The 60,948-nt window shown below is 36.6% G+C and overlaps 3 protein-coding genes and 1 pseudogene across 6 annotated transcripts; 1 reads left to right on the top strand and 3 right to left on the bottom strand.

Annotated features, from left to right (window-relative positions):
• The first annotated feature begins 6,149 nt into the window (after window positions 1-6,149).
• On the top strand, window positions 6,150-11,912 carry LOC103432210 (ADP-ribosylation factor 1). Of its 3 annotated transcripts, none has more exons than XM_008370389.4 (9): window positions 6,150-6,321; window positions 6,419-6,634; window positions 6,734-6,772; window positions 6,991-7,053; window positions 8,561-8,579; window positions 9,641-9,752; window positions 10,158-10,205; window positions 10,431-10,561; window positions 11,497-11,912. In XM_008370389.4, the coding sequence occupies exons 2-9, from the start codon at window positions 6,532-6,534 to the stop codon at window positions 11,528-11,530; spliced, it is 549 nt and encodes a 182-aa protein (XP_008368611.1). In that variant the 5' UTR covers window positions 6,150-6,321; window positions 6,419-6,531; the 3' UTR covers window positions 11,531-11,912. The 3 variants fall into 3 exon arrangements, with proteins under 3 accessions (XP_008368611.1, XP_008368612.1, XP_008368610.1); XM_008370390.4 differs by having other exon boundaries at window positions 6,153-6,317; XM_008370388.4 differs by having other exon boundaries at window positions 6,162-6,344.
• Window positions 11,913-12,837: 925 nt separating this feature from the next.
• Window positions 12,838-14,725, bottom strand: LOC103432215 ((R)-mandelonitrile lyase 1-like; annotated as a pseudogene).
• Window positions 14,726-40,256: 25,531 nt separating this feature from the next.
• LOC139190947 (uncharacterized) lies at window positions 40,257-42,884 on the bottom strand. Its single transcript, XM_070811440.1, has 5 exons — window positions 42,814-42,884; window positions 41,245-42,601; window positions 41,179-41,189; window positions 40,494-40,987; window positions 40,257-40,345 (listed from the first exon to the last, which is right to left on the bottom strand). Exons 1-5 carry the CDS (start codon window positions 42,882-42,884, stop codon window positions 40,257-40,259), a joined length of 2,022 nt encoding a protein of 673 aa, XP_070667541.1.
• Window positions 42,885-55,537: 12,653 nt separating this feature from the next.
• LOC103417299 ((R)-mandelonitrile lyase 3-like) lies at window positions 55,538-58,390 on the bottom strand. Of its 2 annotated transcripts, none has more exons than XM_008355491.4 (5): window positions 58,203-58,390; window positions 57,896-58,022; window positions 57,098-57,760; window positions 55,943-56,780; window positions 55,538-55,815 (listed from the first exon to the last, which is right to left on the bottom strand). In XM_008355491.4, exons 2-5 carry the CDS (start codon window positions 57,990-57,992, stop codon window positions 55,755-55,757), a joined length of 1,659 nt encoding a protein of 552 aa, XP_008353713.1. In that variant the 5' UTR covers window positions 57,993-58,022; window positions 58,203-58,390; the 3' UTR covers window positions 55,538-55,754. The 2 variants fall into 2 exon arrangements, with proteins under 2 accessions (XP_008353713.1, XP_008353712.1); XM_008355490.4 differs by having other exon boundaries at window positions 58,207-58,390.
• Between the last annotated feature and the right edge of the window lie 2,558 nt (window positions 58,391-60,948).

Raw genomic sequence — 60,948 nt, 5'->3', positions numbered from 1 at the left:
TTTGATACGAACTTTTATCCCTCTTGTTGTAATGGGCTTGCTGATAGTAAAAATCATTCCTCTTACCAAGAGACAGATACGTTTGGTGACTTAGCAAGTAGCTAAATGAGGCAGGAGATGATGCAATGGGTGTCTTAATGGCCAATATCTCCTCACTTGGTAGAACTTGACTTTCACTTCCCATTTGTTGATAGGGGTTAACCATATGGGGGTTCCCTTGGTATGTCCTTGCTTCGGCAGAGGCGTGGTTGTAAGCATGTGCCATCACCTCAGAATAAGTCTTCCAAGTGTTGGCATTGATCATGTACTTGAAGAAACAATCACGTAGGCCTGCTATGAAGGCCTTGAAGGCGGTCTTGTCATCTTCCTCAGCGCAATGAGAATACTTATGGCTAAAGCGACCGGCATACTTTCGTAGTGACTCGTCCGGCTTCTGGCGAATAGTGAACAAGTCATCTGCAGAATGCAAGCGATCGGTCTGGAAGATGTGTTGAAAGACAAACAGTTTCCTCAATTCCTCAAATGAGTCTACTGTCTCAAGTGGAAGACGACAATACTAGTTTAGAGCTCCGCCAGAGAGGGTGGAGGGGAAGATAAGCCATCGCTCTTCGTCGGTGTGCATCCGATATGCCATGGTGGACTCAAAGAGGTTAAGGTGTTCAATTGGGTCCTCCCTTCTAATATAAGATTGTAAACCAAGCTTTTGTTTTGTTTTCGCTCGAAGGGGGTGTCGATGATCCTTCTTGTGAGAGGGCCATGCCTAGGTTGGTTCTAGTCAGGTATCTAGCCCTGACGTTCTAGTCAGGTATCTAGCCCTGACGTTCGGCCTTCAAGCAGCTGTAGGATAAAGGGATCCTGAGTGGAGTCATGTACCATTGGAATTTTCTTTCATATGTCTCCATTGCCTCTTGGAAGTAGGAAAGTTTGAGCAAGGGCATGTGGTTTTTTCTTGGACTCGCCATATTGACTTCTAGGGCGAGTCTGTCGGAATACCTCAGAGTCCCTTGTACCTTCATGTTCCTCTAGGACCTGTCATTCCTTCCCTAGATTGGCAGCTAGCCTCTGTCGTGGGAGGTGACCGAGTCTTTCAGAAACCCTTGGGTCATTGATCTTTGAGCATATATGGAGGGGATTCTTTCGACGTTGCTTGAAGAAGTCTCGGCAGTCACGATAAACGGCTTTCGATCCTTCCAATCCTTCTGCAAGGTGGTGTCTTCATCCACTTCTTCTACTTCGGGTTGAAGTATCTGGGTTGAGAAAAGTCTCATGTTGATCAATGTTTTGATGATTAGCTCGCTCCTCATCAAGGATACCCATGTCGAAGGGAGGTGCCCCTCTGTGTTGGGGGGCACCCAGATGATGGTTGATGTCCATAGGGGCAACGAGCTTGCATGTTTGAGTACGCCTAATTTCATGGAGCGTCTCAAAGAGCTTCTCATACTGCTCCTGGAGGACCTCATTCTTCATTGCTATCTTATTGTTCTGAGCTTCTAGGTCATCGACTTTAGCTTGAAAAGTAACCCTCTTTCTTTCTTTCTTTCGTTGCTTCGCACTTTGTGAAAGAGGGGTGTCATTCTATGTGCTGTGGCTTCCTTCGCTCCCCATGTTGGAGAGGGATGCCTGGTCAAAAGAGAATGTACGAATGGTGGAAACTAGCTTGGCAAAGCTGAAGAGAGTGGGAATAAATGTCGTTCCCATAGACAGCGCCAAATGTTGATGCACAAAATTAGTGAGGACTTTGGTACAACAGAAAGTGTTAAGTTTGTGACCTTCACTAGATTGCTCCGGTCACTAGTGTGGATAAGTATGTAAATGGATAGAGACAGGGAAGCAAACACAAGATGTACGCGGTTCACTCAGATTGACTACGTCCACGGAGTGGAGGAGTTCTCATTAATTGTGAAGGGTTTACACAAGTACATAGGTTCAAGCTCTCCTTTAGTGAGTACTAGTGAATGATTTAGTACAAATGACATTAGGAAATATTGTGAGAGAATGATCTCTATTTATAGAAGAGAGTTTCTAGTTTCATTCTGACATTGACCCGTGTCGTGTTGTGATTGGCTTCTGATGTTGATATGTGTCGCACTATGATTGGCTTCTGATGTCGACATGTGTTGCGCTGTGATTGGCCTCTTGGTTGGAAGGAAACTCTTCTGGGTCCTTGACGATATAACGTTGACCAGTGCTCAGTAGTTTTGGGATTGGTCAAATCTGGTATAAACAAGCTAATTCACCAAGGTCGTCTGCTGTGCGAGGGCACTCATCAACTCTATGACTTGTCAAGACAAGTATTATTCTCCATTTGAGTTGGAAGAGCTTGGACATAATGCGTCTCCTTGAGTAGTGGATGTGTGGTAGACTATGGGCACGAGATTTGAGTTGGGAAATGTCAAATCCATAGAGAAATGGGGTGAAAATGCCCCCGATTCAATCGTAGGTTCAGAAATTTAGAGCCGGGTAGGTTAAACTGATCTCAGACTGGGTTAGGTTACTTGGAAGGCCACGGAAGTGGGCTGGGCTTCGAGTTGGATCGCAGGAGCGAGTCGGGTCGTGGCCACAAACCGAGCCACTTGAGCGTGTAGACGCTGGGCTTATCTTGGCGCGGCCTGGGCCTGTGCAGCGCCTTAGGCCTGCGGGGCTTAGGCTGTTACTTTGGCAGCTAGGGTTGCAGCTTAGGCTCTTTGAGCTTGGGCCATGCTAGGCTCCTTTGTGGCATGGGCCTGGGCTCGCTGCTGCAAGTTGGCACAGGCCTAGGCTTGTGGCTGTAAGGTAAGGCCTTCACCATAAGTCCCTATCTCGTCGTGAGCTGCCATGGTGGCTGCAGTAGGCATATCCACGATGGTGTCCCTTAAGGGTGGTGCCGCTTCATTCGTCATTGTGTTGAGCCTTATGGATCACTGTGGTCCTAATTCTTGAACATTGGAATTTCTGTTTGTCATGGTTTCTAGTCATTGTACTTTTCTTTTACGTTTTATCAAAGAATTTTTATAAATAAAAATTCCAAGAATAAGAACGTACGAAAAATCTACAAATGAATAAGAAAACGAAAAACCTTGAATGCGAGCGTCTTTTACGAGCGTTTGAATCAAGACTCTACATGAAAACATCAATTTGTGTATGCAAATTTCCTCATTCTTCTTCTTGGATGAAAATGCACTTGCAAAACAATTAACACCTTAGGTCAAGGCCAAGAGCCTCACGCGTCCACGATGAATGAGGGGGCTTTGGCCGAAGAACCTCCGATACCTAAGTTAGAATTTGAGAGAGAATGTGTTTAGAGAAATTTGGAGAATTTTAGAAGAGAATTGGACTTAGGTTTTGGAGAAAATGAGGGCTATTTATAGGGGTGTGACCGGCCCTATTTGTAGAAAAGGGGTTTGGCCACTTATGGTGGTTTCTTAGTTCTAAATGCAAGATATTATGTCAAAATAATATCTTGCAATCAATTAAGAAATTAATTAGGAAATTAATCAATTAATTTTCGTAATCAATCCTAATTTGAAAGAATAATTTGGGGTTATCTTGTGGTGAGAATTTGATGAGGCTTGATGAAATAGGTTTTGAATGAATACCTATTTTGTTAACCTTTGACCTTGATTGAGTCGTTATTGTCCACTGCCCGTGGGAGTTATGGTGTGTCTCGAGGGTAATTTTGTCTTTTTACCCAAAAATTCACATGTAGCTTCCATATTTTTCTTGATTATTTTTGGCTCCACAACGGTCATGCAGGCTCACCAACTCGAAGCATTGAACCTAGGAACTCCCACATTTTTTTGTTTATTAGGTAGCTGCAGTCCGCACCCTTATTATTGGGTCACTTGTTGTGATTAAGAAAAAAACTTCTTTTTTTTATAACTTATATAGAATAATAATACAATAATACATATTTGATATACAATATATACATTATAGCTATGATTAAAAATTTTAACTTACTTTTTTTTAACTTATAGTAAGTATTTTTAGTAGTTAAACATTAAAATTAAAATAATTTTTCCTTAACTGGTCGAAACGGGTTACCCGTGTGTAAACTAGACCTGGCATTCGTGTCGTGTTTTCCGTGTTCGTGTCGTTTTCGTGTCATACCCAATATCTTAACGGGTCGTGTCGTGTAACACCCGTTAAAATAAAAGGGTAAAATGACTTGACCCAAAATCGACCTAATAATATTAACAGGTAATATGACCCGACCCGTTACCTGTTAAGGAAAATATATTTTAAACCAATAAATAATCAAATGAAAAACATAATACTAAATAAGTATATACATACCATATTGTCACATCCAAAACATAAAAACGTATTTTTCTTTTAAGTATATTTTCATTTACCTAAAGTCTTTAATAGTTTTTTAACTAATGTAGAAGTGTAAAAAAATATAGAAAAAAATATATAAACGCTTATAATGACAAGCTTTACAACTTTCATGAAAAGCTTAACTTCGAAATTTGTCACTATAATCATATAAATCATAGATCAAAATTTAACCGTTGATTGTTGTTTACATTTACGCTTCATTGTTCTCATCAAATTTTGTTTTTTTTTTCTTCAGATTTTCTTTTTTGAAAACTTGATCTATTAGAGGATGCAGAAAGATGAACAGTTTGGATCCTTGATATTATATTCAGAGTTTTACGGTTAGTGAAAATATTGCTTGATGTTTATAAAGTTTCTACAAACTATATGATATCGACTCATAAGTATAAAAAAATATAGAAAAAATATATAAACGCTCATAATGACAAGCTTTACAACTTTCATGAAAAGTTTAACTTCGAAATTCATCACTATAATCATATAAATCATAGATCAAAATTTAACCATTGATTGTTGTTTACATTTACGCTTCATTGTTCTCATCAAATTTTGTTTTTTTTTTTTTTAGTTTTTCTTTTTTGAAAACTTGATCTATTAGAGGATGCAGAAAGATGAACAATTTGGATCCTTGATATTATATTCAGAGTTTTACGGTTAGTGAAAATATTGCTTGATGTTTATAAAGTTTCTACAAACTATATGATATCGACTCATATTTCAGTTAACCGTAAATATCGAAACATGATACCAAAGATCTGAACCGTTCATCTTCTTACATCTACCAGATGATCATGTTTTCAAAAAAGAAAATTTAAAAAATGAAATTCAGAAAGAAGAATAAAGCTTAAATGGCAATCGACGGTTAAATATAAATTGTATGTCTTCTTAGTTCTTACCTATACAAATACTATATTAGTTTATTTTAATTTTGGACAACAACATGTTAAGTAAAATTTATCCTAGTAATGATAATAAGGAACTCTCATAATAAAAATAAATAATGACTAAAACTTATTTTTTAAACTTATATAGAATAATAATACAATATTTAATATAGAATATATTGTATATATATTAGTATGGCTATTGTATTTTATAATAAATCTTTTAGTAATTAACTTTAAAATTATCAAAATAAATATTTTCTTAACTGGTTGAAACGGGTTACCCGCGTGTATACCCGTTAATGGGTTCATAACGGGTCACCCGATAAGTTATCGTATTGACCCGAAACCCGTTATTTTCGTGTTGTTTTCGTTTCGTGTTACCGTGTGGTGTCAAAAACTACCGGATCTAATGTAAACCCATTAAGGACCCATTGTTAATGAGTTTTTAACCAGTAACTCAATAACGATCTGATTAGTTATTGTGTTGACATGAAACCTATTATTCTCGTGTCGTGTTAACAGGTCGTGTAAGAAATTGTCAAGTTAGTTACCCAATACTAATAATAGTACACATGTCAGCATCCACGTGTATCTGATACACACAAAATTTTGTATTCCAAGGTAATCAACCCAGAAGGATCCTGGTCGAATCCTTTTTGTGAGAATCCTGAAGATCCTCTAATCACATCCGTTTATTATACATCGTGCGGTAAAAAACTATTGTAAATTTTTTTATTTAAAATTGAATACAAAACCGTACCTAACAAAAACTGGCAGCACGATGTACGATAAACGGATGTGATTGAAGGATCACGGGATCCTCACAAAGAGGATCCAACGAGGATCCTCTCTTGTAATCTACGAGCAGAATATTGCCACGTAAGCAATTGGGTCCCACTGAATGAAGAATGCTTACGGCACGCTAATCACGGGAATAAAACTCCTCCAAAATTCCAGACTGCGTTACTTCGGATTCTCGGTGTTCCCCAATTTCGATTCGTTCCTCTCAGAAAATTGCAAACGGAGAAGGAAAAAAAAAAAATTCTTATCTCCACCAACCCCAGTTTTCAAATTTCTCAAAATTTCACAAATCCTCAGCAATTTTCACAGGCAGGCAGGCCCTCTCTCTTTCCCCAGGCACGCAAATCCCCCCCTCCCCCTCTCTCTCTCTCTTCGTGATCACACTTTTCTCACTCTGGTGATATTTGCAGGGAGGTAAAGGGTTCTGAGTTCAAGACCCGATCTCAGACCCATAAAAGGATTCAAATCCGTTTGATCTCCGAGCCCATTCATGCGCTGAGGCGAAATCAAATCTCGCACAAAGATGGGCATTTTGTTCACTAAAATGTTCTCTTCCCTGTTTGGGAACAAGGAAGCTCGGATCCTCGTCCTCGGATTGGACAATGCTGGCAAAACCACCATTCTCTGTGCGATTTCACTGCCCTTTTGTGTTTTTTTTCTTCGATTTTGTGAAGTGGGTTTGTGCTAATTTTGGTGATTTCTGACTTGCATTGGGTTTTCCCCAGATCGGCTCCAGATGGGGGAGGTTGTCTCCACGATCCCAAGTTGGTATTCCTTTTCGTTTCTTCGGGTTCGGTTGTTTATGGGTTGTATTTGATTTTCTTGTTGTTTGGTTGCTCACAAATTACAAGATGATGAAAATTTGAATGTAACAAGTCAATGTACTGCTTAAATGGTAGCCTAGCGAGTTTGTGCAGCTTCCCTTGTTCTTCGGATTAGAAATAAGATATTTTGTTAAATCATCTCTTTTACTTGGATGCAGCGATTGGATTTAATGTTGAGACAGTGCAGTACAACAACATCAAGTTCCAAGTCTGGGATCTCGGTATGCCTATATATATACCCTACTTGTATCTTCAGTCGGCATGAAGTGAGATATGCTACTTTGATTCCATATTGTAGGAGAACCATGACCTGCTATTTAGAGTATACCTGAAGTTGGAGATTAGATGTGCTTTGATTTAATTAATTTTGTAGAGTCAGTATGAATTTTAGGGGTAAAACTCTTACTGAGGCAAAAAACTTGGATACGTATTTCAATAACCTTATCATTGTAACAGTTGTAAATCTGAATAGTGGATCAGAGAACCAGATCCATATCCAAAACAGTAGGGTTCAAACTCTAGTCATGGTCGATTTAGATTGGACTTATTGATCCTATTTCAAATGACTTATGAGAAGCTGATTCATAGTTGGAATCACATGAATTTTGGTACAATATTAAGGAGGTTTTGATGTGATTCACAGCTTAATTTTATGCCTAGGCGACTGATACAAGCTTGAGCTTGATTTGTTCCTTGAATCAACAAACAGGATTGAAAGACACCATGGCTTGAACTCAAGCTATTCATGACTGGATTGGACCTCTATAACCATATTAAAATGGATGCTTTTACCAAAATAGTCAAAAGAAAATATGTCTTTTATCAATTTTTCTTCTTTAAGACCATGATCTCTATTTACCCAACTGAAGGCGGATGTATTAGGCATTAATATTTCAACTTTGTCAACTTTGTTTACGTTAACTTCAATTTTTCAACTTTCTGGTGGTTGGTTGTGTTCATGTACTTAACGTAAACAAAATAATCTAGTCTTTTATCCTGTGATTACAGAGAAGTGTATATTCTTATCTATATTCTGCGTGTTTGAATGTGTTTAACTTTACTTGTTGGTTTTTGTCGCTTAAGTGGAGTTTGTGTTCATGTACAGAATTATTTTAGTTTGTGTTCATGTACAGAATTATTTTAGTTTATTGTATATTCTTATCTATATTCTGCGTGTTTGAATGTGTTTAACTTTACTTGTTGGTTTTTTGTCGCTTAAGTGGTTTTTTGTCGCTTAAGAGGTCGCATTTGGTGCGATGGCAAGTGCCTTCGCCCATGAGCGGTAGGTCTCGGGTTCGAGACTTGGGAGCAGCCTCTCCATAAATGGGGGTAAGGCTAGCCGACATTCACCTCTCCCAGACCCTGCGTAAAGCGGGAGCCTTGTGCACTGGGTACGACCTTTATTGTATATTGAATTTTCTTTTAAGGAGGCAGTATGCTATGATCATGATATTTTGGTTTTAAACTTTGCCTTTCATGACTACCGGTGCATCGTTGTAATTTTTGGAAGCAATGCTAACATGTATTTCCTTCTGTATAATGGAAAATAACTCTAAAAGCTCTTACATCATTTTTCACTACTTATATGATGTTTTAATCTTTAATATGATGGATAATAACTTTTAAAGCTCAAGTTATGGACTCATGTCAGTTTCTTGATAAAAAAAAAAAAAGAGAAGTCACGTTTTTGCATTGTTCTAATAAATTTGTTATTGTTTGCTTATACAGGTGGACAGACAAGTATCAGGTATTGTTTCTTTGACTAAATGGTATTTTGATATGGTTTGATATTTTGTAAACTTTTCTGTATTTATATTAATAGAAGTATAAGTTATAATATTTTGTAATCTGATGTGCCAGATGAATCTTGATTAGTACATATGTTCTAGCCTTTTAAAGTGAATCTTCATTGAGGGTTAGAAGAAAATTATCATAAATGGAACATGTACTTGTATTAGAAAAATATCATAAATGGAATATGTACTTGTATTTTATATGAGTAGGATTTATTGTCAGAACCCTCCGTAAGCTTTGCTTGATTGAAGTTTCAGTATAAATGTGGTTCTGCGTTTTATGATTATTAATTGGATCCATTTACGGGGTGTTGCAATATCACTTTGATTATTCTGTATGCCTGAATTCTCTGTGTAAATATGTTTCTTTATTTTATTGAAATGCTTCAATGGATGCCATTAGTGTCCAAGTAAATTCATGTTGAGATATAGTCTCTCAAGCCAAATTGATCTAATCTAAGAGTGCTTTAGTCTGAACTACACTGTTAGAAACTTTATGCAAAACACGTAATTGTTAAACAATAGGGCTTTGCCATTGAATATGAGGGATAGATGATGATAGTAGCCTTTTATTTTTTAGCTTGACACCGGACTAGGTTTTAAGATAAAACATTGATGGGTATTTATTAGCATTGCAGCTTTATATAAAAATAACTTGGCTGGGTAACATCTTGTTTTCACTAAGGACACCCAAAAGGGAGATCCCTGGATGAGCAGTATGGATACCAGTTGTAAGGGTTAGGTCAAGGTTTGTTTTTCATTTTTTCCTTTTGAATTGCTTACCCATAAAGAAAGTATCCATAGGATGTAATGCTTTATGATTGGGAATTATTAATGAAAATCTTCATCTGATGCGTATCTTGAGCATACTATTTTGTGGTACTGAAACTCATGTTTTTTGAATTTTAAGTTATGCGTACTGTTGGGTCACTTTGAGTATCTTTTGGTTTGTCACTCCCAGTGATTTCTAAGTTAACAATAAGCTCACCAGACTCTATATTGTTTCGTGTCACAGGCCATATTGGAGATGCTATTTTCCAAATACTCAGGCCATAATCTATGTTGTTGATTCTAGTGACACCGATAGGCTGGTAATAGCTAAAGACGAGTTTCATGCAATACTGGAGGTAACTTATTTTTGGCTTGCATTTGAATATTTAAAATAATTTTTTGGAATATATAGTATAGGCCTTTTTCTGCGTCATGTATTCTAGCTTCCGTATTGTTGTCAGTGCTCTGTTGCTGTAAATGTAAATATAAGGAAAGAGAAATTGATTTAAGAAGTTTGTTTAGAGGGGATATAAATAGATCTAGTTGGAGCCTCTGGGAATCTTAATAATAAGGTGGAAATTCTTTGTAGTGTGAGAAACTTATGTTAATGTGAATTCTTGGCCTTGGATGTTTGTGATTCCATAATTCTACTCTCTTTCTCTCACTCCCTTGAGTTTGGCTTTTACTTATTGGTTGTGTTGGTTATTTATGTATATTTGTGCATTTGATAGTGGTTTTATTGCTTTTGAGCCCTTTGGCAGGAGGAAGAGTTGAAAGGTGCAGTTGTCGTCATTTTTGCCAATAAGCAGGTTTGTGGAATTTTCTGTTAGATTTGCATGGTTTGGTGAAAAATTGCTGTTTAATCATTTGAATAATATGTATATGTATAAGAACAAGAAAAATGTCATTTGTTAAAAAACTTTGAAAGGGCAGCAGTTCTTACATTCAAAGTTCAGTTTCATATCTTTGTGCCTATTTTTTTCAATCAGTTTTGCTCTTTGTGATCATTTTTTTATTTTCTTTTGGTTTATTAGGATCTTCCTGGTGCACTTGATGATGCTGCAATAACTGAGGCTTTAGAGTTGCACAAGATAAAAAATCGCCAGTGGGCTATTTTTAAAACTTCTGCCATAAAAGGGGAAGGCCTATTTGAGGGTTTAGACTGGTATGCGTTACTTTTTGTCAAATTTTCTGTAATTCTATTTAGAAATGGTGGATGTGTTCCTTTGTAGTTACACGTGTTCTACACATTTATGTATCCTAGGAATTTCGTACAGTTTTAAAACTGGATGACACTGAACTGACATTTAACTGGATGAAGGTTGAGCTAATAGTTATTGCCTATTGTCTTGGCTTCCCTTGTGAAGAGCAAAGGGGAAAGGAAAAGTCCGGTAACTTCTTGTTGAGTTTTATGCTCAGTTCACCTCAGTCCATTATTAGAAGCCACGTGTCCCAAAAAGCATTAGTTGGTACTTTAGTGGTCAATACGGTGTTTATAATGATTTTAACCATGAGTATCATGCAGAAACCGAGCTTGTAGAACGAATTTGATAATTTCAGAGTTAAATCTTCAGTGATGGTAGATTAAAATTAGACCTCCAACTGCTAAGCTAGAACAAAAAGCGAGTACTAGTAGTTTTCACATTTGTTGCATACATGCCTAATATTAACTATTTACGCTAACATTGTTCCCACTAACGTAGTAGAAATTCCAAGGGTCCAGCATGAAGTCATTAGGATTTTTTATCCATTAATTCCCTTCTGAAACTATTGACTGTAATCCTGGTTCCTGCCCGATATGCATTCTGTTTGAGTTTTGCTATGGGAATTGTTATTAGCACTAAAGTCCTCATGCACTCCTACGTCCCTTATTTTCTTCACTAGTGAGGACTGCATGGCGACTTTTATGGAGTGCCAATAACAGTTATTTTTCCTTTTGAACAATATGCATAGTGCGGTTGGGGGGATTTATTTCATAACATAGTTTTTTTGGTGTGGTTAAATTTAGTTTTAAGACTTTGTACGGTTACAAGTGATGATGAATTTTCAATTTCTTTTTAGTTTTCAACTTCTTTGTTTACAATATACTTGTTAACGTAGGTTGAGTAACACACTCAAGTCCGGAGGTGGCTAATCCATCGGTTTTGGGAAATCAAAGCTTACTTCTGCGTAGACAGGTCAGAATTTGGGAGGAATGGCGTTCTGATAGAAAATTTCATTCAAGAGTGCAGTTATGGCTATTGTCCTTTGCCGATTTTTCTTCTGTTCCCATTTTGGAGCAAACGACTGTTATACATGTAAAATTTGGCTCGTATTTTAGTCATTTTCGTGTTTTTCTGTGCCTTTAATCAATTATGCTAGTTTTTATTTTGCTTGTGTTCTTCTGTGGTTGGGATAATGTAATTTTTCTAACCTTGGACATGGAAGTTGACCAATATTGTTTATCGCCTTTGGGTTGGTTTATCAGTCACTTTTGAGCCGAAACTTGAAGAAATGAACCTAATGTGTTTTTGCCATTGTATTTTTCGTACCTGTCTTAGTTCAGAAAGTAAATTACAAGGTATTTCAAGATTATCATTTATAGTTCATGGGAAACGACATTGCAAGGGAGATTCCTTACCAGAGAGGTATGGTCGTTGAATGTCACTACAACATATTTGACCATTAACAGGCGATTGTAGTACATGGATGTATTGTACGAAAGTCCCCTGTTTACACTACGCGTCAAAATTCATGAGAGAACGGCTCTTTAGATACGTTACAAGGAAAGGTTCCTTATATGCTCATGCAAGGTTTCTCTTCCTGTCAATGTGTGGTAAATTTTCAACCCTAGCATGTGGACACACAAATGAGGTGATGCGGAGCACATGTAGCTGTTCGGCTCAACACAATGAGAAAGGTCCGTTGGTTTTTTAAAAGTAGTTGAATCTGACATTTCGACCGATTTTTACATCAAAGAATGACTTTAGCTTGAGGGAGTCACATAGGGCAAGGATCCTGGAACTTTTGCTAGGAATGTGAGCAAAAGTTGAATTTGGCAGGGGATAAGAAGGACAAGGAAAAAGTCTATAGGCTCGAGAGAACATTGGTATAAGTTGTTTGTAATTCCCAGAACTGTTACAAAATAGGCTTCCATTGGACTTCGGGAGGACAATGTTATGTTAATGAAATTACGAGAACTGTCACATATAAGTTGGCCAACATAAGGACGCTGATGCAACATACTAGAATTTTCGGAAGAGAATATGATCTTCTCTACTATGTTAGAGAGACGGTCCAAAGCCTCACTCCAACAACACTGATATTGTCCTTAACTTGTTAATTACAAGTTGCACAACACTGATATTGTCCTTAACTTGTTAATTACAAGTTGCACAATCCGTCAGGTGTAAAGTTTTATCACAAAAGGTCACGGTATTAGTTAGAGTAGAGTTTGGATATTTAAACTCTTATTTTCTCAGAGATACGGTCGATGTGGGATATTTCAACAAGAAGTTCATCAGCTGCATGTCTTGTTAGTTGTTCCAATGTTGTCAAAAGTTGAACCGGTGGCGGTGACTCTAGTTCCTTTATTGTGATCCAAACTGAATCCATTACCAGTACCAAAACCACCAGCCTCCGAAAACGCTTCTCGTATAACAGATTGCCAAGGAAATGAGTTTGGCTTGAACACAATAGTTTCTTCAACTCACCCATATGACTTGTTAACCAAATCCATGTCCCATTTAATTCATGATTCATTGTAGAATGACATGTTAGCTCTGGTGTAGACTCGGGTATTGATTACACTAGCGCCACCAAGAACCCTGCCTCTAACAGTAGGAATACCGTCTTCTGTCATGATCCTTTCAACCGGCGTCTTTCCATCATCTTCTTGTTGGAGATCGTATATAAACCCATCTTGAGTCAAGTCGGATTTGTTGCAGGAAGACCGCCCCCTTCTAGAACGAGCACGGAGTTGTTTGCCGATAAAGTTGCTGCCGATGGACACCCTGATGTGCCACGTAGTCATACTTTTTTTCTAATGGAAGATCGATGGCGTTGTACACAAATTTTAAGCCGGATAGACTTACGTTTCTCCTTTTGAAAGATTTAGCAGAATTTATTGTGTACTTTTTCGGTTGTGCATGTTCATTAGAGGACGTTATGCATGTATAGATACACACACGAGCGACCACTAAAAAGTTGACTTTTCTCCCTCTACTCGCAGGACCCAAACATTACATGGAACAAGCACTTATGAAATGAATAGGCAGCACGTGAGCCTTTACCATAGTGGTGGAAATATATTGAGTCTTTGCATGACGGCGTGAGTTCAAATTTCGCTAGTAGCTAATCTAATATCTAATATAACAACGCCACCCGTGGCCTAACCTTAAACGGTTCAAGAACGTCACAAGTCATGAATGAACAATCACCACCCTAAAAATCCTAATTGCTAGGAGATGTTTACAGTAAAATAATTCCATAATGATATTCTATATAGGTATAACCTCTATATAGTGAAAATATTTTCATCCTAACTTGGGCCAATTATTTAAAGAAATAAACTTAATATTGTAATGGATTTATAAATTTTCAAGGTCCTGTTTTAAGAAATTTGTCTTCCAATAACATTTAAATATCAATAAGTCAAAAAAATATGCAATGTCAAATATAAAAATTTAAAATTAAATAAAATATTTTGTGCAATGATTTATTCGTTAGAGTTGATGTCATGTGTTTGAGCATGCAAGTACGTAACTCGGTAACAAGTGAAACTTGTTGAAGTCAACTTTGTAGAGACATAGATTAACCACATTCAAGAGGAGATTAACACGTGGACTTTTATCTTAATATGACGATTTTACCTTTGATGTCATGAGTAAGCCACACCAGTCCTCAAGGGCCAAGCAACTACCTACCCTATAGGTCTTGGGCCTTCAGGTCTATACACATATCAAGGTGCCCTTTGGGCCCATGATGTCCCAATCCTTCCATCATGCATTCCCCAACCCAAGGAAGCAAGGGTTTACGCTTCAGAGTCTTCTTTAGGTGTCTCGCGTTCTGGCAAAGGACTTCTGTAGCTTCTTGCGGAGATTGGTCTATATCATACTTGCAAAACGTAGTGGTCTACCTATGATGGCCTGTGGGCTCACCTTCCAGTCGCATGCACCGAGTCTCTCCTATAAATAGCCAAGTCCAAAATGAAAATCGGTAACCACCATCTACTACTCAAAAGTCTCTTTGTTCTAGTTTCTTTCAAACTACTTTTTCTGACATAGGCATCATATGTCATTTGGTGGACACCCTCCCCCTTTTTCTCGGCGTTTGTCAATTCGGTTAACATTGTTTCTTATTTTGTAAGTGTGAGTTTGTTAATCCAACCCTAGAAAGAATTTGCATCCACAAATTGGTGCTTTCATTGAGAGAAATTGAGTTATACTCAACGTGTGATTAGAGATTTGAGCGAAGAAAGTAAATCCCAAAATCTTTTTTCATTGTTTTTCGTTTTTCATTCATTGTTCACCATCATTTGTTCATACCAAATAACCATGGTGAGAACACGGAGGGCAACAAGTAAGAACAACAATGAGCAATCCTTGCAATCCAAGATTGCAATGGACTCGCCACGACCTCGAAACATGGATTTGGTTTTACTGTTAGTTACGGTCCTCGCTGCGCCTTTTATCTGAGGATTAGAGCCAATTTTACCACTAAAAGAGATTGTTGTGACTTTTCACGACCCTATATCACCGCCATCATCAATACGATTACTGCAGCTGCACCACCACCATGCGTCGCAATCTAAGCTATGACACAACACCACCAATAGCAGGAACAATGACAACGACCAGGCACGGCCACAGATCATTCAGCCATTCCTCCCTAAATAGCCACCTATCCTTCAGCAGCTACTACCTCTCAAACAGTTATCACCCTTCCTGCTGCTCTTTACTAAGCGGCAACAACTCCTAGGGGCGTTCTATTCTCAATCAATTCCATAACCTGAGCTTATATGTGGATCCTTTTATGGCTCTGCCCGTAGTGCATTACATGTTTGTTAGCAGACTTGCGCCATAGTAGACCACTGGAGGTTGTACTAATCCAGAAGATGTTACTTTGCATGTTGCAGATTTAACCTTGGTGCTTAGCTAGCAGGCAAGGATGCTCAATCGAATCCTCTTTCAGGCCAACCTCTTTTGCAACTTTAATTTTGGCTCGCCAAATCCAAGGAGATCGAGCAAGAGCCACCATAAGCGACGAGGAAAAGAAGTCATAGATGTTGCGGATCCTACTCGTCATCAACTAAGGCAAAAGCTTTGGAACCATCCATTGATAAGCAAAGTAACTCGCCACTTGAGGATCATGGCATTATAGAGTATTCGTTAAAGGTTAGGCTGATAAAACAACGTGCACTCTCGATTCCGAACCTAGTCCAATGGGCAGTCCCTCCTTGGATCAAGAGCAAGTGTTCACACTCGGCTTGGTCCCTAGGGAAGTATTTGAACCAGGCAAGGTTCATGCTTAAGCGTTCAATCTCGTATTGGTTTTAGGGGGCACCAAGAATCAATCCAGTGCACCAACCAGGAGTAAGAAAAGTTTAGTGAGGCATTTGAAGTAGACTCCACACACTTTCCTATCTAGTAGTCGTAAAAGCTAGAGTGTAGACAACCACGGAATCGTAAAGCAGTAGCGCTGCATGTGGACCAGCAACTCATATAAGTCAAAGATATATAACAGTTGCTCGATGAGAGACTAAGAAACTTTAGGCCTGAAGGAAACATGTAGGTGCACTTAACAAGTTGGACGAAGCCTTAATGTGCAAAGTTTTTGCTATGACTTTGCAGGGAGCAGCTCATGATTGGTTTTCCACTTTGGCCCCACAGTCCATTGGCAGTTTCATGAAACTCAGCTTCCTCTTCACGAAGGAAGATTCATTCTACTAAGTTGCCAACAACTGTTTGATGACCCCTTCAACATGTTTATTTATTTATTTTTTAACATATGAGTTGAAACCCAACACCTTATCGACCAGAAATGAGACAGCGAAGTACTGAAGGAAAAATTTGTGAAAACAAGTTCATTTGAGCAACATCTATGCATGCAATTAACAATTAAAGGTGGAATAATGCTTGTATGCACTAAAGAACAAAACTTTACCCATGAAATTCAAGGCTTAGCAGAACCAAGACTTAACTCAAATCTTAAAGAAAAGAGTTGAGAAACTTTGATACCTTTGAAGCACCTCTTTTCTTAGAAAATGATATTCACCCATGTGAGGGCCTTCTTTCCTTAGTCTCCTTTGCTCCTTGGCTCCATGGATGTGGATGGAGGAACTTTGCTTCTTGGCTCCATGACTTCTTAGATATGGATGAAGGAATGGATTCTCCAAGTTCCTAAGAAAGGGAACCTCTATGTTTCCACACCAAGGAGAGCATTGAGGAAGAGATGAGTGCCCTAGGAAGAAATGGATGCTAGTCCATTCTTCCTAGGGTGGCCGGCCTCCTAAGAGAAGATAGAGCCTTTTGTGTTTTTCTCTTCTCTCTAGAAAACCCCTTATGAGGGAATAGGTTATAATTTCCTTTCTATAACCACTTACATTGAGTGACATAATTGAAATTAAAACCAATTCCCCCTCACACTCTCTATGGCTGGCCATGTGGGTTCCTTGGGATTTCATGCCCTTTGTGTTTTCAAGTTGTCATACAACTTGAGTTATTGGACTTGACATTCGAAGCCCATTGGGCCTTGAGGCCCAAAGCTAACCCGAGGTCTAAAACAAACTTATTCGTTTGATTAATTAACATATTAATTAATCCTAGCCATAAATAATTAAACCATTTAATTATCCTTACTCATCTCCGTTGTTTATTCAATCTCTACCTTACACGGTTTTTATCCATTAGGTTCCTTTCAACGAGGCAGTGGGCGATTAGAACTCTTCAAATCGATTGTGAATTGAAATTTACTTTTCAATTCTCCCTTTAGTGATTATACACCTTTAGGGCTTCCACAAACCATGAGTGACACCTAGCAGTATGTCATGGCTACTCAAGTTAATTAGAAGAGGTGGAGAACCTATTCAATTTGGGTTTACAATGCAATATGGTATTTTTCTAATACAATACTCTTGACCACATTGTTTGATTTGATAGTTTATTCATGTCCACTATCCAATGTTATTCTCTTACTTATATGATTACCTTGAATGTGATTTGGAACGAATTCCTAAATCTCATTCATACTCTGGCCAGAGATTCTTAATCATATCATAGAGTATTCTCCCTTAAACAGTTTGAAGGTTAGAGATCCCTTGTTGTGCATTCACTTGCCTCCATGGCTAAGTGGCTTAACCCCAACTATGCCGTGGACACCCTTTGATAGAGTGACTTTGACATAGTCAAAGATCAAGGATCTAACCTTAAGATAATTATGATGCCTCAGGTCAAAGGACTACTTTGCATTATCCTAACCATCAGTTTTCATGCGACATGAGTATGAGAACTCCTTATTGATTGCATTCAGTGGACTCATTCTCTATTGAGCATCTACATGTTTGTCTTGGTGTCAATAACACCAATGACTCGAAACCAGTCACTCTCTTTAAGAGAAGACATAGCATGTACTGATCTTAACGGACTGTTAATGCCCAATTGGCAATCCTATGATTAGGAATGTTTAGGATATGCATACGAAAAAGAATGGTCTCATGAATCTAACTTCTTTAGATCACATTTTCCCAATTACATATTCCTTGGACTTATTGTTTAAGCATATAACATTTATATGTGACGGCTTTAAACAATAATCTTTGCCCTTTATATTAAACTAGATTAGTTTAACATGTGAAATGTCCGTAAAGTATCATCATAAGATTGGCTTTAGGGCACATTTCCAACAATCTCCCACTTGTACTAGAGCCAATTAGCTTGGTCATCAGTGATGATAACTCTTCTTAATTCATTTAAAAAATGGCTGAGTAGTAGGCCTAGACAATGAATATCTATATGTTATCCATAGAAGCAACCTTGAGAATAACGACGTCACCATTATACATGATTCTCAATCATGTGGTTCAACCTCTCATTTGAGTTCGGATTTTGTTGAGACCTTGATTCCCTAGCTTGAGCTATTGCCTAGTGTGGATACACTAGATACACTTTCTGGTTGGAACCGAATGGAGAGTTCATAAATGAACTTTCCCATCCAAACAACATTGTTGTAAGCTTCTATATGGCGATATATTTAGCATGCATGATGGAACACACTAAAGTCATTACTTATAACGTTTCCACCCAAATATCACTTTAGTCATAATAAAGAGATATCCAACTATCTCTTCATTCATAATGAAGAGACATCCAATGGTGGATACGATATTAGATTCATAATCTAATACATTTATACTTCCATTGCGTTACTCTAATTCTTCCTCATTCTTGAGGAATCTATCCTTTAGTATTTCTTAAATACTTAAGGACTCACTTGACAGTTGCCATGGTTCTGATCTTGGGCTTGCACTGATATCGTCTTGTATCGATCTTGGTACAACTCATATCAACGTTTTTCATACAATATGAAATATGTAAATCACCTTTCTGTGTATGCATAAATGATTCTATTTACGCATTATGCTTCTTTGGGAGTCAAAAGGGTACATTCCCTTTTAGAAGAGCAATTTCCCAGTCTGATTGGAATTGTCCTTTCATTTGAAGTTTATAATTCGAGAAACTTCCTACATCTATCATCTATCAATAGGGATTGAGATAATCCAATTATATCTTTAAATCTATCATTATAGATTTCCATCCCATGTAGACTATGTCTCCCATATACATTTTATCATTATAGAATGTTTAAATCATAACTTTAACGAAGAAGAATTCCTTTCATTTCCAAAATTAATATATCATATATATGTTCAAATTTAGGAATATGATTGACTCCCACTAATCTTTTGTAAACCTAGTAAACAAAAGATTCATTTACATCTTTATGAGAAATCAAACGATTTGATCTTTCTCTCATAAGACGCTTATAGATCCCATTAGCTTGCCAAGATTTATGATGGATGGATCTCTACAACTTACACGTCTTGTGATTCCTAGTCTTAGACATATATTATCAAAACTATCTTGATAATGGTTTCGGAAACCCATATTATGTCCAAACATTGAATCACCGTTTAGTTGTAGCTAGCAATCTTCGAATTAACAAAAACCAAGACTACGTCAAATATGGTTTCTTCCAAGTCAACCAATCTCGTTGATTGTAGTCACCTTAAGCTACCAATTAGCTATGAAGGTTTCACTATTTCGGGTCATATGGTAGTATACCATTTTCTTGAGTATATGTCGTATATACACTCAATGTAGTCATACGGATTTTCATTCTTATTTCTTTCGAATTAAGAGGTGTAACTCTATGACTTAGTCATAAAGTTCAAACCATTCAATTGAGACGGTTTATAGATCCTTCTCGACTACCTTGGAGCTAGTGGTGTAGGAACTAGGTTGTTATATTCGTTGATTATCATCTTGTCTCTCAAAGAACCCATTCTTTGAGTTCCATCTCTCATTCATTTGCTCTATCTTAGGAAAATCCAATTGTAGGATCACAATGAACTTCCCAACAAATAACATTTGTTAGTTGGTTTATAGAAGTGATATCCAAAGGTTAATTTAAGGATATCCCACAAGATTGTTCTCAAACAAATATTGCTTATTTGCACACAACCCCAATTCTTAACACGATTAAGAGTTGTCTTTCTTTCCAACTACATCCTATGGAGTCATGAAAATTTTGGAAGATCTTCTAATTGACAATCATATTGTATTAGTAGTATATATCGTATATATGGGTAATTGATAACATCCAACGAACTACATCTTATTCGAGTTCGTTCTTCTCCCAATGGAGAAACCCATTATCTTATGATGCTACTTTCCTTGATATTTTTCAAGGAAACTCTTCTAAAGTGTTATTTTTCCTTGGATTAAATCTAAGGAGGTAAATACTTTAGATGTCTTACTCATCAACTTACCTTCTTGAATTCTTTGAAGCCTTTTGCAAAGTATTTGGATTTGTGTTTATTCAAAATAAACCATAGTCCAACCGAGAGCGATCTTTGGTGAATGTCATACAACATGAGTAGTATTATGTTGTGGACAAGTGCCACTAACATCTAAGTGAATTAACTTCAACAACTTTGTGATTCTTTCTTCTTTTCAAAAGAATAAAGATTCAAACGTTTTGCCTCTATATAATTTTAACAAGAAGGCATTGGATTTGGATCTAACGGTCCAAAACATCCATCTATGACCAACTTGTAGTTTATGTTTTAGAGGGGTCACAACTCAGTGGGATTTTGGGTTTTAAGCATCGTTATATTCTAAACAGTTAACAGTACCACATCATCTCTGCTATAGAGATAATCAATCAAATTACAATAATCCAATCATTCATTAATAAAGATTAATGTTTTGTCAGAGATCTATGTTTTTCCAATTTCTTTGGTATGCAAAGACAATCTTTGTTTTTCCAGATTCTTTGGTAGTTCATATGAGGAAGTAAGTACTATCTGCTTTGGCAGAGATCTATATTTTATTCTCGTTCTGAATGTGAGGTACTTTCTCCTCTCTCATTAATCTTCTACTTCTTATTATCCACACTTCTACAACGATTGCAAAACATAGTTACTAATACGGAATCAAGCATTCAAGTAGAATCAACTGTTTTGAACTATTCAAGCATTTCTTGCAAATACCCTTTCCAATGTCCATGCTTTCATAAAGAGAGTTTGTTCCCTTGGAGTTGTTTCGCCTTCTTCATTTGACTTCTCCATTGACTACAATAGTCATGGTCCCTTAAACTCCCATTATCTCTCTTGAAACTTATTTCAATTGTGTTATACACATTAAACGATTTGGAGAGCGTGTGGTTATTGTTCACTATATAGTTTACAATAAACTTAGTGAACCATTTGGATAGGGACTTAAAGGTAAAGTCCTTCCCTAGTTTTTGTCTCCTAAAGTGATTTAACACTTCAACACTCAATGATTCAAAATCATCATAAGTCCATGTCGATGGACTATTTTTGTCAATCAACCATTATGTTCTAAACATGATTACAAAATTTCAAGAGTTGTTTAAGGCAACTCTCATTTCTTCATACAAAAATTTGTAAGTGAAGAATCATGGCACATAAACTGTCCATGCCCTTGTGCTTACTTCTCAAGTTCCTTGTTCATTTAACAAAGAAGCAAGCACCAATGTTTGCGTTAACTAAGGGTTGTTCAAAGCAACTCTTATTTCTTCATACAATGATTTGTAATGGAAGAATTATGACACTAAAAGTGCCCATGTCTTTGTGCTAATCTTCTCAAGTTCCTTTGTTCATACAACAAAGGAATAAGCATTTGTTGTTTGTGTTGTCCTCTTTATGATAGACTTGTCTAACATGTTCTTCCAATGATACATTATCAATAGGAAGATTGTGAGGATGAGACTACTTAGGTACATATACAATCCATTCAAGACAATCTATGGGATTGTGGTACCAAGTCCAGAAACTAAAGCCTTTGGCTTTTCTTTGTCAAGTTTTGGATAACGTTTGCAAATATATCGGTAAATAAATACATAACGAATATAAATTGATTGATTTTAAGAGATTTGATCTAGGTCTTTAAATCAAATAGCACCACCCACTATTTTTGGCAAATTCCTTATCCCTCATTGGAATTCGAGAGTTTTGGTAGAAACTCTTAGTAGGGTATGGGAGGCTCATTATTACCAAGCCCACCTCACAATGATATGATGTTGGCTAGCATCAATAATAATGAGAGAGTATGCTTACTCATTTACATCTCATGTAAGTACCTATCTTATTTGGCCTCTAGAGAATGATGCCTCATAATGATATGATGTTGGCTCCATTGCACTTAGTTAAGTCATTCCTACCATGCAAGTTTGGGTAGGGGTTCAAGAACAACCTCACAATGATATGATGTTGATCATTCTTGTTGCCTAACTTCACAACATCATGTATGCATATAGAACTCCTCTTGACTGTAAGCACATACTTTGTACCCCCCCATGATAGGGTGAAGTTGGTGTATGAGACACAAACGATTGGAGCCTACCATGGTGGAAGGCCACGAAAGAATGTTCAAAGCACTCTCACACTTGTCAACTTAATAACGGTTTATTTGAGGGTTTTTAGGTCTCATCACATATAAGCATGCATTTTATTCTCATTAAAACAATTTGGTCCTATTACAACTATTGGTCCATGTGATCGATTTAGTAGTATATGATACTCCCACTATTCTTGTAAAATGATTTTTAAAGCAAGAGTATATGGTACTAGTAACATAAGCTTTGCATTCATTGATGGACTATATAGTTGCCTTAGGGCATTAGGATGACTATGAACCTTTAATTCAATCCAACACAAGCCTAGTGTTGGATCTCGGTCTAGGGATGGTAATTGATTTTACTTACACGTTTAATCACATTAAGGCATGTTTTCTTAGTGGGCTTTGGACCCAACTACTCCAATTTCATGCATATCAAATAAAACAAAAGAGAAGTACTTCAAAGTAAAGAAGAGCTTATGCTCTTTTTACAACATTTGATCAAATCAAAATACTTTAAAGTAAAGAAGAGCTTATGCTCTTTTACAACATTTGATCATATCAAATTACAACAAAAACTAATTTACACATTCCCATGGTTCAAACAAATTTAAGAGACGGCCTTTCACGTAGCTCAATTATCGTAGGCTTAGGTTTATAATCACCCTTTCTTAATTAATTAACGCTTTAACTAATTAAACTTGAATGCAACATTGTCATTTGGTTTTTGTATCCATAGAATAGATTTAAATGGAGTGGTGCGAAAATTAACTTAACACACAAATTAAACCCTCTTGTTGACGATTGTAGTAAAGATGCAAGTAGGGATCGTTCTAGGCCGGGGATTAGGAGGGATTGCTAATCTACTCTAAACTGACTTAAAAACACAAAAATAAACTTAAAAACACTTAACAAGACTCACAAGACTCAAAACAAACTTGAAATACTCAAAACAGCTTAAAACAACCAAATAGACTAAAACTAGACACTAGGAATGACTTTGGACGAAAATTGACTTTTACTTGACTCAAAACATTTAAAAACACAAACTAAAATGGATTCTAACTAATTCGACAAACTAAAGTAAAGGGGGATTGGGTTTTGGACGAAAATAAAGTAAAAAGGTTCATAGAAGAAAAGGGAAGGAGTGCACAGCTAGGGAAAGGAAAGGGAGTGGTGTGACAAGGAAAAGGGAAGGAACGGTAAAAGGTTAAAGCAACAAGGAGACAATGGATGAGTGCACAGCAAAGAAGGGGAAGGGTGGTGGAATGGTGCAGCAAGGAGACAATGAAGGGGACAAGAGTGGTGTGCAAGGCAAGGAAAGGGGAAAAGTGGTGTGACACCCCTTTGTGGCTGAGATTATGGTTTCTAGAATCCTTTATTTAGTGTCCTAATATCTTTGGGAACCCTCCTTGTGGCTGGAACTTAGTTGGATTAGGATTAAGAAAGGTTAAATCAAAATAAGGTAACTTGACTCATGTTTCTTCTTTTCTTGCTGAGTTCCTTATCTTCTTTAAATTAATTCTTCTTTCTCTTTAACACATTCCTGCCTCTTTAGTCTTCAATTTCGTCCATCCACCTTGCTCCATGCATGTGCTATCAATTCCAAGCCCAAAATTGCTCCAAAACGGACGAAAATACACTTTCTTGCTACTTTAGCCCTTTGGACCTACAAACACACGAAAATAGCTTAAAATACTAAAATAACTATGAACTAATAACATAAATGCAAGAAAACAAGCTAACTAAGTCGCATAAATATGCTCCTATCACGGAGTTAAATCAAATGAAAATCCAATTCTCCTTTAAAGAGACAAAACTATTTTGTTCTCAACTAATTTCGGCCAAAATGCAATAACCTCAACTTTTGGGCTATATTGCAAAATAAAAACTTTTTAAGGTCACTTTTTAAAAACACAAAAGTCCACTACTTCATGTAATTGCAACTAGAACCCAAAAATTTCAAAAAATACAAAAACTTCATTAAGGGAGCAAAACAATTTGTCCTTTAGTGATTTTGGGCCTTTACGTAAAAACGTAAACTTTCGGGTCAAAGTGCAAATACACAAAAGTATCAAAACTTTATGTAATTGCATAAAAGCCCTAATAGTACCCCCATTAGAGGGGTGGCCGTTCATGGTGAGTAGTGATGGTGTGTGTGAGTTGATTTGTGTGTTTGAAAGGTGATTGAAAGTTGTAAGTGATTGGTATGGTGTGAATAGTCAAAAATGTATGGGTGTTGTTTGAAAAATCATACCATCCATAACTAACAAAAACAAATAAATAACCAAACACCATTTTTTGAATCAAAACAACAAACTTTTTGTTCTTGGTATGAACAACAAGAACAAAGCAAGAACATTGAAGGACATCCACGAAAACCCATAAGAGCTCCATGAATGTTTTCACTCAATAAAACTCACATTTTCACTTACTCAAAAGAGGGTTAACATCCTAGGGTACATCGGGGTTCCTAATGTCACTTTAAAACACTTTTAACAAGACAAACAATAACCCAAAAATCCATCCCTTGGATTTGGCCAAATTTCCCCATAAACATGGCACCAAATTTTAGCTCCAAAATTCATGCTTAAATGAACTACATCTATAACTTTTGAGATGGAAAATTTTCTAACAAAATTTACATTCAAAGAAGCAAGAATAAAGCTTGTAACAATTACAACATTCAACTCATAAACTATAAAAATACAAAACCCAAAGGGATTCACCAACTACTAGACCTAGGCTCTAATACAAATTGAAGGAAAAATTTGTGAAAACAAGTTCATTTGAGCAATATCTATGCATGCAATTAACAATTAAAGGCAGAATAATGCTTGTATGCACTAAAAAACAGAACTTTACCTATGAAATTCAAGGCCTAGTAGTTGTGGTGAACCAAGACTCAACTCAAATCTTAAAGAAAAGAGTTGAGAAACTTTTATACCTTTGAAGCACCTCTTTGCTTAGCAAAGGATATTCACCCATGTGAGGGCCTTCTTTCCTTAGTCTTTGCTCCTTGGCTCCATGGATGTGGATGGAGGAACTTTGCTTCTTGGCTCCATGACTTCTTTGATATGAATGAAGGAATGGATTATCCCAAGAAAGGGAGCCTCTAAGTTTCCACACCAAGGAAAGCATTGATGAAGAGATGAGTGACCTAGGAAAATGGATGCTAGTCCATTCTTCCTAGGGTGGCCGGCCTCCTAAAAGAAGATAGAGCCTTTTGTGTTTTTGTCTTCTCTCTTGAAAACCCCTTATGAGGGAATGGGTTATAATTTCCTTCCTATAACCAGTTATATTGAGTGGCATAATTGAAATTAAAACCAATTCTTCCTCACACTCTCTATGGCCGGCCATGTGGGTTCATTGGGCTTTCACGCCCTTTGTGTTTTCAAGTTGTCATACAACTTGAGTTATTGGATTTGACATTCAAAGCCCATTGGGCCTTGAGGCCCAAAGCTAACTCGAGGTGTAAAACGAACTTACTCGTTTGATTAATTAACATATTAATTAATCCTAGCCATAAATAATTAAACCATTTAATTATCCTTACTCATCTCCATTGTTTCTTCAATCTTTACCTTACACGGTGTACGATCCATTAGGTTCCTTTTAGCGAGGCGGTGGGCGATTAGAACTCTTCAAATCGATTGTGAATCAAAACTTACTTTTCAATTCTCCCCTTAGTGATTATACACTTTTAGGGCTTCCACAAACCAAGAGTGACACCTAGCAGTATGTCATGGCTACCCAAGCAAATTAGAAGAGGTGGAGTACCTATTCAGTTTGGGATTACAATGCAATATGGTCTTTCTCTAATACAATACTCTTGACCACATTGTTTGATTTGATAGTTTATTCATGTCCACTATCCAATATGATTCTCTTACTTATATGATTACCTTGAATGTGAACGAATTCCTAAATCTCATTCATACTCTGGCCAGAGATTCTTAATCATATCATATAGTATTCTCCCTTAAATGGTTTAAAGGTTAGAGATCCCTTGTTGTGCATACCCTTGCCTCCATGGCTAAGTGGCTTAACCCCAACTATGCCGTGGTCACCCTTTGATGGAGTGACTTTGACAATTATGATGCCTCAAGTCAAAGAACTACTTTGCATTATCCCAACCATGAGTTTTCATGTGACATGAGTATGAGAACTACTTGTTGATCACGTTCAGTGGACTCATTCTCTATTGAGCACCTACATGCTTGTATTGGTGTCAGTCACACCAATGACTCGAGACCAGTCATTCTCTTTAAGAGAAGACATAACACGTACTTATCTTAACGGACTGTCAATGCCCAATTGGCAATCTTATGATTAGGAACATTTAGGATATGTATACGAAAGAGAATGGTCTCATGAATCTAACTTCTTTAGACCACATTCTCCCAATTACATATTCCATGGACTTATCGTTTAAGCATATAACATTTATATGAGACGGCTTGAAACAATAATCTTTGCCCTTTATATTAAAATAGATTAGTTTGGCATGTGAAATGTCCCTAAAGTATCATCATATGATTGGCTTGAGGGCACATTTCCAACAAGTACATCACCTACCGCAAGGCAACTATCCATGCAACAAGCGCGTGTATAAATTGGAAAAAAAAACTATCTCGAAGAATTTGTCAAGTAAGGCCATAAATTTGTTGCCAATTTTGCAAGTGTACGAATTGAACAAATAATTTTGTAATAAGTAGAGTATCGTTTCCACAGAGATTGAATTGATTCTAGAAATCCTACCAATTAAACCAAAACAAATTCTAAAGTGAAGAGCTTTAACCAAAGGGTTTTGATTGGTGTAAACTGAACTAAAGCAGAAAATTAATGATTGAATTATGTAGCCAAAATATAACAACAACAACAACAAAACCTTATCCCAATAAGTTCCCGTTTGGGATTGCATTTTTTCACGAGAAAACTTTTTCAATTTATAGTGAAGAACCAAAACCTGTTTCGCAAATATTTAGAGGCTTGCTTATTTTTAAAGTTTGGGCCTAAAAATACCAAATTTTAAAAGTCACCAATTAGGTTGCTTTTTAAAGTCACTATTTTTTTTAAGCAAAGATTAATAATACGCAGAGGTTTAATGAAATATTTCCTAGGCCTAGAATACCCCCTTTAATTTTTCTGAACGACATAATATATTGCTGAATTTTAAGCACTAAAAATCATACCCTATTATGATTGATACCCTAGCTATATATTTATGCATGTCCCTACACATCCTCACCTTCATACTTCCATCTTTCTCATAACTTCTCCTTGTTGCTCCACAAACTGTTGATTGCTCAAAGGTACAAAATAAAGCTTTGAACCATATGGTTTTCTTATTAAAGTATTTATTTTTCTTTTCGGTGTAAGATTTTTTTTTCCTTTTTGTAGTAATGTGTTCTATAACTGACTGATGGATTTGATAATCTTGATCGATTAATTTTGATGGACTTCTTCATTTTAATTTATAGTTTTGGATTACATTGCTCTTGTTTAAACTTCCAAGTAATCTTTTCCATATGATTACTTCTATTTATGGGTTCATGGCCTGGGAATTGTTCTGCTATTATCATCTAATTGTTCATGTAATTCAAATTCGATCAAATTCTTACTAGAGTAGTCGAATTTCTGTTAGAGTTGTTCGTGGTCATGTCTGAATTTGCATGTTTATCGTATATTTTTTTGATGTAGTTTGCATACTATAATGAGTTGGACATTTTTGTGACTGAATTTCAAACCTGGTCATTTTTTTTATCTATGAACCCAGAGCAACAATCATGGGATTTCTTGACAATAAATTGTACTTAAGTATTTTTTTTTTTGCACTTTAGTTGTTTATAGTAACAAATTCGTTTGATCAATTAATTTGTTCATTTTGTATTATATAAAAAGTATGTGCTAAAATTCTTGAGCGACTATATCAACATGCGTGCACACACTGTAACATCTCACATCGTTCAGGGGAGTGGATCCTGTATGCCTTATATGTATATTCTCATCTTTACCTAGCACGAGGTCTTTTGGGAGCTCACTGGCTTCGGGTTCCATTGGAACTCCGAAGTTAAGCGAGTTCGCGCGAGAGCAATCTCATGATGGGTGACCCATTGGAAGTTCTCGTGTGAGTTCCCAGAAACAAAACCATGAGGGTGTGGTCGGGGCCTAAAGCAGACAATATCGTGCTACGGCAGAGTCAAGCCCGTGATATGGTGGGGGCCCGAGCTGGGATGTGACATTTGGTATCAAAGCCAATCGCTGACCGGATGTGTGCCAACGAGGACGTCAGGCCCCTAAGGGGGGTGGATTGTAACATCCCACATCGCACATGGGAGTGGATCTTGTAAGCCTTATATGTATATTCCCATCTCTACCTAGCATGAGGCCTTTTGGGAGCTCACTAGCTTCGGGTTCCATTGGAACTCCAAAGTTAAGTGAGTTCGCATGAGAGCAATCCTATGATGGGTGATCCACTGGGAAGTTCTCGTGTGAGTTCCTAGAAACAAAACCGTGAGGGCATGGTCGGGGCCCAAAGTTTACAATATCGTGCTACGACGGAGTCGAGTTTGGGGTGTGGAGGGGGCCCGGGTCGGGATGTGACACACACATATATGTATATATAATTGTATACATAGATGGTTAAGAAGAAAGGTAATGGTGCAAATGGAGCACAACCGCCGGCTATATGGAATGCTCATAATACATCCTTATTTTGTGATGTGTGTGTCAAGGAACTACAGGAAGAAAATCGTCTTGGTATTCATTTTAAAAAAGAGGGATGGGAAAATGTGAGTATTAACCTAAATAAAGAGACTAGATTTGAGTACAGTAAAAGACAACTGAAAAATAATGATGCTTCTAATGAGTGGTGGCATAATAAAATTCAGGTTTGTAAGCTTCTTGTTAGTTTTTGGACGTTGTCTGTCTATTATTTAGCATGAATGCATTTTAACACTTGTTTCTTTAAATTGCCGATCAATATAAAATATAAAAGCCTACGTAGATAGAAATTATTAACCCTGATATGAAAGATAAACTACATAGAATGTTCATGGATACCACTGCTACTGGTGATCATGCTTGGGCACCCTCGTCTAGTGTACTTCCATATGAAAATAATGATGAATATGATGAAGATGATGGCATTCAAATTGAAAGAAGTCTAAGATATCTTAGAACTTGAGTTTATTATTTTGATTTGTCATTTGGGATGGGTACTTGGATTTGTTTGTGTTTTATTTGGGATTATAATTGGATGGTTGTTATCTGGATTCTTTATTTAAGAATAATTTTTTTTCATGCATGTACTCCTATTTGTAGGAATAATGATGAGATTTTATTTTTTTTTTCAAAATTGCAGATCTCTTTCAAGATATGGATATCTTGCAAGATGAGAAAGAGTTCAACCAAATTGTATATCTTTATCAAACCTATATCTACAAAACACCTTGTATGGATTCATCTTAAACATTTAATAAGTGGTTGATGGAAATATTACAAGGAAATGAGAGGCGTTGTCATAGGATGTTCAAAATAGATAAGGAGGTATTTATGAGGTTGTGTAGTGACCTACAAAACAAGTATGGATTGAGGTGGTTAAAGGAGAACATGTCATGGTGAAATGTTAGGAATGTTTTTTATTTATTTTTATTTTTATTTTTTATTCTAGGACAAGATGAAGGGAATAGGTCAGCACAAGAACGATTTCAGCACTTAGGCAAGACTGTGAGTAGATACTTTAGTCAGTTACTTGTATGCCTTATAATTGTTGATGTTATCAAACCGCTGGATCCTAAGTGTAATGGTGTCCTTGCTGAGATATTGAGGGAATCTAGATATATGTGCCACTTTAATGTAAAAAATAGATATGATACTTCTTGCTTTGTGTTATGAATTAAGTTATACTTATTGAAAATTGTGTTATAATATTATTTGCAGAATTGTATTGATGCTATTAATGGTGTACATGTTCAAGCCACAATGTCTCCTGGAGATCAAGTACCATATATTGGTAGGAAAGGGATACCAACTCAAAATGTAATGGCTACATGTAATTTTGACATGCAATTTATCTTTGCTTGTGCAGGTTGGGAACGAACTGCACGTGATAAAAGGATATTCTTATATGTTTTACAATATGGTGCTTTAAATGTTCCTAAGCCTCCAAATGGTAATGTCTCAAACTTGTGCATATGTCTGAAATTTTGCATTTGATTAGACACTTTTTATAGTTTCCTTTGATGTCATAGTAGCATGTTTTGAATACTACAGGAAAATATTATCTTGTGGATTCTGGGTACCCATAAATGAGCGGCTATTTAGGACCCTATAAAGGTGAAAGGTATCATCTTCTTGATTTTTGTCGGGGCAAAGAACCAACGTGATCTAGAGAGGTATTTAACCACTGACACTCTTAGCTTAGGAATGTAATTGAATGCACTTTTGGTGTATGGAAAAAAACGTGGAACATTTTCAGGGACATGCCTAGTTACCCATTTAAGAAGCAAGTAAAGATAATAATCACAACTATGACACTTCACAATTATATAAGAAGGCATGGCCAACGTGATAATCATTTTGACAACATGAAGGATGACTTGGATGAGCTCAAACTCGGATGGAGAACAAGAAGAACATCATATTACCGAAAGACCTGGAGCATAAGAAATAGAGACATTGAGGAACACACTGCTGCAAGTTTGATGCATTCGTAACTTTTTTTTTATTTTTTTTATGTTGCTTATTTTATGTTATTATTGTTTGAAGACATTGAAGAAAATTTTATTTATTTATATTTGTTGTATTTTTATAAATAAGTTTTGGCAATGCACTAAATATGTTAAAATAATTTGAAGGAAAAAATATTAGATATACTTGAGAGTCATCTTTTTAACAAAATATTTAATAGAAAATATTTTCCACATTATGTCTATTTTGTCATTATACAAAGTTACAAAACTTTTACATTAGTATTTACATTAGTATTTACCAAACGCTTTTATACTGCTTTTGATACTCATAGCAATTTTAAATATACAGTTGACCAAATACTCAGTTGCTTTATTTTACAACTGATTATGTTTAAAGCACAACAAAAGCAGTTTTAAAAATAAGCATAACAATCCCAAACTAGTCTTAAGTGGGGTCGGCTATATGAATCCTAGAACGCCACTGAGTTGGATTTTGTGCCATGTCTTCCATTAGATCCAAGTAGTCCAAGTCTTTTCTTAGAGTTTCTTTCCAAGTCTTCCTAGATTTTCCTCTTCCCCTTTGGCCCTGAACCTCTATATCGTAATCACATATACTAACAAGAGCATCTGTAGGTCTTCATTTTACATGTCCAAACCGCTTTAACCGATTTTACATGTCCAAAACACCTTAACCGATTTTCTCTCATCTTATCTTCAATTTCATCTACACCTAATTTACCTCGGACATCTCGTTCCTAACCTTGTTCTTTCTCATGTGCCCTCACATCTAATGAAACATTCTCATATTTGTTACACACATTTTGTATACGTATTGATGCTTCGTCGCCTAACATCCTTGTCATAAAGCATTGCTGGCCTTATTGTCATCCTATAAAATTTTCCTTTGAGCTATGACGATCACACAACACACTTGATGTACTATTCCATTTCATCCATCCAACTTGTATTCTATGATTGAGGTCTCCATCCAATTCTCTATTATTTTGCAAGATAGATAAAAAATAGCGAACGTGTTCCCTCTTTGGTACTTATTGATCTCCAATCCTTACCTCTAAAATACACAACATAAAAATGGAAACCTCAAATAGACAAATACTATAGCACACGATTCCACTGTAACCAATCCTACTTCATCCTTTTATCCTGTTATTAACATGTATTACCTGTGGGACCATGATTTTCTAGGGTCGGAGTAAGGCGGATCAGAATATGAGTACTCAGAAGTTTGGTTATGGACTTAACAGCTTCCCCAACGGAGCTGCACAAATGGAGTAGTGATGCCACCATCATCTTGTTCTAGAACAATTAGCGAAGTTTGACTACTTCTTTAAGATTGACCATGTCGTTCAGCAAGATACGGAAACCTGATTTAGTAAGGAATCAACCAAGTTTCCTATATTCGTAGAATCCTTACAATCTAAGGATTGGTGTGCTCCGTAAGTAATCATACTCCTAGATATCCTCTGGGATTCTTTGGTTTAATAGGGATTCTATATCCTAAACACCCTTATAGGGTTCATCTCTGGTAACGCAATTATCGCACACTTATTCTCGTGCCTACTGCTTGTGTCTCATAATATTGCTTACTAACTTGGCCATAGGAGAGCTTTTGAACAACACACTTTTCCCAGATCTTTGGCTTCTTATGGTTCTTTGTTCTTTTACCAGTTACTCGAGTTTGTGCATCTCTACCCTTTGCATCCGTGCACATATTTGGCTCTAACAATTGGTGCTTTCATTGAGAGTGAACTCATATTCCTCGAGGCCAAATCACTTTACCACAACAATGGCTATTTCAATGCAATAACACTCTATCTCTCTAGAGCGCAACAATGCTTTTGACGGTGAAGATGTCTACACCATGAACTGAATACGGGAAAGTCAATTGCAGATCTACGCTTCAGTCAACAAGCTTTAAATGGCCTCACGAATGAGGGAGCAGATAAAACTCGTTGACCTTGAAAGGCGTGTAAAAGCCCTTGAAGAAATCATCTTTAATTTTGAGGAGCCACTGGTCGAGGCAATGCCTGTTTAGACCCCATTAAGAACTACTGATCTGAACCCACGTGTGAAATGCCACTGCCCCACTCCCAGAAGATCACGTAAGAAGTCTAGGAAATGTTAGGGATTTCTTGAGCGTCAAAGTTTGCCAGTACAACCAGTTCTCAATGTCAACTGTATCTATAGAGAGCAAGAATACCTAGGTAAAACCAAGAAGTGGAGGAAGGTGACTTGCAAAAAGCCCAGGATGGTACCTTTCATCAACAAGCCCTTTCCCGTTGACTCCAACATCTTGATGTTCTCTGACCGGAATTTGGAAGATGTTTATTCATCCCACGACGATTCCTTGGTCATCAAGGTACAAATTTCTAACGCCATGGTTAGTTGTGTACTGGTGGACAACAGGTATGGGGTCAAAATCCCTTTCAAAGACAAAGCATAGAGGATAATGATCCTAGATAATTCAATAAGAGTAAGACCACCCAGCACACCTTCAATGGTTACCAAGTTCGATCGCTCAGAACGATGAAGCTTGCATTTCAGGCGCAACCATACAACCATATAGTAGCCTTTTATGTCATGGACTTCCCACCCTTCATAATGCTATACTTAGTCGAAATTAGCTCCATAAGATGAGGGTAGTCCCCTCGTTTTACCACCAACTGTCCGTTACCCTGTACCTGGTGGAGTTAGGGAAATTAAAGGAGATCAAGTAGCAGCTACAAGAAGTTTGACCTAGATCTTAACCCCCAAGACGACATCACTCTAGAATCTAAAACGGACAAAGATGCCATTTACATTAGCCTTAACCCTGATAAACCAGAATGCAAAGCTAGTATTGAATTGAACATGTCTAATCAAGAGAAAGAACTATTTATCGCCTTTCTACGAGCCAACAAAGACATGTTTGCCTAGTTCGCAAAAGACATGCCATGAATTGACCCCTCCCTAATTTGCCATCGCCTCTACTTGGACCTAACCGTAAAGCCAATTATCTAGCGAAAGCATAATCATGAAACGGAGGGGAAGGAAGCAAGATCATCGAGATAGAGATTGATAACTCAGGGATGCCAACTTCATCGTCGAACTTTACTACCCAGACTAGCTAGCCAACATAGTATTCATGCAGAAAATGATTAATAAGTGGATAATCTGTTTGGACTTCACAGACTTGAACAAAGCATGCCCCAAGGATCCTTATCCTCTTTCTTGAATTGACTTATGAGTAGATTCCACAATGAGGCACGAGCTTCTAAGCTTTATGGATGTTTACTCCAACTCCAACTAGTGTTTGAAATGTGCCATAAAACTAATCATAAGATGATACTTTACAGACATTTCACATGTTAAACTAAATTGGTTTAATGTAAGTGCAAAGATTATTATTTAAAGCTATCTCATTAAATGTTATACACTTAAACGATAAGTGGAAAGAATAAGTAATTAGGAGAATATCATCTAAAGCAGTTAGATTCATGAGAACATTCTATTTCATATACATATCCTAAACTATCATTATCATAGGATTACCAATAGGGTATTGAGAATCCCAATATATTAGTACATGTTATGTCTTCTTTCCCAGGAGAGTAGCTGGTCTTGAGTCATTGGTATGAATGACAGCAAGACAAGTATGTAGGTGCCCAATAGAGAGTGAGTCAACTGAACGCGATCAACAAGGAGTTCTCATACTCATGTCACATGAGAACTCATGGTTAGGATAATACAAAGTAGTCTTTTGACCTGAGACATCATAGTTGTCTTCTAGTTAGGTCCTTAATATTTGACTGTGTCAAAGGCACTTCATCAGAAGGTGTCCACGATATAATTGGGGTTAAGCTACTTAAGCATGGAGGCATATGAATGCGCAATAAGGGATATCTAACCTTTAAACAGTTGAGAAAGAATACTTAATGATATGATTAAGAATCTCTAGCCATAGTATGGATGAGATTTTAGGAGCTGTTCCAAATCACCTTCAATGTAATCATATAGACAAGGAAATCACATTGGGATAATCAACATGAGTAAACTATTAAACTAAACAATGTAATCAAGAGTATTGAATTAGAGAAAGACCGTTTTGCGTTCATAGTCCCAAACCAAATAGGTTCTCCAAACCTTTTCTGATTAGCTTAGGTAGTTATGACATACTGCTAGGTATTACTAATGGTTTGTGGAAGCTCTGAAGATGTATAATCATTAAAGGGAGAATTGAGAGTAAGCTTTAATTCATAATCGATTAGTATGAGTTCTAATCGCCCACTACCTCGCTAAAAGGAACCTAACAGATCTCACACCATGTAAGGTAATGATTAAGGGTATAACAAAGATGAGTAAGGACAATTAAATAGTTTAATTGTATAAGGCAATGATTAATTAATTTGTTAATTAATCATACAAACGATTCATATCGGGCTTTATTTAAGTTTTGGGTTTCAAGGCCCATTAAGTGTAGGTTGTATGACAACTAAAACAAAATGAAAATTAACCCAAGATATAGATACAAAACCGGCCCATAAGAGAAGGGAGTGATGGCTTACTTATTACAAGTTTGCCACTCACTTAGAATGAGGTATAAAGGCAACTTTATATCTCCATCCTTCATTAGGGTTTCTAAAGGCAAAGAGAGCGAAACACTTCTCTCTCTTTCCTCCAATAAGGCCAGCTACCATGGGAGAATATTGCTAGCATTTTGTTCTTCCATGGTCACTCATCTTAGAGGCTTTTGGAGGATATGTTCCTCCATCCAAATCCAAGAAGATATGGAGCTAAGAAGCAAAGTTCCTCTATTCACATGCACAGAGCCAAGGAGCAAGGAGACAAAGGAAAGAAGACTCTCTCATGGGTGATTAACCTTTGCTAAACAAAGAGGTGCTTCAAAGGTATAAAGTTTCTCAACTCTCTTTGTGTTTAGAGTTAAGTCTTGGTTCGCTATCCCTACTAGACTTTGAATTTCATGGTTTTAGTTTTGTTTAAGGTGGTGCATACAAGCATGCTTCCACCATTTAATTGTTAAATGCATGTATTATGTTGCTTAATGAACCTTGTTTCTCAAATATTTTCCTTCAAGCTATATCAAGAGCTTAGGTCTAGTAGTTGGTGAACCCTTTTGGGTTTTTTTGCTTATAGCTTATCATTTTAATGTTGTAATGATTACAAGCTTTGTTCTTGCTTCTTTGAATGTAATCCTTGATTGAAAATTTGCCAACTCAAAAATTGTAGATGTAGTTCATTTAAGCATAAAATTTGGTGCCTTTTGTTTGGGGAAAATCGGCCAAATTCATGAGTGGATTTTGGTTCATGTTTGTCTTGTTAAAAGAGTTTTAAAGTGACATTAAGAACCCCTAAGTACCCTAGTATGTTAATATATTAATTCCGTTAAGTTTGAGAGAGTTTTGGGTGTCTTTGGGTTTATTATGGGTTTTCATGAATGTTCTTCCTTGTTCTTGTTGTGTTCTACATGTTCATAGCAAGAACAAAAAGTTGGGAAGTTTGATGCAATAAGTCTTTGTTTGTCTTAGTATGTGTGATTAGATTGGTACTTTTCCACTCATCATACTTTTCTCTCTTTTTCCTCAACTCTTTGATTTTTTTTGAATTTTCACTCACTCTCTCTACCAAAACCGGCCACCCCTTTATTGGGTTCTTTTAGGCATTTCTTGCAATTACATAAAATTTTGATACTTTTGTGTATTTGCCCTTTGACCCAAATGTTTTTTTTTGTATAAAGGCCAAAAATCACTAAGGGACAAATTGTTTTGTTCCTTAATGAAGTTTTTATAATTGTTGAAATCTTTGGGTTCTAGTTGTAATTACATGGAGTTGTGGACTCTTGTGTTTTTACAAAGTGATCCTAAAAGTTTTTGTTTTGCATCATGGCCCAAAAGTTGAGGTTATTGCATTTTGGCCCAAATTAGCTAGACGATAAAATAGTTTTCCCTCTTGAAATGAGAATTAGATTTTCAGTTCATTTAGCTCCATTCAAATCAATTCTATGGATACCAAAACAAATGACGTTGTTGCATTCTAGTTTAATTAGTTAAAGTGTTTGATTAATTAAAGAAATGGTGATTATGATAGGATACTATTATTAGTGATAATTGTACAAGAATGTGATATTATGATATTGTTAATTGACAAGTGTCTTGTAGTCATTATTTAATGTTGTGGATAAGGATAATAGTTTGTTAGGTAAAGATTAAATTTGGGAAAATATCTTGTATTGACCTTAGCCTGCGATCTGGTATTAATGATGAATACTTGTGCAGATGCATGGTTATGATTTGTAACAAAAGTTGTTGAAGTAATACAAGAGAAATACTAGCATACAGGTGCAAGGTTAGAAGAAGGGTTCTATTATTGGTATCAGAGTCTAGGATACTACTTTCCATACCTCTTCAAAGTTTACACCTCATGAGGTTGTTTATGGTCAACCTCCTCCTTCTGTACCTACTTATGAATCTGGAACAACAAAAATTGATTTAGTTGATAGGAGTTTACAAGAAAGGGGCAGAATTTTATCCCAACTCAAAACCAATCTTGTTGTTTCCCAAGTGAGAATGAAACAACAAGTTGACAAGCATCCCAGTGAGAGATCTTTTGAGGTAGGTGATATGGTATTTCTCAGATTAGTACCTTAGCATCACCTATCTCTTGCTAAACATCGTTTTCACAAACTTTAGCCAAGGTTTTATGGTCCATCAAAGTATTACAAAAGGTGGGTTCAGTTGCTTACAAGATTGACTTGCCTGCCACTTTAAAACTTCATCCAGTTTTTCATGTTTCTTGCTTGAAGAAACAATTGGGCACTGGTATTGTCCCTGCAACTCCATTACCGGTGGTGATAGATGAGGGTATAGTGGAAGACTACCCCACGACAATTTTACAGCAGCGAATGATCAAACATGGCAATTATCTTCAATTGAGGTTTTGGTGCAGTGGAAACATCATTCTAGGGAAGATGCAATTTGGGAGGATTTTGACAACACTTAAACAGAGGTTTCCTACATTCCAACCTAGAGGACAAGGTTCATTTTTAAGGGTGGGGTAATGATAAGATACTGTTATTAGTGATAATTGTACAAGAATGTGATATGATGATATTGTTAATTGACAGGTGTCTTGTAGTCATTGGTCGAATGTTGTGGACAAGTTGATGAGTCAATTTCATATTATATATTTTACCCTATTCTTAGTATATTTTGGTTAATATTTTGGAAGAATTTTGATACTTTGAATTGTATTTTCAATATAGGACTTTCGACTTCCTCTAGAGCAAAACAGGACCAAATGGACAAATTTTGGAGTAATTCTAGTTGAAGGACATTCGTGAGTCACTTAGCTTGATTGTATCAAAATTTGGGATTTTTCCACCAAGCGGTTACTTTCTGACGATAAAATAAAGGAGCGATGCGCGTTGTTGGAAAGTGATGTTTATGGGCTTAAACTGCGTTTTTGGAGCTCAAGATGACCTCAGATGGGTTTGTGGCCTTCTGGAGAAGTGTTCAGAATAGTCCAAGCTTTAAATCCAGCTATTTTGGAAAAGTTTTAGAGCTGATTTGGGTCCAAAACGTGACTGTGCAGATTTTTGGGCGAATTTACCAAGTTAATTTAGGATTATGTTTCTTATTTTATTTCAATTTATTAGGTTCCTAGTTTTATCCTAAGACCTTTTAGGGTTTTATTTTGTATAAGTATAAATAAGATATTCAGCCATTAGGTTATGGGGGGAGAATGCATGCAATTTTTTGAGAGAAGATTTTGTGCGAAGCTGAGAGATTTCAAAACTTTTACTTTCAAGGTGTTTTCATTCTTTTTCTATTTCAATAAAGACTTTATGATTTTTATTATGAATATGTGTAACTAATTTTCTTTTGCTAGGGTGAGGCCATGATCCTTAGTAAGAATATGTAGTTTCTTCTTAATTTGCTTATGAAGTCATGCATGTAAGTTTTGAATTGTTAATCACTGATTTAAACTATCTATTTGTGTTAGTGATTCGCGACCATTAAGATATTTAGAAAAGTAATTTGATGCAATTTTGGTGGAGGGCTGTGCCTGAAATTGACTAAGGCTTCTTGTGATTAATATGTTTAATCTCTTAGGATGGACGACACGTTTTAAGGGTTATATGGTTTTTCAAAAGCTTTTCATAAAACTTAATGAGTCTTGCATGTTCACATTTGATCTGGACACCACGGACGGGTTGCATGTTAGATATACGTTCTATGTTGGAGGTTCCAAGTAGGATATATTTTAGGAAAATCTAACCTTCAAATTATGCGTGTATGGTTCATAAGTAATTAGAAGAGCTACATAGGATTGTTAGGGTGACGGCGGAACCCTAGTATCTTATCATTTTAAATTCTAAAAATTGTTTCGTTCTCCTTCTTTAAAATTGCAGTTTTTAAGTAATCTTTTTAATTAAATTCGTTTTTCTTAATTTAGGTCATTAAATCACCCTTTTCCAAAATTTTGTTCTAAATAATTAGTTGAGAATTTATATGGCGTTAATCTATTTAAATTAATCATTGTGGAGAATGACCTTGCTTGAGCCAACTATACTACGATAATCTTGTTTCTCTTGCAAGTATTTTAGGTGTTTTAACCCTTTTTCGCAGGCGGTAAAAATCGTATCAAGAAATTGGCGCCGTTGCCGGGGATTGATTTAATATAGATTTTTGTTTATCTTATTCTCAATTAATTATTCCGTATATAATAATCATAAAAAAAATAATTTTGTTAAATTTATTTTATTTTATTTTCTCTTCTGCAGATTGTGCATTGCATGGTTTGTACCAGATCACAAAAACAGCAACTTGCAGATTTTGATTCAGAACCTGAACGAACAGCTAGACAGAGACGTAGAGAGAAGAATCTGCAGTGGGAACCTTCATTCCAGGAAACAATTTTGCATAACCTGTTTATTGGGGTTTTGGATAGCCCCAATTAAATAAGAACGAAATTTCTCTAATGCAAAAACAACTGCTAACAATTCTTTCTCAGTGGTTGCATAGTTCAACTATGCATCATTGAGAGTTCTGCTGGCATAATAAATGACTTGAAGAATCTTGTCTTTTCGCTGTCCAAGAACTACCCCAACTGCATAATCTGATGCATCACACATTAATTCAAATGGTAAGTTCCAGTCTGGAACTTCAATAATTGGTGTTGAAGTTAGGAGTCTTTTCAACTTGTTGAAAGCCTCCAAGCATGCATCATAAAAAAAAAAACTGTGCATCCTTAGCCAATAAGTTACACAAAGGTTGGCTAATCTTGGAGAAATCCTTGATAAACCGGCTGTAAAACCTAGCATGCCCAAGAAACAAATGAATGCTTTTCACAGTAGTAGGAGGTGGCAACTTAGCAATAACATCAATCTTAGCTTTATCAACCTTAATACCCTTGCTAGATACTAAGTGCCCTAAAACAATGCCTTGTTTAACCATAAAATGACACTTCTCCCAATTCAATACCAAATTAGTTTCTTTGCAACGCTCAAGAACCAAAGATAAATTATGCAAACAATGATCAAACGAATCCCCAAAAACAAAAAAATCATCCATAAATACCTCAACAACTCGTTCAACCAAACCTGAGAATATGCTCATCATGCAGTGTTGGAATGTTGCAGGTGCATTGCATAATCCGAAATGCATTCTTCTATAAGCAAATGTACCAAAAGGGTAGGTGAAGGTGGTCTTTTCCTGATCCTCTGGTGCAACTGGATTTGATTGTAGCCTAAATACCCATCTAAAAAACAATAGAAAGCCTGACCAGCAAATCTCTCTAACATTTTATTAGTAAAGGGTAATGGAAAGTGATCCTTTCTAGTACTTGCATTGATCTTCCTGTAGTCAAAAACGTGTAGGCACAAGCTCGTTATTGTCATTTTTTACAACTGTAATTCCAGTGCGTTTCGGTACCACTCGAGTAGGACTTACCTATTTACTATCTGAAATTGGATAAATCATTCCAGCATCTAAAAGCTTCATAACCTCATTTCAAACAACTTCCTTCATAATTGGATTCAATCGGCATTGAGCATCAATGGTGGGTTTGACATCCTCCTCCATCAAAATTCTGTGCATACATAGTGTTGGGCTGATCCCCTTAATATCTACAATTGTCCACCCAATGGCATCTTGAAAATCTCTCAAAATGCGCAGCAATTTGTCTTCCTCAATTGGAGATAAATCTGCAGAAACAATAACTGGCAGCGATGAATTAACACCCAAATACGTATTTTTTAAGTGTTCTAGTAATGGCTTCAATTCCAGCTTAGGTGGTTGTATTTTTAAAGGCTGTAATGGTGTTTTTGGTTCTCCTAAACTCTTAAAAATGTGCCTCCACTTTGGCCAGTGTAAAGGGACACTTTCCAAAGCTGTAACATACTCAAAAGCCTCTTCATCCTCAGTTTTTGTGTCTTCAAAACCATGTAAAACTTTTAACAATGGATCTGCTGTCAAACTGGGCATAATATTTGCATGCATGATTCCTTCTAACACGTCAACTCTCATACAATCTTGCATATCATTAGGCCTCTTAGTTGCTTCAAATAAATTAAACACAACAGACTGTTCTCGTACTCTAAGTGTCAATGTGCCAGCTTCCACATCTATCAAAGTTCTAGCAGTTGCCATGAATAGGCGGCCCAAAATAATTGGTGTTTGCATATCTTCGTCCATATCCAATACCACAAAATCTGCTGGAAGGTAGAGATTGTCCACTTTGATAATAAGGTCTTCAATAATACCCATTGGATAAGCAACCAAACGATCCGCTAGCTGTAAAATAACTGATGTTGGTTTGATTTCTCCTTGTCCTAGCCGCTGAAAAACAGAGAAAGGCATTAAATTAATACTAGCACCCAAATCAATTAAAGCGCGTTTAAAATCATAATTTCCAATTGTGCATGAAATTGTAAAACTCCCTGGATCTTTTTTCTTTGGTAGTAGTTTTTGTAATAAAACTGCACTGCATTGTTCTGTGAGAATCACTTTTTCGAAGTCCACAAGCTTCTTTTTCTTTATGCACACATCTTTCAAAAACTTGGCATATGAAGGAATGTTCTTGATTGCTTCAATTAATGGTAGATTAATTTGAACTTTAGCCAATGTCTTCATGAAATCTGTTAATTGTTGATCTCTTGCATGTGGCTTCAATCTTTCCGGATATGGCATAGGTGGCACATAAACTCGTTCGAACTTTTCTGTAGTTTCTGCAGCAGGTACTGCAGTATTTTCATATTTTTCAAATGGTTGTGCAGATTCTGCAGAAATTTCAGAACCTGTTTGTTGCTGCACAGGTGCTGCTCGTGTAGTTCCAGCACCATTTTCTGTATTTTCTGCATCACAGTTATCATAACTTTTACCACAACGTAATATTCTAACAGCATTACAATCTGCAGTGCCACATGGAATCGGGATAGTTTGGCTGGGAAATTTTCCCGGTTATCAGCCCAAAAACTGGAGTGAAAGCTGCCCCATTTGTTGTTGTAGATCTTTCATTGTTGCTTGTATGTTCTGAATGTTTTGGTTGGTTTTCTGAATCTCTCGTTTTGTTGCATCAAAACTTGCCTTAGTGTGATATGCCAATTTTTCAATTGCAACTTCCCAAGAAGGTTTAGCTTAGCAGCAGGTTGCTGCATTTGTTGTTGAAACTATGGTTTAACCTGTTGATCTCTATCTCACTTGAAATTTGGGTGATCTCTCCACCTGGGTTATACAAATTTGAATAGGGATCATTCATATGCCTTTGATAATTATTGAATGCATTAATCTGTTCTGTAACATGCTCCGGATATGCATCCCTATGTGGGTAGCCTGTAAAATCATGTGTTGTGATGCCACAAATGGTACACGCTGCTGCAGTAGGCTGCTAGACAGCAACCTGCTGCACAGGTGCTGCCATTCTTTGTAAAAGCATGTTAAATTTTGCATCAAAATTTTATAACTTTTTCTCCATCTTTTCTATTTGTGCAAATACATGAGGTGAGCCACTGGACATTTCAAAAACACCCCTGGTTTGAGGTATATCAACTACCCATTATTGAGATTCTATTGCCATGTTCTCAAATAATTGATACGCTTGCGGTGCATTTTTGTCTGAATATGTTCCTCCACAAGAAGAATTAACAAGAGTCTTAGTAGTCACAAGTCATCAAAGACATGCGGCACAAATCAAGCAAAGGAAGTACAAAATCGTCCCAAAAGTCGGCAAAAGGGAGAAAATCCATCTTAAAATCGGCAAGGGGTCTAAATTGCTCCCAAAACCAAAAAGAAAGCTAAAACATCTTCACAAAAAAAGTAAGAATTGAAGATTGCTCACAAAATAGGAAACAAGCCCTATGGATTTTGGTCAACGTAAGGTAAAGTGGCTGAAATTAAGACACAAAACATGCCTAAATTCTCCTATGGATGAATCAAGACACAAATCAAAGCCAAATCCACCCAAAGGCATGGCTTTGGAAGTTTATAAATACAAGGTCCCAAGACACGCATAAGGTTGACAATTTCTACATTGAAAGGTGGGCAATTTCTACATTGAAAGGTCGATAATTTCTACATTCAAAGGCCGAAATTCTCACAAAAGGAGAACCTCTGCCAAATCTTTGAAGATTAAAATGCTGCCAAAGCTCTCTTTGAAGAACATACAACCAAAGCTGAAGCTTTCTTTTGACCAAAGCCGAAGCATTCCCTTGAAGAATCAACAAGCACTTGTGCCGATTCTTTCAAGACTTTGTTGCAAGCTCAAAACTTGTAACAACAGCAAGACCCTTGAATCAAAAAAGTCCTACATCAACTCTACCTTTGCCACATCCTTAAACTTGAGGTGAAGACTATCCAAGCATTGTTTCAAGCTTAAAACTTGAAGCAATCATTCAATCATTCATTCGAGATGAAGTCATCGTTACCCTTGGATCAACAACCTATGCATCTACACAAATTTGAAGACTGAATCGAGGAAAATTGTAAACAGAGATTTTAACCTACAAATTTAAATCAATACAAATCTACTTTGTACACGTGTTCTTGTTTCATTCGTTATGAAATTTTCGTGTTTACAGTAATTAAAAGTATCAAAATCTCCCTAAAATAACCAATAAATTAATAATAAGATTGGGTAAAATATATAGTAAAATATTGACTCATCAAGGATAACACAACTAGATGTGTTTATTCCTTTGTTGAATGAACAAAGGAACATAAGAAGTTAGCACAAAGACATGGAAACTTTCTGTGCCAATAATTATTCACCTACAAATTGTTGTATGAAGAAAGAAGAGTTTCTTTGACCAAGCCTTAGTTAACACAAGCAGTAGTGCTTGTTTCTTTGTTAAATGAATAAGGAATTTTAGAAAAAACCACAAGCGCATAGACACTTTATGTTCCATGATTCTTCACTTACAAATTGTTGTATGAATAAATGAAAGTTGCCTTGAACAACTCTTGAATGTTTGTAATTTTGTTGGAACAAGATAGTTGTTTAGGGACAATAGTCTATCAACATAGAAGATTAATGATTTTCAATTGTATGGACTAATGATGATTTTGAATCATTGAGTGTTGAAGTGTTACACCACTTCACTAGATGAAAACTAGGCTAGGACTTACCTTTGTGTCCCTATTCAAATGGTTCACTAAGTTTATTGTAAACTATACAGTGAACATTTACCACACGCTCTCCAAATTGTTTGATGTGTATGACACAATTGAAATAAGCTTCAAGTGAGAGTTTAGGGACCATGACTATTGTAGTCATACGAAAGTCAAATGAAGAAAGCAAAGTAACTCCAAGGGAACAAACTTTCTTTATGAAAGGATGGGCATTGGAAGGGGTATTTGCAAGCATTGTCTTGCAAGTGTCAAGAAAACACTTTTGAAGGTGTTGTAAGTTTGTTCTCGAAGAAATTCAAAAGAGTTGGTTCTTCTACTTGAATGTTTGATTTTGTACTAGTAATTATGTTTGTAATCGTTGTTGAAGAGTGACTAGTAAGAACTAGAAACTTAATGAGAGAAGAGACTGCGTTACTAGAAAATTAGTAATCACTTCACCCCTGACATGTCTCTCGAGGAAAGCTTGGTAAATGCTAAAGTTAATCCCTTTGGTGGGGATAATCTGTAGTTTGATGCATCCATTGCTCCAGGAAAGGATAAACTGTTGCCTAATGTCTCTGCCACTTCCAGAGCAAGTAATAACCCACAAGGAATAACAGCCGCCCTAGAAAACAATGGGGGCTAGGCTAACAGACCCCCCTTCCATGGATCAGATCTAGGAGACCTTGATGAAGATTAACATCTATATCGACAAGTTGTAAAAGAACCAAGTGGCTGGAAGCCAGAAGCCACTTCTATTTCATGGACATTGACAAACGTATATATGGAAAAGTTGAGTGGGACAACCTCTCATACTCAAATTCTTGATTTTGGTTATGGGAATATAATTTAAGTATCATGACCCCTAAATGAGAGCCTATATCATCGCTTACCATCACAATCTCAGCAAACATCACTAATCCAAGTAAGGGTTCCTTGCACGATGGGCAGGTCTTCAACGTGGCTTTTATGAGCAAGCTCCTAGCCTCGTAGGACTCTTCTTTCTTGAACCTGATTGGGGTATCGATAGAGAGAACTCTAGAGGTTTGGTCAGAAACCATCATCCTAACATCCATGGCAAACCAACGATCAAGTCCAAGGGCCCATTTTCAATGGCGATTGAAGCCATACCTTTTATGGAATAGTTCTTTTGGCCGTGATTCATATCATTTCGTGGGGATTCTGACCTAGACTATTATATTATGCACTATTAGAATGTCATGGCGTTGTACAACAACAACAATGCTTGGATGTATAAGATGTTCCCGTTCACCTTGGAGGGACTAGAGATAAGATGGTACTCAAGAATTGCCATCAAGGTCCATTGATTGCTTTGAAAGTTTGGCTAATATCTTTACCAATACTTATTCAGTATACTACGATGTGCGCAAATGCCACGAGATCATGTTAAAAAAAGATCCTTAATTTAGAGACGGAAGCCTTAGGATTTATCTGAAACATTTCTGCACAGAGCTAGTAGAAATTGAGAAGCCCGATGATAGATTGGCCATTATGGCCTTTAAGTAGGGCATGTACGTCCATTCACCATTTTCCTAGAAGTTGAATAAAAGGAAGTATGACTACGCCACTCTGGTAGAATGCTTAAACGACCTCACAGATTGGGATGATAAGACCAGAAGGAGAATTGTCGAACCAAACTATTTCAAGAATGCTGATAGAAGAATAAGCGACAAGGACATTCCTCCCCTTTACCCACGTCAAACTGTAGAGGAGGAGATTGAGATAAACAAGCCCCAGACCAAGCTAAAGTAGTACACTGCTCTAAACACTACCATCAATAGCATCTTCCACAGCATAAAAGAGAAATCATTTTTTGGTGCCCAAAACCACTCCTGAAGCATCTAGCAAAAAAGAACCCGAATGAATACTGGTTTTTTTTTTTTTTTTTTTTTTTCACAAGAGCACTAGTCATGCTACTAGGAGTTGTCGCATGTTGAGGGATAATATAGAAGAACTATTGAATCAAAGACATTGCTAAGAGTTCGTCAGAGACAAGGTGAGGAAACAAGGCTCAGCTGAACCTAAAGACAGGGACCGATTAGACACACATACTGACGATAAAGATGAGTGCCCGGCAAAGAAGCCCACTATTAACATAAATTGCATCCACGAAGGATGTGAAACCCTAAAGGATAAATGGACGATTGAGCAAATTACGAGAAATCCAATACCCATCACCCTGAGATGGATTCCCTAACTAGAGATAAATTCCCTGCCAATGCCTTTAGATCGAATAGATAAAGATACATCCGAACTATGCGCAATTTGATTCTCTTCCTGGGATATGTAGGATGTTTCTTCTAGATTCAATCACAACACCACCATCTATGCGAAGACAAGTCCATGGAAAACTCATCTCCTAATGCCCTACCATATAGGCTTATCGTCAAAAGTGATCTCATTGGGACTCCTAAAGAGCCTGTGAAAACTATCATGCACCTGAAGTCGGAACTTGAGGTGAAAAATCTTGGGAAAACTTGATATTGTCTTAGCCTAGAGATTTAGCATTCTTCGGATGGAATTCTTGTTCATTAGTCGAACTACACCTAGAAGGTGTTGAATCGTTTTAATAAAGATAAAGTGAAGCCTTCGTGTACTCCTATGGTTGTTATATTGCTAGATGCTAAACGAGATTGTTTCTATCCCAAAAGGATGAGGAAGTGGTGTTGGAGCTTGAAGTTCCATAAGTGTGATTGGCACTTTACTGTACTTAGCTCAGTGTACTAGACCAGATATCTCCTTTGTTATCAATCTTTTGGCAAGATGCAATCACGCGCCTACCTATACATCGGACAGGTGTTAAAGACATCTTCCACTACCTCGAAGGTATGACAAATTTGGGTTTGTTCTATCTTTATGAATCCTTGAGAAGAGCTGCAACTCCCTTCGATTCTCGGGTTGATTCAAGCCTTATTAGTTATGCTGACAAAGGGTACTTATCTGACCTGTATAAGGCATGTCCTTAAACGAGTTACGTCTTTACCATTGAAGGCACTACAATATTTTGGAGGTCAACCAAACATACCTTCGTTGCGACCTCTTCAAACTATGCTGAAATTTTCTCCCTACATGAGCTACACATGAGTGCTTTTAGTTAAGAGCAGTAATGAAACATATTTGAAGCACTTACAAATTTTCTTCTATCGTTGGTATCCCTACAACAATCTCTGAAGATAACGCAACATGTATCGAACAACTTAAGAAGGGACACATTAAAGGAGACAACACCAAGCATATCGTCCAGAATTTCTTTTTCTCTCATAAGAAACAATATTGGAAGATTTAAGTTAAGCAAATCCATTCCTAAGAAACCCTGGCCCACCTCTTCACCAAATCTTTGTCAAAGACTACTTTCCAGAGGCTTGTTCAAGGAATTGGTACATGGAAGCTTTCGAAGTTGTAACATTATTAGTTCTCTTTGGAACTTTATGTCAAATTCAAGGGGAGTATCCTAAAGTATACTCGTTTAATCTTAATGTACCTTTTTCCCAACGATTACGAGCATTTTTCCCTTTGCGATTTTGCTACCTAACTAGGTTTTAATGAGGTACCTATTTGGGCTAGTGCCCTTTATACACTCAAGGGGAGTGTTACGGATATCTTTAATTGTGATTGTGTAAATCCTAGATAGATTTAGTTGCTAGATTATCTATTATTCTAGTTATTCTTTCTTTGTAGGATTGTACTTACTTGGAGGAGAAGTTAATCTTCTCCTCTTATTCTACTATAAATAAAGGCACTGCATAGGAAGGAATACACATAAGAATCTCTAAGCATTCTACAATCTCTCCAGTCTCTCCAATCACTCTCTTTGCTACACCGCCTTTCTTTTCCTCAGTTAAATATAAACCACAACAAAATGATTATTTTTTTGTCGCATGTGATAGAGATTTGGTATGTTATGTCCTAAATTTTTAGCCATATGTCATTAATATTTAATTTTTAGTCTAATTTTATAACAAGATGTTTTTTACAAGAGCTTTTTCAGAATTATATCCTCTAGAATTCTTAATGTATTCTTTCAAATTGACAAGTATGTTCTCGCACCATTGATGTTCTTTCAAAAAATAACCATTGAGGTTCTTTCAAAAAATAATTTGAGTGAAAAGAAATATTGTAAAATAATTCATTTACATAGATTTTGTTGTTGAAATTTGTTGTGTTGTACTTTTTGATATGAAGATTTTAAATCAATAGTTGAATGTTAGTATAGTTGTTTACATTGCGAGAGATGTCTTTGCTTTTATTATAAGGAGCATATTGATTTTCTTTAAATTGATTTTCTTTAAATTGTTTTCTAGTTGATTTATTTAATTGTTTTTATTTAAAATTCGTTTTAATTATTTTAAATTCCAAAATCAACATTTTCCTAATTTGTTTTAAGTAATTAATTAAGAGTTGGTTTTAAATATAAATTATTCATTTAATCACTATGGAAACGACCTTAGTTGAGCCATTTATACTACAATTATTTTGTTCTCTTGCAAGTATTTTGTGTGATTTTAACCTTCCTAACGTATGTACTAAAAATCCTATCAGGTTTCAAACGGACAAGGGATGTTCAATCAGATACAGATCATAAGGGGGTCAATTAATTTACTCAAAATGTGTGTTTAATCAGATATAGATCATAAAGGGTTAAATAATTTACCAAGTGTGGAGTCGTCCTAGTGGTTGCAATTTAACTTTATGACGATTAATTGTCCGAATTGTCCCACAATAATTTGATTATCGCCTTCATACTTTGGACGAAGGTGTGTTCAATCCGACATGGTAAAATAATCCATCAGTTTGTACGATTTGTTTCCATGTGAAACATGTTTTATACGTGCTAGTGTTTAAGACCAGTTTCGCATCCCGACTCCGCTGTAGCACAATATTGTCTGCTTTGGGCCATGCCTTCATAGATTTGTTCCTGGGCAAGAGAACCTCACTACCCAAAACGCGTCATGCTAGGAAGAGAGGGGCATGTACATATAAGGCTAAGGACCAACCCCCACCCTGCCGATGTGGGATACTACAATCCACCCCCTTAGGGAGACCGATGTCTTCGTCAGCACATACGAATGGATGGTGAGTTTGGCTCTGATACCAAATTGTCACCTCCCGACTCTGTCGTATCATAGTATTGTCCTCTTTGGGCCACGCCCTCACAGATTTGTTCCTGGGCAAGAGAACCTCACTACCCAAAACGCATCATGCTAGGAAGAGAGGGGCATATACATATAAGGCCAAGGACCAACCCCACCCCACCAATGTGGGATACTACACCAAGTACCCAAGCTATTGAAATGTCACATCCGTTAAGCCCCTATTAATTTTTCAAACATAGATTATATTCAAAACTCACCAACTGAGTATATCATGATCAACATTAATATTAGTTTCCTTAAAATCTAAATTTCAGACATAAATTATTTAATATGGAACCAATGATTAAATGGGTATTGAATTTAATAAAAAAATGGACCCAATTTGAAATTACATCAGGAAGACAATCTCTTAACTAAAAAGAGGGTTAAGAATTCAGATAGGGTTTCAATGAACTTGTTTCTACTCTTATGATTTCCTCATTTGTCAATTCTCGGTTTGTAAAGCGCTCTAGTTCTTCTTGGTGAAGATGGTGGTGGCCGCATCATATCAGTCCATATCGCTTCAGTAACCTTCATGACCTTCTGCTTGATGTTGGCGGCTTAAGTTGTAGGGTGGAGTTGGTAGTTTTTGTTGGGTTTGGAGATGATGGCCTGATGTGGGTGGTGCTGATCGCTAGTTGGTGGAGGCTATACTTCAATGATCTTCTATTGATTTTGGAGACAAAATAATCTCTAGTTAATTTAATAGATTTTTAAATGAGGCTTAACGAATGTGACATTTTCAATTAGTTGGGTACTTGTTTTGAATATGTAAAAAAGTCGAGACCATAACACTAAAGGGTTGGGAAGTTTTAGATACTTAATCCAACTTTTTATAAATAAGATGAGGTTATTCCTATACAGAACATCACTACATAGAATGGTTTAACTGTATAATAATGGTATTCCAACTATAGACTTGATCACACTCGTATAGTTTGATAGCTTTTGTTGGTTGATTACAACCCTAATAGATAACCGAGTTATCTAGCATTCTCTATTCTTTGGACCATAAGGATGGGTAAATTGATTGTTGGAAATTACCGAAAAATGTCTTTTATCAGAATATCGAACCCAGGTAAAATGTCTTTTAACTACTTAGTGCTACGATATTTCATACTACTTATAAGTGAGACATCAAATTCAACTATTTTTTATGACGAGTTTAATACCACATTATTATGGATGACCCAGTATATGGATAGAGCCAAACCTCTCACTCTTTATTTATATATTTGTGGTATTAAAAAAAAAAGTTGCATAATACATGATTCTTATTGTTATAAATTATTAGTATCTGGTTGTCATATCCCGCCTCCACCGTAGCAAGATATTGTCCGCTTTGGGCCATGCCCTCACGGATTTGTTCTTGGGCTTCCACCCAAAATGCGTCATGCTGGGAAGAGAGGGGCATGTACATAGGCCAATGTAGGATACTACAATCCACCCCCCTTAGGGAGACCGATGTCCTCATCGACACATCCGAATCGACGGTGAGTTTGGCTCTGATACCAAATTGTCGCACCCCGACTCTGCTGTAGCACGATATTGTTCGCTTTGGGTCATGCCCTCATAGATTTGTTCCTAGGCAAGGGAACCTCACTACCCAAAACGTGTCATGCTAGGAAGAGAGAGGCATGTACATATATGGCCAGGGACAAACCCCAACCCCGCCGATGTGGGATACTACAATCCACCCCCCTTAAGGAGACTTGAAGGAAATATTTGTAAAAACTAGTTCATTTGAGCAACATCTATGCATGCTATTAACAATTAAAAGGTGGAATCATGCTTGTATGCACTCAAAAATAAAACTTTACCCATGAAATTCAAGGCCTAGTGAGTGTGGTGGACTAAGACTCAACTCAAGAACAAAGTGAGTTGAGAACTATTATACCTTTGTTGATTCTTCTTTGCATAAGCAAAGGCTAATCACCCAAGAGATAGGGCCTTCATTCCTTACTTCTTAGCTCCATGGATTTCTTGGATGAGGATGGAAGAATGGATTCTACAAATTCCCAAAAAATAGAGAACATCTAAGTCTCCACACCAAGGAGAGCATTGATGAAGAGATGAGTGACCTAGAGGAAGTAAGATTGCTAACTAATTTCCTCTAGGGTGGCCGGCCTCTTAGAGAGAAAATGAGAGCATTGTGTTTTCATCTTTTCTCCAAAAGAAACCCCTATTGATGAAATGTTATAAAGTTCTTTATATAGTCCCTTCAATTAAGTAACAAAAGAACCAAAACCCTTCATCCTTTAATGTGGTCGGCCTTAAGGGTTTATTGGGCTTTCAAGCCCCTTATATATTCAAGTTGTCATACAACTTGAGTTAGTGGGTTTGACATTCAAATCCCATTGGGCCTTGTGGCCTAAAACTAACCCGAGGTCTATAACGAACTTATTCATTTGATTAATTAACATATTAATTAATCCTAGCCATAAATAATTAAACTTATCTTCAATTTTCCCTTCAATTTTCCCATTGGGCCTTGTGGCCTAAAACTAACCCGAGGTCTACCGTACACGATGTACGATCCATTAGGTTCCTTTTAGCGAGGCAGTGGGCGATTAGAACTCTTCAAATCGATTGTGAATTGAAACTTATCTTCAATTTTCCCCTTAGTGATTACACACCTTTAGGGCTTCCACAAACCATGAGTGATACCTAATAGTATGTCATGGCTACCCAAGCTAATCAGAAGAGGTGGATAACCTATTCAGTTTAGGATTACAATGCAATACGGTCTTTCTATAATACAATACTCTTGACCACATTGTTTGGTTTGATAGTTTATTCATGTCTACTATCCAATGTGATTCTCTTACTTCTATGATTACCTTGAATGTGATTTGGAATGACTTCCTAAATCTCATTCATACTCTGGCCATACATTCTTAATCATATCATAGAGTATTCTCCCTCAAACGGTTTGAAGGTTAGAGATCCCTTGTTGCGCATTCACTTGCCTCCATGGCTAAGTGGCTTAACCCCAACTATGCCGTGGACGCCCTTTGATGGAGTGACTTTGACATAGTCAAAGATGAAAGACCTAACCATAAGACAACTATGATGCCTCAGGTCAAAGGACTACTTTGCATATCCCAACCATGAGTTCTCATGTGACATGAGTATGAGAACTCTTTGTTGATCGTGTTCAGTGGACTCATTCTCTATTGAGCACCTACATGCTTATCTTGGTGTCAGTCACACCAATGTCTCGAGACCAGTCACTCTTCCTAAGAGAAGACATAGCACGTACCGATCTTAACAGACTGTCAATGCCCAATTGGCAATCCTATGATCAGGAATGTTTAGGATATGTATACGAAAGAGAATGGTCTCATGAATCTAACTTCTTTAGATCACATTCTCCCAATTACATATTCCTTGGACTTATCTTTAAGCATATAACATTTATATGAGATAGCTTCAAACAATAATCTTTGCCCTTTATATTAACTAGATTACTTTAACATGTGAAATGTCCGTAAAGTATCATCATATGATTGGTTTTAGGGAACATTTCCAACAAGGCCGACGTCCTTGTCGGCACATTCGAATGGACAGTGAGTCTGGCTCTGATACCAAATTGTCACATCTCGTCTCCGCCGTAGCAAGATATTGTCCGCTTTGGGCCACACCCTCATGGATTTGTTCTTGGGCTTCCACCCAAAATGCATCATACTAGGAAGAGAGGGGCATGTACATATAAGGTTAGGGACTAACCCCCACCCTGATGATGTGGGATACTACAATCCACCACCCTTAGGGAGATCGATGTCCTTGTCGGCACATCCGAATGGATGGTGAGTCTTGCTCTGATACCAAATTGTCACATCCCGCCTCCGCCGTAGCAAGATATTGTCTGCTTTGGGCCATCAGCTTTATACCAAATTCTTTGACTGTAAACTTTGATTAAATTGGTACTCCTCTTGGGAGACATGATCTCAGTGGACGAGATTCTTTTCTTTTCCCCCAAAAAGGTAGTAGCAGAAGAAAGTTGGAATTCTTACAAGGTGTTGTGAAATTCGAGACAATCTTTGGTCTTGTCGACCTTATTGACAAATTGTTATTGATTTTTCGACTATAGTGTTTTTCCTCACTTATTGACCGAGGAAAATTAGTTTGGTTTGGGATATTGATTATGAATAACGTTTCTGACAACTGAACTATTGTCTCACCTTATCTTTGCTTTACACCTTCTGATGACCTTGATGATTTTAGAAATCAATGATGATGTGTTCTTTGGATGTTTTGACTGTGTTGAGGCAACATGACAGAGAATCGCTTAGGTTTTCGAGCGTTTAGAACTGTTCGAAATAAACCATCTTATTCATGACCTAAAGTGGACAATATTGTGCTATGGTGGAGTCGGGATGCGACACTTGGAATGTTTAAAAAGGTTGAGACTAATTTGAAATGATAATAAAAATTTTGAGGGGTTTTTGGTACTTAAGACGCTAAAAGGTTAAGGGTTTTTTGGTACTTAATTCTAAAAAGTTTTCGGCCCTAACTTGGGCTAGTTATATATAGAAATACTCCATATTTAAATAATAAAGGTATTACGTTACAATTCATTTAGGTCTCGTATTAAAAAAGTTACCTCCACATAATAATAAGTGTCAATAGTTTTTCGAAAATATGTAATGTCATAAATAGAAATTTAAGATGAATAAATTATTTCTCTAAATTTGTTTGGGATAATAAATTATTGTATAGAGTTAATTTATTATTTCTTTAAATTTGTCAGTTAAATGATTGGAGTCACAGAGAGGTCACATCTATTTTGGATAGAGAAGATTTGATCTCATGTCCTTGAGCTTGGAAGTATGTAGTAATTCATCTACACATGGAAATCATGTTGTTGGAGCTAAAATGTTTTTAGTTTTACAAGCATGTTTCCTCGTTTTACAAGCATGTTCCACTACTAATGTAGTTCTTTGTATTCATATTCTATACAACTTTTATTAAGGGTAATTAATTGAAAAAATAATTTTCTTAGCTAAACCTCTATTAAGTAATAACCTCCCTATAATAGTAAAATTAGTTTGATCCTAACATTATTACTACTTAGAGGTTTTACTGTATATCATTGGTCCTTCATGCCTTTACGGTTTACCTTTATTTTTTTTTTGTATTTTGTCAAATGATAGAAACTCATCCCTTTATAGGTCTAATTAATTGAGATTTTGGAAGATTTTAAAACAGTTATTAATCCATGGAGTTTGATGGAGTTTTATTGAAGTTTCCTAGACTTCATTTGCATTCTTTCATAATGATTTTCTGAAGCCTAAAATACACTATAAAATCCCTCCAAATTCTTAATTTTTTAAAATATTTTAAAATTAAATCCTAATTGAATCCACATGGAGTTTTATGAAACACTTTCAGATCTTTGATTGACTACCCATGGAATTTCATGGATTCATTTAGAATCTTGATTACCCTTGTATTTGTAAACTCTTTAAAACCTTTTGATCTCCTAGTTGAATACATTAATTTAGATAAGTAGAATATTGCATGAAAAAAAATGAAAAATACACACGTCAAAATCTCAAGAGATCTAATTTTATTAGATAACCTCAACATTAAAAGAGAAATATGTTAAACATGAAATAAAGAGGTACAGATAGCCCGGTGCATAGAAAGAACACGTCCCTTTCGAGCAGCCAACCATAATCCCCAATAACTAATGGGTTTATTATTAAGGCATTGAAAAGTAAAGGATAGTGCATAATTAAGGAAAATATCGGTTTGAATGTTGAATCACGCGGATGATATACCAATCCAAGGTGATCTCTCTTGCAGAATTTGAAGACCCATATACCTGCCCAAAGCACAAAAGTTGAAAGGAATGAAAAAGAGCAACATGGCATAGATTTCTTTACAAGCAATTCATACAAGCAAATAAGTTTTGAAAAATTCAAGTTATTTTGCGAGTATATATCACATACCTGCCTAACATCAGATAGAAGCCCATAGGGTGGCTCGCCGGTGTGACAGGGAATGTGGAAGAATCAACAACGCGTAATGCATCGATCCCACTAACACGCAAACCACCGTCAACCACCTTTCCAACAATGCATCCACCGTGGTAATGCCAATATGAGGCCAGTGAATCATGACAAAATGTTTCGAGTGCATCATCTGTTTGGTTATTTGGAAAAGGAACTCCTAAAAAGGTGAAGCCTTCTACACCTGGCAAATCTTCGGTTTTATATGGTTTAAATGCATCGGTCCTTAATAAATCACTGAACTGTTTCATGCCGCTAACACAATGAGCAAGGTCTGTGGCATTGGAATAGTAATTGAATACAACGTTTGGGCCAACAGTCACATCATTAGATGAATTTAGCGTGAGAGAACCATGAGATAAAGGTCCTGGAACTTTGTTAGGAATGTGAAGGAAAGTCGAATTTGGTAGGGGGTAAGACTGACTAGGGAAAAAACTGTAGGGTGGAACAGTAAGTGGCCCACCCGAGATAGAACATTGCCAGAAATTGTTTCTAATGCCCAGAGCTGTTACAATTGAGGCTTCAACTGGATTTGGGGGCAAAATGTTTATGAAATTACGAGGATTGTCGTACAGAAAATGACCAACGTAAGGATGGTCAATAACAACTGGGATTCCAAGCGATGATAAGTAGGACTCCGGGCCAACACCACTAAGTAGTAGAAGTTGAGGAGTCCCCATTGTCCCTGCACTCAATATAACTTCTCCTTGATTGCGTACGTATGACCGATGAGAAATCCCATTAGAATCCTTAAATATGACTCCTCTTGCTGACAAATCTGCATTATAAAATGGGAATTGTTATTCGCACTCCAAAAATCTCATTTTGCACTCCAAACTTTCTAAAATTAGGAAGAAAATTAAACTTATGAGAAGTGTAGAATGAGATTTTTGGAGTGCTAATAATAGTTCCCTATAAAATAGCTTATAGTTAACATCAAACAAAAATAACAAAAATAGGGTAGCTTTATTACCATTTCCAGTATTTGGATTTACCTTCATTCCATTGATGGTTTAAAATAATTAATTATTAATTTAAAGTGCAGTATGAGACGGAGAAACTAGGATGCTTTAGATAACTTAGATGCAAACGTACTTGATTCAAAAGTAGAAGAGATGAGGATCTTCTCTACGTTGGCATGAACCGCAACTCGCAAGTTGTCTAGGTCTCCTTTGTTAAGTAGTTCATCAGCTGCATGTCTCGTTCCATTATTGTCAAAAGTTGAGCCCGTGATTCTAGTTCCCAGTACGTGATCCAAACTGAATCCATTGTCTGGTAAAACACCAGCCTCCAAAAATGCTTGTTGTGTAATAGTTTGCCAAGCGAATGCATTTGGCTTGTACACAATAGTGTCTTCGATCCACTCATATGTTGCATTAACCAAATCCATGTTCCATTCAACTCCTGATTGACTAAAGAATGAAATGTTAGCTCTTGCGTAAACGCCAGCATTGATTATGCTCGTGCCGCCGAGGATCCTTCCTCTAACAGTAGGAATACCATCTTCTGACATGACCCTTTGAACTGGTGTCTCTCCATCATCTTCTTGCTGGAGATTATAAATAAACCCATCTTGAGTCAAGACATTCGGATATGATGCAGGAAAACTTCCCCTTTCTAAAACGAGCACCGAATAGTTCAATGATAAAGTTGCTGCCAATGGACACCCTGCGGTACCCCCTCCAACTACGATGTAGTCATATACTTCTTCTTGTGGAAGATCAGTGGCATTAACCACAGATTTTGAGTAGCTAAAATCTGAAAAATGTAAAAGAGAATTTTCTTAAGTACAAAGGAAGAATAATGGTTTCAGAAGTTTATCATATGTAGCACATCTACTTTGCAGTCATCTTTATGTTTTTTTATTTTTTTTTATTTACATATATAGTTTACCATGCTCAGAAGGAGTGGCCAACGATTGAACCTCTGATTGAAGATGGACACAAAGTTGCAACACCAATAGCACACGAAACACCATTGATTTCACCATTTTTGAATCCTGGAAGGTGAACGTACTCCCCTGAAAATTCAAAACACTTGTATGGTTTCATCTAGAGATAATCATTTTGTTTGTCCATACTCATTAGAGAATAACAACAAAAGGGTCATTAATTTACAAATTTTGAAGTTCTTCTAATGTTTGGAAGTTAGTAAAATAAACGATAACTGCACATATATTATAAACGGTAAGAAACTTTACGGACGAGATATTGAGTCTAGAATTTCTTTTTCAGATGTGCTTCTAGGATTTTGTTAATAAACTTCTCCCATGCAGGATACAAAGATGGACTTTGTATGGAAGCAGCACTTGTATCCTCAAGAAAAAAACAAGCTCAAACTTCTCTCAATAACTCTCCGTAATCTTGAAACCGAATGCTACTGAATGGCGAGTATTGCGTGCAGTGAGCATCGCTCTTTATAGACGGTGAAGGCATCTATATACAAAGAAAGGTCATAACTTGAGAAAAGGAAAGGACCTTTGTAAAGGACATGACTGGCTCACGTGGCACTTTTCTGGCGCCAACTCAACGACGGAATGCGAACGTGTTGCTATGTTCCATATATAAAACTAGAAAAATCTTAACTCTAGTATTAAACCTATTGAAACATGAGCCTCTGACAAATCGTGCACGATATATAAAACTAGAAAAATCTTAACTCTTGTAGTAACCCTATTGAAACATGAGCCTCTCACAAATCCTGCACAAAGATCACATGAAATTTTTTTATTTGGGTTTCAAATGCGCACCTGATGTGGTATAAACTAACAAACAAATTAAACTTTCTTTTTGACAATTGTAGTATGGATAAATAGGGATCGTTCTAGGCCGAGGATTATGAGGGACTACTAATCAACTCAAATTAGACTCAATTATACTTAACAAGACTTAAAAACACTAAACTAGACTCTTATGACTCAACATTGACTCAAAATACTCAAAACATCACAAAACAAGCAAACTGACTCAAAACTAACACTAAGGATGACTTTGGACGAAATTGGAACTAAAAAGACTCAAAACATTAAAAAGACACCAATTGGATAGATTCTAACCTAAAAACATGAAATAGAAAGGGGGGTTGGTGTTTGGACGAATTTAAGACTTAAACTAAATACTTGCAGAAATTAACTAAATGTAATACGAATTTAGGGTGTTTTAAGAGGTGAATGGCTAGCTAGAGGGTCATTCTCCACACATGACATATATGCATACAAATCGATTTCCAGTTATTCTTCCTATAAACCATGAATGATAATGCCCCAAGTTAACCGTGAACAGCACTAATTAACCATCGGATTTTCCTAAATTCATTGAATTGGACATCGCATCGCAACCAAATTATTCTTATCAAGTTCCCTACACGAAAAACATGATAAGGACACACATCAAAGATCATTAAGCTCTATGAAAATCATAAGCATTGACAAGGCATTCGTAACTATGAACAACATGATACTCCTGCCAGGAATTTACTTAACACGATCGTGACTAGCAACCTCCACTACTTGCAAATATAAGTTCGAAACTATTAGGTGAAACTCCCTTATATTTTAGCATCAAATCCCTGCATGCAAACTAAGTGTGCACCCTTAACCCACATGCAAGAATAAGTTATCAATCAAGCAGTTAAGCAAATTACATTCATGATTTATGGAATCATAACTGCATGTAATCAATTCATATCACATATATGTTCATGGCTTTGAATTTACCTCTAACTAAAACGAAATTAGTTCCTCATGTTCGCAATTAAACAAAGACAATTAAATTTAAACATTGAAAACAAAGATAGAATACACCTAGAAACACTCCAACAATCCAATGTCTTGAATGGCAAGCATGGCTCCAAGTGGCTTCTTTTTCTCCTTCCTTGCACAGCTACGGCACAATGGGGATTTTCTGAGTTTATGGCTCTTATGTGTGTGGTTTTATGGTGAAAGATGGGTGAGTTGTGAGTGCTCCGACACTATGTATTTATAGGGAGAGGGGAATGCACGGCTAAGGCTGAAAAAGAGAGGAATTAGGACTCCAAATTAGCAAGGAATAAGGACACTTCTCATCAGATTCCAGGGAGGACAAGGAGTAGTCTTTGCATCAAGAAATAGAGCTTCTAGAAGGGCTAGGTGTGGCACCAATTTAGGGATAGGGTCTTGGCTTCTAGAAACCTAATTTGTAGGTATCTTAATCCGAAAATAAGTCCCCCTTGCAGCTGGAATTTAGGTAGATTAGGATTAGGATAGGATAAGATAAGATAAGGTTAGTTTGGATAAGATAAGGTTGGATAAAGTTTTGGATAATGTTTCTTCTTTTTAGCTGATTCCTTATCTTCTTTGTCTTGAATTTATTTTCTTCATCTTTTCAGCATATTCCTAGCCTGTCGAACTTCAAAAACGTCCATCCACCTTGCTCCATGCATGTGCTATCCATTCTTGGCCCAAAACTGCTCCAAAATGCTCTAAATTGCACTTTCTTGCCAACTTTGTCATTTGAACCTGAAAACATATGAAAATAGCTTAAAACATTATAATAAGTAGAAACTAGCTATGAAAATGCAAGAAAACAAGCTAACTAAATCGCATAAACATGCTCCTATCAAATTCCCCCACACTTAGCTTTTGCTAGTCCTCGAGCAAAACAAAAGAAACAAAATATAACAAAACATAACCTAGACCTTCCAACATTTGCCTCAGGGATTTCTAATGAAACATAACACATTAAAAATCACTACTCACTGAAATTTTAGGGTAAATTACAAAAAACTACCTCAACTATTGATGTCACAACACTTTCATACCTCATCTTTTAAAATTGATAATGTCATACCTTATCTTACGAATTTGTGCCAATGTCATACCTCCATCAATTTTTCTGTTAATTTCTCAGTTAATTGCTAATGTGGCTTGATCCGGGGCCCATTTTCGATTAAAAAATTATTAAAAACTC

This window comes from Malus domestica, chromosome 13 (assembly GCF_042453785.1).
Source record: "Malus domestica chromosome 13, GDT2T_hap1".
Taxonomy (NCBI): Eukaryota; Viridiplantae; Streptophyta; class Magnoliopsida; order Rosales; family Rosaceae; genus Malus; species Malus domestica.
The sequence above is the reverse complement of the archived record's forward strand: the minus strand, read 5'-3'. Positions and strand labels throughout refer to the sequence as shown.

Excerpts from the sequence above, each read along its gene's own strand:
- LOC103432210 (XM_008370389.4), top strand. The coding sequence starts at position 6,532 with ATGGGCATTTTGTTCACTAAAATGTTCTCTTCCCTGTTTGGGAACAAG. Across the intron at positions 6,635-6,733 it reads TGGCAAAACCACCATTCTCT|ATCGGCTCCAGATGGGGGAG; the intron begins GTGCGATTTCAC and ends GGTTTTCCCCAG. Across the intron at positions 10,206-10,430 it reads TCATTTTTGCCAATAAGCAG|GATCTTCCTGGTGCACTTGA; the intron begins GTTTGTGGAATT and ends TTGGTTTATTAG.
- LOC139190947 (XM_070811440.1), bottom strand. The coding sequence starts at position 42,884 with ATGCAGCAACCTGCTGCTAAGCTAAACCTTCTTGGGAAGTTGCAATTG. Across the intron at positions 42,602-42,813 it reads AATTGGCATATCACACTAAG|TTATGATAACTGTGATGCAG; the intron begins GCAAGTTTTGAT and ends TTGTGGTAAAAG. Across the intron at positions 40,346-40,493 it reads CAAGATTAGCCAACCTTTGT|ATTATGCAGTTGGGGTAGTT; the intron begins GTAACTTATTGG and ends GTGATGCATCAG.
- LOC103417299 (XM_008355491.4), bottom strand. The coding sequence starts at position 57,992 with ATGGTGAAATCAATGGTGTTTCGTGTGCTATTGGTGTTGCAACTTTGT. Across the intron at positions 56,781-57,097 it reads CTCTTCTACTTTTGAATCAA|ATTTGTCAGCAAGAGGAGTC; the intron begins GTACGTTTGCAT and ends TTTATAATGCAG. Across the intron at positions 55,816-55,942 it reads TTCTATCTGATGTTAGGCAG|GTATATGGGTCTTCAAATTC; the intron begins GTATGTGATATA and ends TGCTTTGGGCAG.